Genomic DNA, 72,089 nt, shown 5'->3' on the forward strand with positions numbered 1-72,089 from the left:
AAGGGAATTTTTCTTATTTCTTTCCCTTGGCTCCAGAATTACTCATTCATAGGGTCATAGATTTGGAGCTAGAAGAGATCTCAAAGGCTGGTTAGTTCAATGCCTTCACTCTACAGAAGAGGAAACCAAGATCCAGGGAAGTTAGATGACTTATCCAAGGTCACCCAGGTAGTAGTCCCCTGAGGCAGGAGAGCAGCGTGACGGAATGACTGGCAAGCCAGCCTCAAAGCCAGGAAGACCAGCAATATGGTAACAACAACAGCAACTAATATTTATATAGTCTTTACTATGTGCTTTACAATTATCATCTCACTTGATCCTCGCAACAACCTTGGGAGGTAAGTGCTATGGTTGTCCCCATTTTATAGATGAGAAAACAAAGACAAACAAGGTTAAGTGACTTGCTCAGAGTCACACAGCTAGTAAGTATCTGAGGCTGAATTTGAACTCAGGTCTCCCTGACTCCAAGCCCAGTGCTCCATCCACTGCACCACCTAGCTACATTTATTAAGCTTTACCACTTCTTCACTGGGTAACTTTGAACAAATCACAACCTTTCCAAGTCTCAGTTTCTTCATCTATGAAATGAACAATAATGCATCTCCTATCTACTTCCTCACAGAGTTAGAAGAAAAAAAAATTTTGGAGAGGGGAAGGCAGGGCAATTGGAGTTAAGTGACTTGCCCAAGGTCACACAGATAGTAAATGTGCCACGTGTCTGAGGCCAGATTCGAACCCAGATCCTCCTTATTCCAGGGCCGGCGTTCTACTCACTGCGCTGCCTAGCTGCCCCAGAAAAAATATTTTATAAAAATTAAAGTGTCATATATAAAGGAGAGCTCTTATTGTTGGCCAACTAGTGAATTGTTGGCCCTCGATAAAATGCGCTTTTATTAACCATGATGCACAAGAGATTGCTTCTGAAGTAGGTTTTAAAATAACCAACATGATCTTCTCTTTTATTAACAGACTGTGACTAGAAATCCTACTTGTCATCTCTCATCTACTTTTTGGTGTTGGAAGTCAGCCCTTTCCTCCTTGCATCTTCTGGCATTCTCCATTTTAATTGGAATTTGAAAGATTCACCATTTACCAGTTCCCAGATTCAGAAGGGCCATCTGGAGTGGCCACTGGGTGAATTAAGCACCAGATATATTTGCCAAGTTTCTTTCATAGTCATTTTGTAAGGACAGTTTCATGAAGTATATTACTTGTTAATGCCAGGATGCCTAACAATTCTGCATATGGTCATCATCTTTTTTCCAACTCCTACAATAAAGTATCCCTGTGGGCACATTGCACTTGACCTGTCTTTATTCTCATTCTTTTGCATTGATTGACTCCCTTGCAAAGGCCCCCATCACGAGTGTTGCCAGTCCCACCCAACCACAGGCAAGTCTGATCACATGCGTTCCTACCCGGAGATCTTCAGTGGTTCTCTCCCTAATATACAATGGAAAGAGTGCTGGATTTGGTGTTCAAGGATCCAGATTCAAACCTTAGTCCTTTAATTTATTAACTGTGTGAGCTCAGGAAATTCTCTGGGCCTCAATTTCATCATTTTTAAAACAAAGGGGTCAGACTGGTGACTTCTAAGGTCCCTTTTATGGTCCCCATGATCAGCTGCAGATTGAATAAATTTCAAATTCATTAGCCTGGTATTTGAGACCCTACACAATCAGATGTCGAACTGCCTTTCTATCTTGTCCCACAATAGTCACCTGAATGCTGTCTTCTGTCCAAATAAATAGTCCAAAATAATAGCCCCATGTCCAAAGAAACTGGTATATTCCTTGCTCCACAAACATATTCTGAGCTTTTCCACCACTATACCATTGAAAAACATTCCCTATACGGCAATGTAATCCCTGACATCACCACTGATTGAAATTGTACTCATCCTTCAAGACTTTTTTCAAACACTACTTCCCTTCTATAGCTAGCTTTTATTCTTACTGATCATGAAAAGCCAGGCAGGAAAAGCAGGGTTTATTTGACAATGTGGTTTGGGGAGTCACTTAATTTCTCAGTGCTCTAGGCAACCTCTTAAGGCTATAAGTTGTAAAAGAAATTGCTGACCTTCATTTGTAAAGTCAATCATTCAACAAGCATTTATTTAGTACTTACTACATGCCAGTCACTGTACTAATCACTAGGGAAAGGAAGAAAGTGAAAACCAGAGGGAATTTCCTTGTACCGATGCATCTCTATCCATTGGATCATAAAATCAGTAATATATCTAAAGTATTTGATACCCAGAGAGAAACACTTTTTAACACCCCTCTTACCTATGCAACAAAACTAATTTCAGTAACATTTATGAAATGCAACAAATAATAATGGCCAAAATAGAAATGCAAACTGAAAATTTTCTTTTATTGAGCTTTGTACATGTAATGATACCAGCAAAAGTATATACTTTTATATTGCATTAATGTATTTTTTAAAACTGTATCTATATATTGGCCTGTCATAATTATGAATAATAACCTTACAATATCTGTTTTCAAGTTGTAACTTCTGCAAATATGACAATGACTTCATCAAAATTGATCTTCATTCATATTCAATTGATAGTATATTCAATGGACAAATTTGTCTCACTCATGCTTAATCAAAGACTTTTTATTAATTTTAATTTGGAAAAGTTTATTTCACATGAATTATCAGATACACAAGCAGTTATAAGTCTTGCACATAAAGCTAAATTTGACTGAAAGTCATAAAAATCCTATTTCACTATAAATTCCAGAAATTCAATACTTGTACACATCTTTGTTTCCTTGGAATTGATTCTAGTGGCTTTCAAATGTCTTCACAGACAAAAAGTTTCTACTAGAGTATCTTTACCAGAAATGTTATCATCTATTTCTATTATATTTGGTTAAAGTGTCAAAAAAAAAGTTCTGCAGAAATCAGAGAAAACGGCTAAGTGATCATGAGTATTGCTATAATTTTATCATTACTTTAGAACAAATATCTAGTTGTTGGTGGAAATGATTGAGGAATTCAGACATTGCCCTTTTGATTTGTTCTTACAATATAAGACCAGCATCTTTTGTCGTTTCTCCTGGCATTCTTTTTTTTCTATGTAAAAATTCATTTCCTTACATTTTGTGGTTGCACAGTTAATTACCTCCACAATTTCTGGTCTCTAATCTTGAAAGAATAATTTTAAAGCTTCGAGTTTCCCTGTACTTTGTTCATGGCTGATTACTGATGTTTGCAAAATGTGTGTGTGTGTGTGTGTGTGTGTGTGTGTGTGTGTGTGGTCTCATTGACCTCATCTAAAACTTCACACCAGAAAAAAAAATAATTAAGAAAATTAAAATTGCAGACAGAAAAATCTGAGCTTATCTTCTTCTGCTTATGTTTTCTTTTAGATTGCACAGCCTTTCAAAGGTTGAGTTTAACTTTTCAAAATCTGTCTTTACCACATGCACACAATTCTATAATGAATGCTACACTTTGTCTGGGAAGATCTTTTCACTGTTGTAGCTATATTCTGTAGCCCTTTCCATCGATGAAGTAAGACTCAAAAGAATGAATAATTTTTTCCAAAGTTCCAAAAAAAATACTACACATGAAGAAATGCTTCCAAAAGAGTGAATGCCACAATGGTTCAAAGAATGATTTTCAAAAGCATAAAGAAGGGACTGCAATTGATTGCTTCGATTATCGCCTAAAGAACACCCTGAATACTGGCCATAGTTGTACCATTGTCGAATTCTTGATCATGACAGAGGTGTCTGTGTAGCCCATTACTATCCAGTGCTTTCAAGATCTATTCTGTTAGTACAGCAGCAGTCTTCCCTGGAAATTAGAAGAAAGCCTAAAATGATTTCTTTATTTCAGTTTTATCATCTTCATTATGGACATATCTGATCATCTCGTACATTTGCTCAGTATGTGAAATGTTGGAAGTTCTATCAAAAAGATTTCCAAAATATTTTGCTTTTATAATATCTGTCACTATCTTTTTCTCTGATGTAATTTCCCAGAAGATGAGTTAAATTTGAATTTTTTGAGATGAGTATGCAATCAATCTCCTTTCAGAAGGAATACTACGTTTAATTTGTGCACAATGTTCCCTCAGAATTGGGTAATATTTGGAAAGTAATTCTACCAATTTCTGAAGTGACTCTTGTTTGCTGATAACACATCCTCTTTATGAACATGGAGAGGAAACTTTTATTTGACCAAACACATAATTATGTCCAAAAGATGATGTAAAACATCTCTTCATTTTTTTCTTTCCCTATCTATTTTTGACTTGATCGATTTGAACAATAAGTTTCTTTGGAGTTTTGATCGATTCCCAAGTTCTTCCATTTTTCTCAGCAGGAAAGATGTTGTTCAGATAGCTCATGCTCATGGCCTTTAGGATTTAATTTCTACTAGGATTTATAACCAATTATAAAGTTGGATGTTTCAGTTTTGTCTCATTGCCTGAATTTTAAAGCAAAAAAAAAACCCCACAATTTTTATTTTGAATAAACAATTCAAGTTCTCTGTACTTATTTATCATTTGGTACAGATTTATAAAACCATAATGAAATTGTTAAGTGACAACTTAGAAACATTTGCTCCTATTGCTGAATGGCAGAGAAAGTTCCCTCTTTTAGTCTGAAGAGGTTCACTTGCCCTCTTAACCAGAATAACTCTCAAATCATCTGGAAGAGTATTGGCCAAGCCATGATATTGGGATAAATTAAATTATCATTCATCAAAGTCTTGGTCTTGGTCTTTAATAAGATATCCCCCATCTCCATTATTATTCTTATCCTGTTGGCAGTTACTCTTCTTAGCATTTCCTTTCTCTTTCATATATATACATATATATATATATATATGTACACACACACACACACACACACATATATATATATATATATATAGAGAGAGAGAGAGAGAGAGAGAGAGAGAGAGAGAGAGAGCTTAGATATGATTCACTGTGACCTTTTAGCCTTGTGTCATTTTAATTTTGTGTTGCTTCTAGACTGGATGCTTTGGATGTTCTAGCTTGCATTTCTTCAGAATTTTTATTACCAATACATGATACTGAGGGCATTAAACATTTAATTAAAAATATACTGCTCAAGGCAGACTTCAGAAAAACGTTGAAAGACTTATGTGAACTAATGCTGAGTGAAGTGAGCAGAACCAGGAGGGCATCATACACGGTAACAGCCACATTGTTTGATGGCTGACTTTGATAGACATAGCTCTTCTCAGTAGACCTAAAACAGCTCCAAAAGGCTCATGATGGAAAATGCCATCCACGTCCAGAGAAAGAAGTATGGAGTCTGAATGCAGATCGAAGCATACTATTTGCTCTCTTTTTTTTGTTTTATTTGTTTTGTTTCTTTCTATCTCATGGTTCTCATTCATTCTAAATCTTCTATACAACATAACTAATGTGAAAATATGTTTAATAAGAATATATATGTAGAACCTATATTAGATTGCATGCCATCTTGGGAAGGGGGGAGGGGAGTGAGGTGAAGAAAATTTAAAACTTATATGGAAGCGAATGTTTAAAAATAAAAATAAATAAATTACTAAAAAGAAAGAAAACCAAGCTATATACATATATATATAGCTTGATATATAGATATAGATATATATATACACACACACTGCTCAAAATAGGTCAATCTCCTAATCTTTTGCTTTTTAAATTTTTCTTTGTTGAGCTCTACTGGATCAGTCAGTCAACCAACACTGATTAAGCACCTACTTTGTGTCAGGCATTGGAAATGCAAAGAAAGGCAAAAAAAAGTCCATGTTCTCAAGGAGCTTACAGTCTAATGAGGGAGACAACATGAAAACAACCACATACAGAGAGGATAAAGAGGGAGTAATCAACAGAAAAAGTATTAAGTAGGGTAAAAGTATTAAGAAGGATCCAGAAAGACTTCTTATAAAAAGTGGCATTTTAGCTGGAACTGGAAAGAAGCCAAGTAATCCAGAAGACAGAGATGAGGAGGGAGATGATTCCCAAACATGAAGAAATGGAGAGAAGTAGGAGATGAGGTGTCTTTTTGAGGAACATCAAAGAGGCTAGTGTCACTCAATCACAAAATATTTGGAGGAAAGGAAATTATAAGGAGAATAAAAAAGTTGGAGAGGGCCAGGCTGTGAATTGCTTTGAACACTACACAGAGGATTTTATATTTTATCCTGGAAATGATAGGAAACCTCCCGAGTTTATGTGGCAGGGAGATCATACATGATCAGAACTTTATGATGACAACTGAGTGGAGAATGGGCTGAAATGAGGAGAAACTTGAGGCAAGGAGACCAGCCGGAAGGTTATGACCCTATCCAAAAATGAGGTGACGAATGCCTGCCCCAGGATGTGGGCAGTGTTGGAAGAGAGGAGGGATCAGAGAGATGCTACAAAGGTAGAACTGACAGCATTAGGCAACAGACTGGATATGAGGAGTGAGTGTATTAGTTGGAATGACTTAGAAAAAGATCCAGACTGGAAAGGAATGGCCAGATAGAAAGATGGGAGCCTAGAGAGGGAAGCGTCACCAAAACTTAGGGAGAGAAGAGCAGCAAAGAGAAAATGATGATTGACAGTTCTGAAGGCTCCAAAGGGGTTAAAGATTAAGAAAAGACCATTTTTGAAAGAAAAAGGCCTTCATCCAAGAAGAATGAGAAAAGACTGTTAGTTTGTCACTCTAAAGATCACTAGTAACTTTGAAGAGAGTAGTTTCATCTTAAATAATGAGGTTGTAATCCAGATTGCAAAAGGCTTAGAAGGGCGGAAGGGGAAAGAAAACGGAAGCATCATTTAGGACGGCCTTCTCGAGGAACTTAGCCACTAAATGCAGGAGCAATACAGGATGATAGCTTGAAGTAGTAGAGGGATCAAGTGACAGCTTCTTGAAGATGAGATAGGCATGGGCATGTTTGTAGAGAGCAAGGAAGCAGCCAATAAACATAAAGAGATTGAAGACTAGCAAGATAATGGAGATTATAGGGAGAGCAATGTGCTGCTAGGGACAGGATAGAATAGAATTGCTTGTGCATGTAGATGGTTTTATCTTGGGAACAAAGGGCAGCTCTTCTTGTGAAAGAGGGATGAAGGAGAAATAGTGGGGAAAGGCATCTGAGTAATATGAGATGTGGATGGTAAAAGAGGCTGTCACAAAATGCCTCAGCTTTTCAACGAAATATAAGGCAAGGTTCTCAACTAAAAGGATGAGGGAGGGAGAGTATAGAAGGTTTAAGAAGGGGTGGAAAAGTTTGGAAAAGCTACTGTGGTGAGTGGAATAGTGAATTAATTTAAAAGTGTGAAAGGATTACTTTGCTGCATCAAAAGCCCATTTGAGATTAAGTAACAAAATTTAGTAGTGGACCTAGTCAGCATGGCTTCATGATTTTCTTCAGTTTAATTCAGCAGAATATGCGTAGAAATGAAGGAAGGAGATAGTGAAAGTATTCCAAGGCTGAGATTTAACAGAGTAAGCTCAATGATAGAATAAGTGAGTAAGGGACTTTAGAGAAGAAGACAGTATTGTAGAATTGACGGGTTTGGCAAAGGGTCAAGGTATAGAAGGAGGAGAGTAGAATGAGTACAGGAGGTGATAGCCTGGGAAAGAATTGAGCTGTGGGGGGATTGAAGGACATGATGAGATCAAAGAACAGGGTTAAAGGTTGAAGCAAGAAGGAGAGGTGGAATAACAAATTGAGATGAGAGAAGGGAGACAAAGGATATGACTGTATGTAGGTGGGGTGGGATGGAGTAGATCATAGAAAATGTGTAAATGGAGAAATGAAAGATAAGGGTGTTTGGGGGAATATCAATAGTATGAGGGCAGGGGTTGGGGAGGAGAAAAAACTCTGAGCCAGGAATTGAACTCATTGAGGAAAAGAGAGTGGAGACAAAATGGAATGGGATCAAGAATGTATGAGGTGAAGTCTTCAGCTGAGAGAGTGGAAGGGTGGTGTGGGAAGTCTGAGGAGGAATGAAAAGACTTAGGATGGTCACTGTGGTGAGTGGGGGGGGGGGCTGAATAATTACAGAGGTGGAAAAGGATTGCCTTGCTGCCATGAAAACCCTTTGGAAATTATATAATATGAATTTGCAGTGGAGTTATTCATGATAACATCGTGACTTTCTCTTATCCATTCACCAGCAATTGAATTTAATCGAAAGTGACATAGAGTAATTCAAAGTTGGTGCTTGACAGGATATAATCAGTAATAAAACAAAGGAACAAAGAGCATAGAAGATGGTGTCCCGATTCACAAAAGTGTCAAGGTCAAGAAGAGAAGAGAGACGATGTAGCTTGGGAAGAATTGAAGGGTGCAGGGAGTGGAGATCAAAGTGAAGAACAGAGCTGGGGGTCATAAGGGAAAAGGAGTTTCCTCATCTAGGGTTTCTCTGTACCAATGAAAGCATAGGTTCAGTCCCTATCCTTACCCCTAAGCCTCCCTCAAAGGCAGCTAAGTGGCATAGTAAATAGAATGATGGACTCGGAATCAGAAAGTCTTCAGTTTGAATCCTGCCTCAAATACTAACTCACTACGTGACACAGGACAAGTTAGTTTCATCCCTTCTCAATATCCACCTGGCTGGCTTTCCACCTCACCCTCTCAGATAAGAATGTGAAATCATATTTCACTGAAGAAATTGAAGCCATTCACCTGGAGCTCCTTCTTTCATCTTCCTCATCTCCCACCAATTAGATGCCTTCCCCCACTATCTCCTCCTTTATCCCTGTTGCACATGAGGAGATGGACCCTCTCCTTGCAAAGGAAAATCCCTCTCCATGAACAAATGATCCCTTTCCATTCTGTCTTCTCCAGTAAACTGTCCTCCTCTATCATCCCCACTCTCTCAACAACCTTCAATCTCTTCTTATCTACTGGCTATTCCCCATATGCATGACTCCTCCACACTCAAAAAACCCCTCACTTGATCCTATCATTTCAGCTAGCTATTGTCATATATCTCTTCTCCCTTTCATGACTAAACTCTTTGAGAAGGTTGTGTACAATTAGTGCATCCATTTCCTATCCTCTCATTCTCTTCTTACCTCTCTACAATCCAGATTCCAAACTCAACATACAACTGAAATTGCTCTCTCCAAAGTCACCAAGTATCGCTAGATTGCTGTTTCAAATGGCCTTCTTTCAATCCTCATCTAAATATAAAATCTTCTGTTTGGTCTTTAAAGCTCTTTATAATTTGGCCCCTTCCTACCTTTCCAGTCTTCACACACCTTACTCCTTCTCTCATACTCTACCATCTAGCGACACTGACCCCCTTGCTTTTCCTCAAACAAGGCACTCCATCTCACACATTTTTTCAATTTCAATAGCTATCAACCATGCCTGGAATTCTGTCCCTCCTTTCAAGTTCTCAGTAAAATCACAACTTCTGCAAAAAGCCTTTCCTGGTCTCTCTCATTGTTAATATCGTTCCTCTAAGATTTTCTTCAATTTGTCCTGATTATATCTTGTTTGTCCACAGTTGTTTGCATGATATCTCCTCCCATTAGAGCTCCTTGAGAGCAGGGACTATTTTTGCCTTTCTTTGTATGCCCAGTGCTTAGTATAGTGCCTGGCACATGTAGGCACTTAATGATTGTGTTGGCAATCAAAACGGGCTCTTAGCACTCAGTTCAACCAAGTTCCCTTGAAGAGTTTGGCCTTTGTTTCCTTGATTAGATTAGGAGTCCTTGGTGACCTCCTTGCCTCAGGGGAGAGCCTAGTTTACATGGGTTTGAGTGGCATGTTTGGGACATCAGAGGCTTTTAGACCACGTGGGTTTAAGTCGCATCTCTCTGACAATTTCAGGTCATGTGGGTGAGTTGCATGTGTGACTCACCCGTGATGCTGAAAAAGATATAAAACCAGGGGTTGGCTTTCTATTTCTCAGAACTCTTACCCACAGCTGGGGTGGCACACGTGACTCTGGGCCAGCCCTTGTTATGAGTTCCCAGGCTGAACTTAGATGTTGGTAACTATGAATTGTATTTGGTCTGTCTCTCGATGTTTGTAATTTGTTTGTATTTTGCTCTGAAGTTCAGGATGCTGGCTTTTTCCCCTGAACTAAGTAAATGGCATTTGTATGCCAGATTAAAGTAAGCTTGTTAACCCCTTAACTTTGCTTTCCTTAGTAAAGCAGATCAAAAGAACCTGGGCTTTTGCAGCATGCTGGTAGCATGCTTGTCGTTGGGCTTGTGTTGGTCTTTCACCCCCACAACAGCTGCTAGCCAGATTGTTGAAACAATAACATATGTTGACTTGACTTAGTCTCTCTGGATCTCAGTCATAATCTATATACTAAATTGGATTCAGTGGCCTCTGAGGACCTTTCCCTCTTTAAATCAATGATCCTATCATTCTATTCCTAATGACATTCAAGGCACTATTATAACTACAGAATTAGCTACAAAAGTGGATGTCCCAATCCTAGTCCTGGTCCCTGCCCTTGATAACTTTCCAATCATCAGGAAAACAAAATATCCATATTCAAAATGGTGGCACAAATAGACAAGCAGGATATCATGAATCCAAGGCGGTGGATATGTGAAAACTTCAGGAAGGAAGGGGCAGTTGATGTGGGCTAGGAAGGATAGGCAGGCTTCCAATAGCACAGAGCCAAACATTGCATGTATGCTCTTCGTGAGGATCTTTTGGGTCTTCTTTTTATTGCATTTTTTAATCCCAAAGTGGCTTTTGTGTAAACATATTAGATGCCAGTGCATTACGTATCAGGAGTAAATAAAATGAATTGTAGAGAATAGAAATAAAGGCCAAATAAGATGATGCCTTAATAAGTAATTTATTAAAAGCAAGAAAAATGGAAAACTTTATTACACAGTAGCTAGAAGAAGTGCTAAGAAGATAAATAGTTCAAGGACTCTTTCTTACAAATTCCCTTTACAGAAACATAGCAAAAGCATTGGCACCTATAAATAACTGTCCATACTAAAAGGCCCTACACCTGGCTTGTCAGGACTGAAAGTGGGATATAGGAAAGAGCATTTCTAAATCAAATTTTGATTAAGAGGAATAATGCCATGTAGTACACATCAGAGAAAGATTCCACTCTCCTGAGTTTTGCTTTGCTTTTGTTTTTTCATTCAATAATGAGCATCAAATTTCCTGCATAGGATGATGCTATTTGTAGACACCAATAGAAGATAGATCCCATAAAGAGGTTGGAATTTTCAGTCAGAACTGTGAATGAAGGGAAAAATTCAATATTAGTTATTACCATTATTTGTGGCCGGAAGATAATGTCATATAACACAGAATTTTCTAATACATATTTGCTGCCTGTCACTCCTAGTTATCACTGGCACAGACTGAGCCATTGGTGTTTACATCAACTGTGTTCTTTCACAGTAACAGGAAACAGAAAAGGCATTAGGACTTCCACATTTAGGATTTCCTATGCAAATGGAAATTAATCCACCTTTATTTAAACAGGCATCATGGTGTAGTGGACAGGGCACTAGCTCTGAAATCAGGAAGAGCTGGTTTCCATCAGCTCAAGCCAATCAGGTGTTCTCACTAAGCCTGGCACCAATATGATGAACCCCAGGGAGTGGGGGAGGGGGGAGGCTAGTCTGCTCAAAGAGGAACAGACTGGACCAGACCAGAAACAGAGTAGGTCAAATATCCCATGTAGATCAAGAGTTGATATCAGGACTGTGAGTGGCCACTATCCTTGTGGACTAGATAAAATAGGGAGAGAGGCAGAGAGAGACAGAGACAGAGAGACAGAGACACAGAGAGAAAGAGAGAAACAGAGACAGAGAGACACAGAGAGAGAGATGAGATAGAAAGAGAGATATGTATGTATATCTATACATATATGTGCATGTATATACACATATATGTGTGTGTATATATTCTGCTGCTCATCTTCTAAGAAGCATCATTTACATAAGATTTTGCCTTAGAATTTTTTTCTCAGCTCTGTGCTTCTTGCTGATTTTTCAAAAACCTAAATACAATATTTGAATAAGTACAGCTTATTAGCTAAAAGCTGCTTTACTGTCTCTACCAAACATTTGTCTCTAAAACCCCGGTTTTTAAAGTGCAGTTCAACCTGGAGTTAACCTTTTAGCTTCTGCATATCTCAACGTTTCCAAAGATCTGTTAGTTCATGCCTTTCAAGGAACACACCTGAAATGCCTTCCACGCTTAAGCAGACTCTTCTCCCTCAGTTACCACCCTTAACAATTTTTTCTCTAGTTGCCAACACTAGAGAATTCTGGTAATTCCTGATGCCTTCATAAGAGTATTTAAATTAGAGAAAGGCTATTGGTCAGTTCTAGCCTTGATTTGATTCCATTCCTATTGGTCTTTTTTCGGTCATTTTAGTCATATATGACTCTTCGTGATACCATTTGAGGTTTTCTTGGCAGAAATTCTGAATGTTTTCCCATTTTCTTCTCCAGATCATTTGACAGATGAGGAAACTGAGGCAAACAGGGATAAGTGACATGCCCGGAGTCTTACAGCTAGTAAGTATCTGAGGTCAGATTTTAATTCAGGAAGAAGAGTCTTCCTGACTTCAGGCCCAGCACTCTATCCACTGCACCACCAAGCTGATCCCACTCAGCAAGTACTTATTACCCATAGTATCATGTGCCAGGCACTGTCCCTGGTGCTGACAAAAGTGAAACCATCCTTGCTCTCAAGGAGTTCACATTTTAATGGGGGACCAGTACACCAGACATTCACTGGAAACTTCACTGTTATGGCCAGGAAGGCTTTACTTTATTTTTTTTATTTTTTGGAGGGGGTGAAGGCAGGGCAATTGGGGTTAAGTGACTTGCCCAAGGTCACACAGCTAGTAAGTGTGTCAAGTATCTGAGGTCGGATTTGAACTCAGGTCCTCCTAACTCTAGGGCCGGTGCTTTACTCACTGTGCCACCTAGCTGCCCCTGGAAGGTTTTACTTTTAAAAAATACATAAGTAAAAGAGTCCCCACCCCAAGATATTTCTTATGATGAAATTACTTATCTAGACTGATGGTGAAAGCTGCCCTTCCTACTTGTCCCTGCTGTAGGAGAAGCAGCAGTAACAGTGCAACTAGACTCAATTAGGAGGATACACTGCTGAGGGATGCCATTACTGGAGAAGCAGAGAATCACATATCCTAAGAAATTGACTAGGATACCTCAGCATCATTTTTTAAAATTGTATCTTTGGAGCATCTAGGTGGTGCAGTGAGTAGAATACCAACCCTGGAGTCAGGAGGTACTGAGTTCAAATCTGGCCTCAGACACTTGATGCACTTACTAGCTTTGTGACCTTGGGCAAGTTACTTAACCCCAATTGCCCTGCCTTCCCCTCTCAAAAAAAAAAATTTTAATGGTATCTTTTATAAAAATTGACTGGTTAAATTGATGGTTAAAATGTATAATATAATAGTGAATCCCAAAGCTTCAGTTTAATAAATGTATCAACATATAAGATATAACAAATATATATTTAATAAAGTATCAGTTTAACAATCCCCTAAATGATAGTGGGTTAAATAGAATAGATAAGTAGTACATACAAGGTTTTTTGAAGCATTTTCCTTTGCATGTATTTGTGCTGTAAAAATTGGATTTGACACTTTTCATAAGACCAAATTATAAGTGACATACCAAGGATCAGGAGAGAGGGAGATCTGGAAAGCTCTTCTTAGTTTTTCTAAAATAAAAATATTCATTTTGAATACCTCGTTCACAACCAAATAGAAAAATTTAAACAGTAGAAATCTAAACAATGTACCAAACAACTCAGCATTCTGTTTCCTTCTACGTAGCAAGAGTACGAAGAGTTGGCAGTTTTGTCAAGTTAAGGAAAATCGGTTACCCCCAAATTTATTTGCTTTCTTTGCTTGAAGCCTCTTCACATTCCAATCCATCCTCCACTCAATTGCCAAAGTGACTCTCCTAGAGCGACCATCAAGGTCACCCTGTTTAAAGCCAGCCCTTCTTAACCTAGTCCCTTCCTGTCTCTTTGGTATATTTATACTTCACTACTCTCCGTGAACTCTAAAATTCAGCTACTTCTTGTTCCCTGAACATTACTTTCCATCTCTAGACTCCATATCTTTACCCTGGCTCTCACCCATGCCTATAAATACCTCTTCCCTTACCTCCTTCTCTTGGTTTCCTTGGATCAGCTCAAATTCTGTCTTCTGCAGGAACCCTCTACCCCTGTCTTGACTATTCCCCTCCATCTACTCCATTTACATATTATTTGCATAAAGTTATTTGCATGTCACTTCCCTATTAGAATATTGTCTCCTTAAAGATGGGAACTTTTTTGCATTTCTTTGTCTTCCCCCTGCCCACCACCACACAATGCCTAGTACATAGTATTATTAATATCATTAATTAAATATTAATCAATGCTTATTGACTGACTGACTGACTTTATGTCTCTAATGCCTAGAAAAGAGCTTTACTTGTTAAGAATTTATTAAAGACAAATTGAAATAAATTGATTTAGATGTTGGTGTTGGGAATGAAATTCAGAGGGTAGTTGACACATAGAATGAGTCAGCTTCACCTTTCCAGTAGAATACCCTTATCCTATGTCTTTAATTTGAACTCTATAGATTCAAAGAAGATTTTTTTTTTCTCCTTCCTCAATGAATTTCACTCCTAGATGGATTCACCATGAAAACTCTAACTCCTTAAACTTGACTGAATCCTAGGTGAATATCATGTGTGTGCCAGGACCTTACAGTAGCTTACCTTGAGTTAGCCAAGGAATGAAGGTTGTTGCACTCTTACAAGAGGTTTTTGCCTTTGATTTATACCTTATTGTATTTTTATGAGTTTTCAATCTTTTTATTCTCTGTAGCATATATTCAAATGAAAGTGAAGTGGCATTAGATCTAGCTATGATTTGAATATATGCTAATATATACTATGAGGTATAATAAATTAAGAGGAACTCACCTTCTCTTCAGAATAGGTATAGACTGCTTCAGTAGCCCTGTTGATAGAAGGTACTGGAGCTTTGCGGGTAGAAAAAACAGGGGCTTCTGCTGGATAAGGGAAAAATCGTGGCATGGAAATGGGAACATATGTGTAGTAGAAGTCCGGCTGTTGATACAATGATATAAGATGATTTCATCAGCAATTTTGAAGAGGAAGAAAAGGGGAAATAATTTTGCTACTATAATTCACAATGAACTGCTCACTTATACATTGGCTTTACAGTTTTCAGAACATTTTCCTTACAACAACCTTGAGTGGTAAGTGACAAGAGTATTATTCATCCAATTTTGTGAACACAGAAATTGACATCCAGAATAATTTGGTCAAGGTCTCCAAATAGTATGGATGAATACTCCTCTTCTCACATCATGTTTCCCTTAGCTTATGCATTAATGTGCTAAACTTTTGTTTCTGGGATGGCCAATTTCCTGGTTGAATGGAAAGAGAAAGCAAACTTCTATGTGAAACCTTTTGAAGAAGTTATTTTTTTCCTTGGAAAGAGGTGAGAACCCCCTTCCCACATGTCTAAGGAGCAGGAAACTAAGCATTCATCAAGTAGGTTATTGCCTAATAGTCATCTGCTCCCTGAGAAAATCTAATTCATCATATTTCCTTAAAATACACAATCTAGAATGTAGTAGATATCTTGGAAGTATTTCCCTTATAATAGAAATATAAATAAGAAACATTAGGAATAATTTAGAGGGCCAGCATGGCAGAAGCAATTAGGTAGTGCAATAGAACTGAGCTGAAATCTGGCCCCAGATGCTTCCCTTCCCGTCTGTGTGGCCCTGGGCAAGTTACTAAATGTCTTTCTGCCTTAGTTTCTTTGTGAGGATTGTAAGGATAAAGTGATATATTTGTAAAGAACTTTGCAAACCTTCAAGCTCTATACAAATGTTAGTCATCATTATCATTAATTATCATTATTATTATTATTAACATTGTTGCAGAATGGATAGAGTGTGGACCTGGAATTAGGAAAATTTGGTTTCAAATACAGATTGAGGAGAATTTTGGGTAAGAGTCAAATGATTATCTGGCTAACTGAGAACCAAGGACAGCCCAGTTCAATTACTAAAGGAGGGAACATGGTTTGATTTCTTTGATTGTTCATTTGTTTGTTTTGGATGATGGTGATGGTGATAGTTATGGTGGTGTTTGCTTTGGTTTCATCTTGATTTATGAAGACTGACAGAAAGACACTGGGTTATTTGACTTAGAAAAGAGTTCATCACACTTAGGAGAAAATGAATCACTATTTTCGCAGATGCAATAACCAGCTGACAAGATGGTCAAAATTATGAAATTAGGGACAATGATGGATGTGAATTGAGTAAGAGACTATAGTCTTGTGGCTAGATAAAACAGACTTCAACATGAATGAATAGAATCACAAATGAACTATTCAGCATCATATGACTTAATGTTAGAATCTGAGTGGACAAATCCGTATTATGGAGAAGAAAGGAGAAACATACTGGCACATTTCTTTTCATTGATAACCAACATTTTGTCCTGTCTTAAATGAAATCTTGCCATGTAGAGTCCCTCTATACTTAAGGTTTTCTTAGCAAAAAAAAAAGTAGTAAAAATCTAAACATTTTGAATAATATTAAGGTATTTAAATTAAATTAATATATCTCACCTCAGTAGCATAATAGAGAGGTTCCTGAGAAAAATAAAAAGATAATTTTAGTTTTATGACAACTCACATTAACATATGTATATATTTATAGATCATTTTACTTTATGGCTTAAAATCAAGTTAAATTAGTGATTGATAGAGTTTCTACCACCAAAGGAAAATGGAAGGTTATGGTCACTACCTCTGAAATAAGGTGCAGAATAAAGCACCTTTCTTTAGCCAGAATGAGTGATTTAGTTGAGATAACAGTATCAGGAGCCCAAATTAAAAGTCTATTTGCCCTGATTGTTTCTATTGCCTTACTTACTGGTCCTAAACTACTGTTAATACTTGATGGATGTGTATATAAACCAAATCCACTAAATCACATCTTTTTATGTCACCCTTATAGAATGCTGTATTCTCGGCTACTACTTAGAAAGAATATTATTGTACCACATCCTCTTTCATTAAATTGTTTTCAATCTTAAAAGAAATTTTACCAGGTAGCGTAAATTGAGTGCTCTCTCTTCTGGACGTCTTCTCTGGTGAAATAAATGCATAAATACATGAATGAATAACATGAATGAATACATAAATAAATGAAATATGTGTAGGAGACATGACTATAGGGTCATATATATCAAAAGTTATATTTGCTTCAGAATTAATAAGAGATTAATTAGCATTCTGAGGGAAATTAATCATCTCCCAAAACCCCAGGGAATACAAACTGCCAATTGAAAACCAAATATCCTATAGGATGAGCCCACAGTCCAGCTATTTGGGCCAAGATGAAGACAGTGAGTGGAGTCTTATGTTCAGTGGTTCTAAATTTACACCATAAAAAGCAATCACACTCCACTATGAGGGGATACAGTCACAGATGAAATCCCCAAGGCCTCAAGCTTTCATGTAAAGATGGGGAAATGACCCTTGTTCAAAAGGACATTCAGTGTTATGCCACATTCTCTTTTATTCTCCAATGACATGTGTTCCAAGTCTTAAGTGAGATGTTACCAGATACTGCCGGTACTGTTCACTGACATCTTCAATCTTTCTCTGGTAAAAAATAAATAAATTAAATATATGTGGTAAAAATATAGAATACCTTAGAAAAGATTGACACTTGAAATTAAGCTAATGTATTACAACTCATTGGAGGAAATGATGGACTAAGAAAAAGACAATTTGGACACATATCCAACTTAATAATACTGACTGACAAGCTACTGCCAAGTAAGTTGGAGAATTAAAACATTTTTTTCTATTTCCCAGTCTATAGATTCTTTCTCTATTGCCAACAAATGCATTCAATCCTTACCATCATCTTATTTTTCTCCTCCCTTTCTCAGCCAAACTCCCAAAAAATTATATTTTGTGCTTCCACTTCCTCTCCTTACTCTTTCTTCTTTTTAAAAAAAATATGTTTAAAACATTTATTCACATTCCAAAATGATGGTGTTAAAATTCCACATTGAGACAGTAGTGCAAGCAGTGGTATACAAAAGCACAAAAGAAGTTAGTGATTAACAAATCATTCTAAATTTTCTACATTCTGACATCTGACCCCATAATTCAACAGAAACTGCTATCTCCAAACTTTTTGGGGATCTCTTAATTGCCTAGTGTAAGGGTCTTTCTTCACTTCTCATCCTTTCAGTGGTCTCAGCAATGTGTAACATTGCTGATCACCCTCTCCTCCTAGATTCCCTCCTTTCTAGATTTCGATAACACCAGTCTCTCTTGGTTTCCTCCTTCATGTCTGTCTTTTCTCATTCTTCTTTGCTATATCATTTCCCATATTATGTCCCTAAAGCTCTTTCCTGAGCCCTATTCTTTTTTTACACTATCTCATTTGGTGATTTCATAAGCTCACATGTCTGCAATTATCATCTCTATAGCAGGTCTATATATACCCAGCCCCAGTCTGTCTCCTGAGCTCCAGGCTCTTAGTCACCATGGCATAATGGATAGGGCACTGGACTTGGAGTCAGAAAGACCTGGACTCAAATTCCACTAGTTTTGTGAACATGGGCAAGCCCCTTAACTGCATTCTTCCTTAATTTCTTTATCTGTAAAATGGAAGAATAATATTCAACTGTCTCTAAGCTCCCTTCTATATCTGAATCCTATAATCTCATGATCATGAACTGTCTCCTGGGCATTGCAAACTAGATGTCCCAAAAGATCTAAAACTCAGTATATCTAAAACAGACCTTATCATCTTTCCACCCAAACCAATTTCTCCTCTCAAACTTCCATATTACTGTCAAGGGCACCACTATTCCTCCCATCAACAAGGAAATCTAGGTAAAATAGGTTCTTCATGAGGTTCATTTAATGAAATTTACTGGGATGCTGACCACAGAAATAGAATCAAGGTAGCTTACCTCCCTTGAGGCAGAAGCATCCTCCTGCTATAAAAAAAGTAAATATTACTTGTAAGATAGACTCAAAGTGTTTAAGCCTAGAAGGGAATTTAATGATTAACTGGTAGTATATTTGACACTGAATGTGTAAATGTTTTTCTAAACTGTATGGTATTATACAAATGGAAAGCACAATAATATACCTGTTTTATAGATATAATTATGGATACTAAGACCAAGAGTTTGGCTAAATATGTAAGTAGACTGCAGAAAGATGGCATAGACAATTAGAGGGAAAATAGTACAGAAGAAAGTGCTGTGACATTGAAGTCAAAGGATCTGGGTTCAAATCCTACCACTTATTACTCAGTGTCCTTGTAGAAGTCATTTATCCTCTCTTCCTTTGAGTGTAAAATGAGGGAGTTGGACTAAGTAACCTCAAAGGTTCTGTCCATCTCTATATCTATGATCCTGTAGCAAGCAAGAAAGAATCAAAAATAACCAATGGACTGATGTTTTGTAGGATACAGGAAGAGATAGGATAGAGTGGATAGGTTAACCCTGTCCAGAAGGAGAGGTATTTATTCAGATATTACAAAGAGAGGAGCAATGGATGAGTAAAGAAAGGGAAGTATTGAAAAGAGGAAGAAGAGGAAGTAGGGTGCACTTCATCGGACCACCTTGATCTCAATAAAGTAGAAGTGCAGTCAATCTGGCTGAGAGGCAAGGGAATGAATACAGTTGAGGATTTGGTGAGGATAGATGAGAGAGTTTGAACCTTGCACTGTAGGCAGTGAGAAAGAGAGCCCATTCATGACAGATGAATTGTCAAGCAACAGTGAGGTTGTGTATCATTAATCTACAAAGGAAACAAGTCATGTAGTTTCATGACATTTTCTGGCAATGATCAGAAGCAAATACAAAGAAAATTGGTGAGGAAGTAACCCAGGATAGGAAATTATTGGGGGAGGAATGGGAAGGGAGAGGGATTCTAGAGTGGTAGTGAGCCTGTCGTGGAAGTGCCTGAGTCCTGGTCAAGTATGGAGGCAGGAGGATCAGGAATGATGGACTGGAATAAAAAGGGGTTGAAAATGAATAACAAACTCATCAGGAGAGTAGGTAGGAAAGAAAGGAGGACAGAATATTGTGGTATAAGGAAAGAGAAATTTCAGAGATTATTATTTTTGGAGTATAACAATATCAAGAGTTCCATGAAGTAGAAATAATTAGAGTTGAGGAGGTCGAGGAACTATAAAACATGAGTATTACAAAGGTCATGGATATAGATAGTAAAGTCATTGAATATGATGGGCTGGAAAAAAAAATCTGAGTCAGGTGCTGAAATAATCAAGGAAGGCTGGCACTGACGAGAATGGGTAGAGTGTGTAATAACGTAATATTCTGATGACATGAGATCGTCAAGTGATTACAGTGGATGGATGGTTTGGAGGCAACCATGGAGACTAAGGAGGTGGCAAATCCACTCCATCATGTCCCACCAGCATGTTTCCCACCCTGCCAAGAGAATTTAGAGGAGTGGTTGGAAGAAATGTCCCTTTTGGATAGGGTAACTAACGGCATGGTATCCCAAAGGGATATCCAAGTTTTAGTTAGTGCTAAAAATGACAAAGAAATGTTAAATCAAAAATAAAGGGTATAGAGAAGTCTCCTCATAATGGACTCGATACTCTAAATACACAGTGGAAAGGAAGGTAAAGAAATGAAGAGGAATAATTTAGGCCTGAGGAATAGAAAGGCTGAAGGAGATGGAGACCAAAGTCCCAGAGGAGATATCAAAGTAAGTTTGGGGATGGGAATAGTTTTGTTGTTCTTTTTGTTACTCTTGCCATTGCTGCTGGGGCTGTGGCTGTTATTGTTGTTTTCCCTAGGGTGATGGTTCAAGATAACAGGATTTAGGGAACGATTGTGTTGGGAAGTAAGCTCCATATTCATTGGAGAAGGATTACAGAATCGTAGATTTAGACCAGGAAGAGAAATTAAAGGGAAAATGGTCAGTCCCAGGGTTCCAATTCAAGTTGCCTCCCCAAACAGTCATAGAGTTAAGCTTCTGGAGGATACAACTTCAAGTAGAGAGAGAGATGTGGCCTCCCACTTATCATCTAATGTGACACCTTACCTCATTGAAGTTGTATTCAACCTGTCTGCGGACACTTTCCTGTTTAAGGCAAATTTTATTGTGTCAAAAGCGAGGCCATTACAGTGGCCTGGGCCTTTGCCAGTTAGGTTACCCTGAGCCTGAAGTAGGATAAAATGAAATAATATTTGTAAAGTACTTTACAAAAGCACTATGTAAATGCTAACTATAATTATTCTCTCTTTTAGGGTCTTGAAGGACAAACCCTGGAGGTGAGGGAGGACTAGACCAGCTCCCATGAGTTTAATTCACCCCTGATCATGTGGCCAACAGAGGCAACTTCTATCCTCCACTTCCAGGTGGTCCCACCCCATTCCTTGCAAACAAGAACCAGATGGCTTCCAGCCCAATAGAAACTATTGTCTTCTTGAGATGTAGTACCAACTGCATCCACAAAAATCACCCTCCAAAAGAGATTCCTTGGTATCCATTGTCATCGGAAATCACGGCTTAATTGGAAAAAATGGAATAAATATTTTGGGGGGGGGGGATTTTTTTTTCCAAATAGCATTCTTTCATTTCAATAGTAAAAATATTTTGGCAATATAATGAAGCAAAATTAGGATATCTCAAGTTCGCTTAAGATCTCTGCAAAGGTTTTTTCATTCAAAATGAAGTTTTACAAATATTATAGATGAAATCAGTAGAAAATCTTTTCATGCATTGAAATTGTCTTACTTCAGTAGATGGAGCGACAGATTCCTTTGGAAGAGAAAAAAAGAATCAATTTTATTTTTATGACAAACTCACAAATGCAGTGGTTGTTAGTTTAGTCTCGGTGGCCAAATCAAAATAGAATATTTAGATAATTCTTCGCTTTAGCCCAGATATTCTAGATAAGGGCTTCTTAAACTTCTTCCACTCATGACCCCCAGCACTTCTTAGATTATGGGTTGTGACCCCCTAGATAACTAAAAGCACAGTACTCAGTAGGTCTGAGGTTACTTCCTCCCTCCAATATCACTAATTCTCAATTATCACTTAATTATCACCAAATATATTTTATCCTCAGGAAATTTAAAATACCAGGCTCATTCCCCTGGATCACCAAACATATAAACAGTCAACAAAATGCAACAACCCCCCAAAAAGGTATAATGGGACTTGCAGCAGTCCTGGACTGCACAATAGTATGACAAAAGAAAGAGAATAGTGGGGCATTTTGTTTGGTTAACTCTCGGGGTTCATTAAACGAACAGTTCTCACCTCACTTGATGAAGTCTTCAAATCCTGTCAGGAAACAAGAATGAGCACATGCCTATGGTGATGCAGGAGAAAATATTGCACCCACCCAGTCCCCATCGGTCCTTCTCTGTGGGAAGTACCTTTTAAGAGCTCTCCTGTCCAGCCCCGATGACACATGTATTGGCTGGTAGGGAATGAAGAAGTAACCAGAAAGTGTATGCATGGCACTATATTATGGCCATTAAATGTAATGCACTATTAGCCTCTTGGGGCAACTAGGTGGTGCTGCCCTGGATAGAGTGCTGGGCCTGGAGGCAGGAAGAGCTAAGTTTAAATCCAACCTCAGACACTTACTAGCTGTGCCTTCCTGGGGAAGTCACTTAACCCTGTTTATCTCAGTTTCCTCATTTGTAAAATTAACTGCAGAAAGAATTGGCAAACCCCTCTAGTAACTTTGCCAAGAAAACCCTAAAAGGGATCATGAAAAGTCAGATATGACTGAAAATGACTAAACAATAAGATTAGCCTCTTGCAAAAACACAAACAAAAACAACTGTTTTTGCCCATTTTCTCCCTATGTATAAGTATAATACAGATGTAGTCAATTAAATTAGTCTATTTTAGAACTCAAAGAACATAAATCACTATTCACTATGGTTGAATAGACAAATCACCTTTTTATATTGAGCATTCCAAAAATCTTAGTGCAGTTTTAAGCTTTAAAAGCTTAAGCTTTAAGGGTAAGATCTTCTCATTTAAAGAATCCCCAGAGTGAACCAGTAAAATCCCTTGATTTTGTTCTTGCTGTCTTTACACATTTTAAAAGCTGAAGCTTTAAAAGTGTAAAAGTGCACTAAAACTTTGGGGATACCCTCTATAAACATAGAAAAATAAGTATTGGCAAAGTCCCATTTCCATATAAAAATCATTTTCCCCATGATGATAATGTTTTCATTGAGTTTTAAGATAATTTTTACCTCTCTGTATTTGTTGAGCTCATATTTTTCCGGGGAACGTCTGTCTCTGTTCAGCTGGTGGAGAGATTCCTCAGAAAAGACAAAATCGGGTTTAGTGCTCTAAGTCCATCTACTCCTGCCCATGAAACCTGACTATAAAGTTCCAGGAATGGCCATGAAAGCCAGATGCATTTACAAAGACCTACCTCCCTCTGCCTAGTTTATTCTGAAAGAAATACCTCAGCAAAGGACTTGAGTATATGACAGCCTCTACTCTTCACTAGAGATCCCTTTCTAGCAAAGATTATCCTGAGGCTACTGACTACCAATAAAACATGTATTTGTGTCTGGCTAATAGAGTGGGATAGAACACCATCTTATAAGACCAAGGTAAAGAAATCATGCTCTTAAAAACCAATTCACTTTACTTTTCAATGGCTGTAGATTGCACCCATATCCTCACCCAATCATTGATGGAGATGTTTTCTTTGGTTGAGTGAGCATGAATGGATCATGAAAGACAATATACTCATGTACCAGGTAGAACCTAACTTCAAGGTCCAATTGTCTTGAATTCCTGTGAGTCTATGCTTAGGATTTAACCAAAAATGGGATAACTGGTTTGGAATACAGCCATTATAGAACATGGTGCTTGAATCTACATGCCCAATATAAAATGAGAGAGGAAGAATTCTTTGGAAATTTGGGGCAGGATTTCTGTTTAACTTTTTAAAATTTGTATTAAAATCATCTATTCCCCTACATTTGCTAGATTTTTTCCTACTTTCATGCCTCTCTGGTTTTATATACTTGGCCTTTGTTGCCATAAAATAGTACAAAAAGATTGGATAGCATAGCATCATGACAGGTTTGGGATCCAAATGTCTTACCTCGCTTGATGAAACCTGAAAAGAATAAGAAGGAGTAAATTACTTTTTATTCTTTCTTGCATTTTGAAATTTTGTCACCTGTGGGATTTCTGGGACCATTTCCTTTGACAGAAAAATTTGGACATCTCTTACGTAAGAACTGGTTTCTCAAATGATTGGAAATCAGAGCATTTGCAGAGTTGACCAAGATGCTCAGCCCTGAAGACCAGGTGAGAATATGTCTGCCTCTCTGCTCTGCACAGGTGGGGTCCTGTGGTTGGGTAATAGCAACAGACTGTGTTGATAAGTTAGTTGGTTTTTACTGAACTGCCTTTTTTGTTTTTATTATTCTTTGTTACTGGGAGAATTCCCTGGGTTGGAGGTAAGAGGGAGTGGTATTCATAATGTTTTAATTAAGCAAAATAATCACAACATGAATGAGATATTATTGTAGGATGCTATAAAGGGGGCAGAGTGTGAATAGAATGCCTCATAAAGAGAATGCAACCCTATAAGATTGTAGCTTTCTGTTTAATACTGGACCACCTCCAAAATGTTTTAGATATCCTATCTCATTTGGTCTACACTTCACTCAGGCCAAACTCAGCCCCTGGAGGTCATATCTTTTCTGAAGTCCTATCACCTTGTCTTCAGAGGACATCTGCTTTACCCCTTTATTTTTGCTGCTCTACCTTCGTTTCATGTTAATTTTCTATCTGTTTGTGGAGGAAATCAGGAGAGCCTGGAATGTTCCAACCTACTCCACCATCTTCCCAGAATGCCATATTGTATTTGGTCTTGTTATGTGACTTCAGCCTCATTGGGACCTTTACTGGCCTCCTTTCTACTAGAAAATGAACCCTATAATCTAGGTGCCTGAACAAAAAAGGTTTCCAAATAATGCTCCACACACAGTGGGCATTCAATACCCACTGACTAAATCCTAACCAGAGTATTGTAGATAACTAAAGTCATTCATTTGACAACCTGATCATTTATCTTCCTTCCTTCCTCTTCCCCTTCCAAAAGCACCTGAACACCATAACACAAAACAAAGGAAGGAAAAAATAGATTTCTTTCTATCCTGTGTGAGGGCATTGATTGTTAACTGAGATGACTCACCTCATTTAGTGGAATGAGATCTTCATTCTACAAAGGATAAAATGTGGATGTGAGTTCAAAGCTTGATAGTGGGAAGTGGGTCACCTGTAAAAACCCCTTTATGTTACAGTATAAAGGGAGAGTTCAGAGGTACCTCCTCCAACATTCAATCCATGGAATGTTTCTATCAAGGCCCAGCTCTAGTACTAAAGTGGCAGATAATGAAACAAGATATCTTCCAACAAAACCTAACAGCCCCCTTGAAGTGAAGAAGGGGAGGAGTAGGCTCTATTCCCCTTATCTGCAGAGGGAAGTGAACTCTCTACCTTCCACATAGAAAAAGGGTTTGTTGCATCTGCTAACTTCATCAATGTAATAAATTATTTCCCCTTTGCTTTGACCAGCCTGAAAGTATTTTTTACCAGCCTGCCCTTGCTTAGAGAAATGGCCAAATTAGTAAAAATAAATAAATTAAATTAAATTAAAACAAAAAAAAATCGCTGATTCAACACTTACTAAGATTTACACGTACAAGAAACTGTATTGTGATAACTGTACAAAGGACTATTTGATAGAGAATAAATAATTAAATAGAGGGGAAAAAACTACTATGGAAGCAAAGAGAGAGGGATCCTGGATTTTCCCTCTCTTAACATGTTAGAGCCCTTCTAAAGCCAGCTTCCAGTTGATCAGATATCTGGGTGATACCGTGGATAGAGTGTTGGGCCTGGGTCAGGAAGATCTAAGTTCAAATCCAGCCGCAGACAATCACTAGCTATATGCAAGTCACTTAACCCTGTTTGCCTTAGTTTCCTTGCCTGCAAAATGAGCTGGAGAAGAAGACAGCAAACCACTCCAGTATCTTTAAGAAAAACCCATATGGGATCATGAAGCATTGGGTATGACCAAGCAACAACAGCACCTCTGTCTTCCAGAGTAAATTCTGCAAGTCATGTTCATTTCCTTGTATTGGGGTTTAAAAACCTTTCACCCCAATCTGTTTGAAAAACTAATGGTTATCATTATAAAAATCTAATTCTTAAGAAGGAAATGTATATTTGGTCCCTTTAGAAATATAAACCACTGAGCCAAGACTTTGATAACATGTCGTTGTAATCACCAGAGTCCAGAGAACAAGAATGTCAGATACCATGAAACCCTGTTGGAGAACTGTGCCCCACAGATTTTCTCTTTGAGCTAACCATGTTCTCTCCATGACTTATACTATCAATAAAGTTCTACAATGACTCATACACTAAACTTTAAGCAAGTCCTTTTACTCCAACGGTGAATTCTTAATACATCATCTCTTCAATTCTACCAATTATAACCAACTCATCTATTAACAGAATAAAATAGTTACCGAACGGTTTTCCACTTCTCGATGTTTAATATGTCTCTGGAAATATTAAAAAGAAGAAATCAGAAGTTGTTGTACATATAGATAAATAGATATACTTGTGTACCTATACATATATACAGATAAGCATGTATATTCACTTACTTATTATTCACAGATCAATCAATCCACAAGCCTTTATTAAGTGTCTGCCCTGTTCCAGGCACTGTTAGGCAGTGAGGACTCAAACACAAAGAATAAAATAATTCTTACTTTCTAGGAACTAACACCTTAATAATGGAACACAATAATTAAATATTGGATGGATGGATGGGCGGGTGGATGGATGGATGGATGGATGGGTGGGTGGATGGATGGATGGATGATGGATGGATGGGTGGTTAGATAGACACAGGGAGAGAGACAGACAGATGGGTAGCAAAAGAATAAACAAACACAAGAGAGGGCATTAGCAATTGGGGAAGGTCAGGAAAGATTTCGTGTGGAATATAATGCTGAAGCTGCATTTTGAAGAAAGAGAAGGATTGAGAGGTAAGGTGAGAAGTGAATGCATTCTAAGCATGGGAAGAGATACAACAGAAGCACAGAGATGGAAGATTGAGTACTTTCCCACCAAAACTATGGAAACAATAAACGTAACCTCAAGAGGGAATAGAATCTTGAGTGATGGGCAATTAGACTCATTTTGAAGGATTAATTGCAATAGACGGAAAGAAATAAAGTACTAAGAGTTCTTTCCTGAAATAATTGATCTAATTCTTTTCCTGTAAAGAGATATGAAGAGAATTTTGAGAAGAGACAGACATTGCTGTCCTGAGAAAGTTGAATGTTGCAACAATGTCCATAATAGAGAAGTCAGCAGCTATAGTGATTGTTTATAGGGGCGATTTTTCTCACAGCTGATATGTCATGAATACTTGCTTATGTGTTTATTTTACTGTTTGGTACTCTGCTAATAAATTTTATTGCCGTTACTGTTGGTGTTTATTTAAACCTGGGAGATTAGAGGGTTTATATAGAGAAAGAGATGAGCAAAAATTTATGAGAATAATGGTTTCTCCAGCTTATTTTTTAAATATATTTAATAAACTGGAATTGAGTCTGAGAGCTAATTGTTTATAAGTAAGAAAGCTGTTGCAATTTTAGTGATTAATGTAGAAAGATCAAGATGTATCCTTTGGTTATCTTAGACTCCAGAATGAGATAACGAATAAGGAAAATGAGTTAGTAGCAGGAAGAGAAGAGTGACTACATCACATAGGTTACATACGGAAGAAATCAACCCCAAAAGTTAATACACACACACCTGCAATATATATGTATAAGTAAAAGTTTTACTATTAAAGGTGTTTAAGTGAACTATACTTACATCAATAGATAAATGGAGGACATCCTAGGGGAAAATAAAAGAGTCAACATTATTTTTATTAATGAGTATATAAGAAATAAAGTTCGAATACTTCCTACTTCCTAAACATCTAGTTTCAGTTTAGGGTTAATTACCCAGAATATAGAAAAAACATTTTGGGGGGAAAGGGTTGAATCAGCATCTATTTTTCCTGTCTTCTATTTAACTTTATACTGTGTGAATTTATCAAGTTACAAGGAAGTGTATGGAAGCCATTGTCTAGATGGTTAATACAACTGACTTTCCGCAAAAGTACTTTTGATTCCAGGTACACGGGGCTCGTGTGGCTCCTGCTTCAGGGCGTGTTATTTTCTTTCCAGGGAAGGTTGGGAAAGAGCATTTGAGTGAGTTGCCAAAATGACGAACACAAAAGGAAAAAGGAGAGGGACACGCTACATGTTTTCTAGGCCCTTTCAAAAACATGGTATTGTTCCTTTGGCTACATATACGAGAATATACAAGAAAGATGATATTGTAGATATCAAGCCTATGGGCACAGTTCAGCAAGGAATGCCCCATGAATGTTACCATGCAAGCCTGGACGAGTCTATAATGTTACTCGATATGCTGTAGGCATAGTTGTAAACAAACAGGTTAAGGGCAAGATTCTAGCCAAGAGAATTAATGTGCATATTGAGCATATTAAGCATTCTAAGAGCAGAGATAGCTTCCCGAAGTGGGTAAAGAAAAATGATCAGAAGAAGAAGGAAGCCAAAGAAAAAGGCACTTGGGTTCAACTGAAATGCCAGCCTGCTCCACCCAGAGAAGTACACGTTGTGAGAACCAATGCAAGGAACCTTAGCTGTTGGAACCAATCCCCTACAAATTCATGGCATAGATGACTGCTAAAAAAAACAATAAAAAAATTTTAGGTTATGGAAAAAAAGAAAATACTTTTGATGAAACATCTAAGTAAGGGAAGGAGAAAATGTGTCTACAGGTGTTTGTGTCCATGTGTGTGTCTGTGTGTGTGACAATACTGAAATTATTGGAAGAACCATCTCAAACTGAAGAATTTTGAAAGCACGATGATATTTCAGGTTTGTTCACGGAATCGCAAAGTGTTGGAGAACTTTAGGAATTTTTCTCTCCCTCTTTCTCTATCTCAGCATCTCTCTGTTCTCTCTGTCACTGTCTCTCATTTGTTTTCTGTCCTATTCTATTCTTAAGAAGCAGCTGGTTAGCACAATGGATAAAACACTGACTTGGAATCAAGAGAACCTAAACTTAAATCCAGTCACAGACACTTACAAGCTATATAACCCTGGGCAAGTTACTTAACTTCTATCTGACTCAGTTTCTTCTTCTATAAAATAATGATAAAGATAACACCTTACTCCTAGGATTTTATAAGGATAAATATTTGTAGGGTGATTTGCAAAACTCAAATTACTATATAATATATACTATACTGTATTATATGCAATTATACTATACCATATATATGGATGGATGGATGGATGGAAACCATGTCTCCAAAAAGAAGCCATATTTTCACACCTCTGTCACTAAGGCTCAAAACAATGATAATAATAACTAGCATTACCACTATACCCTCTAAATTGGTTCACTTCGATTGTAATTAGCAATACCCAAAGGAGAAGCCATTAGCCTGCTTCCTGTCTAAATTCCTCAGTGGCTAATGGAAGCCAAAGAAAATTGAACTTCTATGCTCCAAAGTCCTACTGTTTGGTTTCTGACCCAAGTGCTGCAATGGTTCCCATTAGAAGAGAGTTCTAGACACTTCAGTATACTTACTGGTCTGGCCAGAGCAAGAGCCATAAGGCAGGAGAAGATGAGCAGCTTCATGATGGCTAAGACCTGGGAAAGGATAGATGAGAAATCAAGATTGTGTTGGTGCTATTGATGTCATATTCATTCTTCCTAAACAGTGTATTTTTGCCTAGCAAATAAAAATAAGGATGCTTTAGAGAAGGAATTTTTATATAAGCTTCTGATTTGGGGAGCTGATAGAGATATTCGTAATTCTACTGCCTAGATCCATTCAATTTAACAAAAACAGATATGCATTTCTACTAGGCAATTTGAAGATGGTGACTACCTCTTGTGGGCTTGTTTTCTTGTTTGTAAAATGAGAGAGAGGGAAAAGATGGACTGGACAAACTCCAAAGTTCCTTCTAGCTCTAAACCTATGATCTTATGACCCCATGAACACGTGGGGAGATCCTCTCAGGCTCCTGTAGGAGATGGCAGCTGAGCTGTGCTTTGAAGGAATTTGGAGAGAAAGCTCCCTTTCTTGGTTGGCCAATGTTCTTTTTGGGACACATCCATACCAGCTTTCCCTTGGACTTCCAGAAATATGGAGTACATCCTGATCACTTTAGCTTGTAGGAATATTGAGAACTTCCCTTCTCTAGTAAAACTCCTGTTAAGGCTCTACTTTATACCTTGAGACCAGGAATCTCTTCAGTAAAAGCTGGAAATAGGGAGGGGAAAGAGGAAGCAGTAGCCCTGGTGTCCACAGGGAGCACTTGGCATGCTTGCCTAAGCCTGGACTTCAGCTTAGAAGTGGATGCTTCCAGTTTTGTCAGTAGACTGAGTGGTTGGGACCTGATAAATGCTTTTTGACTGATTGGATAATTGATTGAAGCTAGATTAAATATATACACTGCTCTGTATATATACATATATATATGTGTGTGTGTGTGTGTGTGTGTATACATACACTGCTCTGTGTGTATGTATATATATATACATATATATGTATACAAAATACAAAATTTCACTTTTAAAATACAAAAATACTTTTAAAATAGTTGCCCAAGAAGTGGCAATTTCCATAATAACATTTCAGAGAAGTAGTCAAGAGAACACTGGACTTAGAATGAGGAAGACCTGGGTTCAAATTCTGCCTCAAATGCTTATTAGCTGTGTGACCCCAGGCAAGTTGAATCTTGTTATTTCTACCTTCATAACATCCCTAACACATATATATATATACATGTATGTATGTACATATATATTCCTTTCACTCCACTTGTATGGGCTCAACTGTAGTTGAGGCCCTCACCAGCTCTTACGCACATTGCTACAACAGACTCCTACTTGGTCTCCATGCCCCAATTCTTTCACCACTCTATTCCCTACTCAGTGGGAAAGCTCCATTTTTCCTAATGCAAAGGTCTGCCCACATCATTCTAACCTGATACACATATTCAATAAATTCCAGTGGCTCCCTATTTCCTCCAGAATCAAATATAGTCTTTGGGATGGCGTTTATCGACTTTCATAACCTAGCCCCTTCTGACCTTATCACTCTTCTCATGCTTTGCTCCACTTTACACACTGTACAATCTAATGACAATGGCCAACTTGCAGTCCATTGGGCATGACATCCCATCCCTTACTTCTATGGCTTTGAAATTGCCGTTCCCATACCTGGGATGTTCTTCCACTTCATCTCTGCCTTCTAGCTTCCTTGTCTTTCTTCAAGTCTCTTCTTCAAGATCCTTCTCTCTGCAGAAGGTCTTTCCCCCTTCTGTCACTACCCTCCACTCCAAAAATAACTTCCATCTCTTCCTATCTAGTCAGTTATTTACACGTTGAGTCCACCATCAGAATGTAAGCTCCACGAACTGTTTTTACTCTTTATCATACCCACATTGTTTAGCACAATGGCTGGTATATAGTAAGCACTTAATAAATGCTTTTTGACTAATTGGATAATTGATTGAAGCTAGGTTTAATATATACACTGCTCTGTATATATACCTTTCAAAAGGTACAATTTTAAAATACAAAAAATTCACTTTTATAATGGAAAGAAACTTAAAATGCCTTCTCCATAAGATGCATTCACAGAATTTCAGTCTGTTTTTATCCCTCAGAAGATGATAAATTTTGGAGCAGGAGGGCCTTCAGTGGTCTAATGATTACACTGACAATAAGAATACCTTGGATTTACATAGCACTTTAAGGTTTGCAATGTATTTCATCAGTATGATCTCATTTTATCTTCATGACAACCCTGGGAGGTAGATGTATTATTACTTCCATTTTGCGTATGAGAAAACTGAGGCAGAAAGAAATTAAGTGACCTGGCCAGAGTCAATAGCTAGTAAGTACCTAAGACCAGTTTTTAAATTCAGGTCTTCTTAGTTCTTGGTCTTCTACCCCATCCCCTGTACCACCTAGCTGCCTAGTATAATCCATCATTTTATAAATCTGAAGCCCAGATAAGAGGAAAGGAAAGGTAGGGGAAGTAATTTGGCCAAAGAAAAGGCAGAGCCAGGATTTGGATTGAGATATTCTGACTCTAGGGCCAGTACTCTCTCCATGCTGATAACTAAGCTAAGTTAACCTCATTTTTCAGTCACTCTCACTCAGTTTGATGTTCTTGTTGAATTTCATGGGCAAATTCTCTGAGTCATTATTAAAGTAATTAAACTATTAATGCTGCACACCAAGAGCTATTCTCATGAAGCTTCATTAAGTGGCTACTGGTCATTTCTAACGAATTTTGTTTATCTACTGGCTACCATGATCTAATCCATGTTCTCCAAAGACAAAATGCTGAACTTGACAAAAAAACCTTGAAACTTACAAGAATCTAGAAATGTATAATATGTAAGTTATTGCTTCCCCTGACCAAAGGGGAGAGTGTATGTAAAATACTTTGCAAGGCTTAAAAAGCTATATGAATACTAGCCATTATTATTACAACTGTTGGTATTATTATCAATATAACTCAACTTGTAGTAACCTATCCATATAAGTTATAATAAGAAAGACATCACACTGAATTTATTATTGACAAGCCCATATTGATTTCTCACCTAAAGTCTCAAGGTGGTATAGATACATTCAAAATGTATTTTTTAACTGAGACTTGAAAAACAGCTTAAATTTGCTCAAATTACATTTATAAGAAGAAATTATTGGCATAGTTTGCTCATTTTCATCCCCAAACTATAAATACTTCTTAACACAGGAACAAAAAAGATTAGGCAAGAAGAAAGAATAAGAAAATATACATAAATATTACCTTGAGTCAAAGAGAGGTTGATTGATGGAAGTGATGTTGTCCATGTCTGCTTCCTAGCTATTTAAACTCTGTGATCGATGATATGCTAATTTTGTGGCTTGAAGTTGGACCCATGGGATTTGAATTCTTAGAACTCTGTGATCAAAAATTACTCTCCTTTCCAATTTCTGTCCCTAGAATTTCTGAGGAGTGTTTTTAAACAAAAGGGTGATTCATGATTTGACCTCAGATTTTTTTTCAGGAAATTAGGTCAAATTCAAAATTAAAATACAAATTCCTGGGTCTGCAACCTTGGACTATAACTACAGAGATGAAATAGATAATTCAGTCATTGGGTTCAATCACCTCATTTTATAGATGAAGAAATAGCTTGTCCAAGGAGTATATGGGGAGTAATTGATGGTAAGATTTGAACCCAGGTGTTCTCATTTCTAAATCACTCTTTCCATTTTGGTTTACATTGAAGATGCTCTTATTTGAAGGAACTTGGTTCTTGATGAAGGGGACAATATGTCCCAATTAAAATTTCTATATTTTGGCTGGAAGATTCCATTTGCAAATGGAAAACATCGTATCTAAGCGTAATCATGCAATATGGTCTATCTTTCGACAAGCTCACAGTACACTAAGAACTGAATATTTCATTTGCTCCATTATTTTGAAAGAGGATGCCTTTTAAAATCTACATTGTATACTTATCTTTGGGGTTTAGTTAGTCAGTCAATCGGTTGATAAACATTTACTAGGAAACTACTATGTGCCTGATACCATGCTAAGCACAGGGGTACAAAGAACATGATACAAAGAATGGTAAAAGACAGTCCCTGCCTTCATGCAAATGACTGTACAAAAAAAAGCTATAAACTGGATAAATTGGAGATAATCGATAGAAGGAAGGCACTACACAAAACCTTTCTAGGACATGTAATAGACAATACCTCTTCTAGAAAATGATGAGGAATCATCCAGTGAATTTGCTAGTGTAGTTAACCAAGAGAGAAAAATTGAAGGGAATTCCAATGTATGGAATCTTGATACACTAAAGGAGCTCTTTGTGGCTTGGATGGATGTTCTCTACTCAGAGATCCTAGCGCCAAATAGGGTGGGAGAGACAAAAACTGGAAAGTGACTTATTACCTTGTATGCCTCTGAAGTCTGGCATTGAATACTGTCAAAGTGGAGGTGTTGGCATCCAAACTTCATGTGTGTGTTCTGTTTCAAGTGAAGTAATTAAGTATGGTAAAGTGATGAGCTATGCTACTCTCACACATTCTGGGACCACTTTCAATCCTAATCTCTCTCTCTCTCTCTCTCTCTCTCTCTCTCTCTCTCTCTCTCACACACACACACACACACACACACACACACACACACACACACACACACATATATATATATATACACATATATATATATATATATACACATATATATATATATATACCCTTTCCATCTTTATAACTAACTTACCAAAATACATATGGAATTATTCAGTCAACCAATTGGCATTTATTAAGGCCTTTGTTATTGCTGTTCACTTATTTTAGTCATATCCAGCTCTTTGTGATCCCAATTGGGGTTTTCTTGACAAAGATACTACAGTGGTATGCTATTCCCTTCTTCTGCTCATTTTACAGATGAGGAAACTGAGGCAAACAGAGTTAAGTGATTTGCCCACTGTCACACAACTAGTAAGCATCTGTGGCTGGATTTGAACTCTCATCTTCCTGATTCCAGGCCCAGCACTCTGTCCACTGCACCACCTAGTTGCCTTTATTAAGGCTTACTATTTGCCAGACACTGTGTTAAGCCCTGGGTATCAAATAAAGGCAATTAAACAGTCCCTGTTCTCAAGGAGCTCACAGTATAATGGAGGAGGCAACATGGCAACAACTATGTATAAACAAGATGTATGTGGGATTGGGGAAAGTGTCAGAGGGAAGGTGTTAAGATTAAGAAGGACAAGGCAAGGCTGAACCTTCTGCTTCAATGGTATAGCCATAACCTAAGAATAGTCATAAGAGATTTATTGAAACATTTTAGGTTACTTCATGCTGCTTAGAGTGCTAACAAATGGTAGCTCTTGGTACAAGTCAGCATCAAAGATTTACTTAAGAATGATACAGATCTTCCCTGTAGACTCCTCAGGGATTCTAAGCACAAATTCCCCAGCTATGATCTCCCAGGTAGGTCAGAATAGCCTACCATTTAGCTTGAATTATATGGAGAAATGTTTGGAGCAGGGAAAGGAGTTGGGGGATGTAGACAAAAAATATCCACATAATCACACATACAACATTTTGCTTAACCTGGACCTGCATTTATACTAATAGATCCATAAAATATAATGGGAGACAGATTTTTTAAAATACCATGTATCCTTGTGTTTGTTTTGTATAGATGATATAGATAGAAGTGTAGACAGAGAAAGACAGAAATAGAGAAAGACAAAGGTAAAGATAGATAAAGATAGCAACAGAGACAGATAGAGGTAGAGGGAGAGAGAGGGAGGGAGGGAGAGAGAGACAGAGAGAGAGAGAGAGAGAGAGAGAGACAGACAGAGACAGAGAGAGAGAGAGACAGAGAGAGAGACAGAGAGACAGAGAGAGAGAGAGACAGAGAGACAGAGAGAGACAGAGAGACAGAGAGACAGAGAGAGACAGAGAGAGATGCACACATAATATACACATACTGTCTCACCATTGCATGTGAAAGTAAGCTCTTTCTTTTCTTATTAAGTCTTAAATACTGAATGGGCGCTGCCTCAGTCAAACCGAGTCCTGTTAAAGACCTTAGCTTAAAAAGGCCAAGGTCTCCCACTGCATCCTGGGCCGTCTCCAGTTGCCTGATCCATATCTGGCCACTGGACCGAGGTGGCTCTGGAGGTGAAAGTGAGGCTGGTGACTTTGCACAGCCCAGCCTCACTTAAGTACAATTCACTTGCATGTCATGGCATCAACTCCCTGATGTCCTGGTCCTCTTTGAGAATGAAGGACAAACTATAACAATGACAATAAGTTCTAGAGGGCAGGGGCAGTTTTACTTTTGTCTTTGCTTCACCCTCCCTGGCTTAAGAAATATATGTTGATTGACTAATCAATTGAAACAATGGAATTCTACAGGAGACTCATATCTGGTCTGATCTTTCAGGCCTGCCAACTTCAGGACTTTAGGCTGCAAAGCTGCTATAGACTAATTCTCTGAAAGCATTTGAGGTTGGTGAACATTCTGGGGAAATATCTTCTTATTATGCAACAGCAAATGCTCTGGAAAGAACTTTGCTGAGAAAAGCTAGTTTGGCTTCTCCTATACCCCCAGGAACACAATCTACAGCTTGGTGGACTTCCTGAGTGTCTCTAGTGAATCACTCCCTCTGTCTAGCCCAACAGTTCCTTTGTCTCTTGACATGGGAAGAAAGAAAAAGGGAACAAAGGATGTTTTCTCTGCCTGTGGTTCTCTTTATTTCTTTGTTTCTTCATTTGTCCATTCATTCATTTTTTATTCTTTCACTCATTTTAAGACTAAGTCTTCCTATCTTGCCTATGCTGAAAGTGCGTTGGGTCTGTTTCCACTACTGATCATCACGGCTGAAGCTTTGACCTGTTCCATTTCTGACTTGAACTCCTTAATCATCCTGGTGGCCTCGCACTCCCATGGGCTCTTTATATCAATGCCAAACTTAGTGTAGACATCTGTTGGCTACAGCTTAGAACTCCCAAGCTCAAGAGATCCGCCAGCCTCAGTCTTTCTGGTAGCAAGGATTATAGGTATGCACTATCATAACTAGCTGCTTTTCTAGTCCATTAACAGATTTACCTCGAAACCACAAAGATTATGGCTGCCCTATGTGTACTTTTGTAGCCAAAGTGTAGCCCCACGATCATAGGAATCGTGTTCAGATAGGCTCAGGAAATGGCCATGCCCCGTGTGTCATCTAGGAATTTTTAAACCAATTTAGAACTGGTGTCATTTGAAAAGTTAGAGCAAGTAGGATGCTCCAGTAAAAACCCCTGAGTAGGAACCACCTCAGAGGGAGGGTAAGTGGGGAGAGGCCTTGGGTTTAAACTCAGCTTAGATCTCTTTGGCCAGAGAACCTTCAAGAAACTAGAGTATGTTTGACTTCCCAGCTTCCCATCAGTGTTCTAGTAGCATCCCTGAATCACTGACAGCAGTATCTGCATTGGGAGCCATGGATAGATGGGATGTAGATTCACAGCTCCACAAAGAGCCTGCAAAGAAAGTAAATCACACAAGAGGAGTTTCATGAGCACCTCTAAAAGGAAAAAAAAAAGACTTCTAGCAACGAGGACCTGTTAGTTACTCTTTGCCAAATGTACTCACTAAAGTAAAGACCATATCCCTCTAGACTCAGTATATATGTGTGGGAAAATGTGTCACAGACTTTTAGGGGAATGTTTTGCACCAACTGTTCTTATAATTATAGCACCTTAGTAAATAACCCTTTCTAAAGGGGTATTTCTAAAATTTCTTGATAAAAAAGAGGAAGTATTTCCTCAGTAGCTTTCTAAAAGCTACTTAAGATTGGATGATAAAAATGATTATCAACTGATAATCTTGGGTCACATTGGGAGCTTGAACCAAAGGATGACCCCTAACTCCTTGGGGGTATCCCTAGAACCCTAAGAATTGAGATGTAGCCTTTTTCCAGGACCCAAGATTCATCTCTGAGAGGAGTAGTTAGAAGGAACCTCAGAGCTCATATGGACTATACTCACAAATCTAGGCAAATAGCATCAAAAAATAAGTGAAACCATGTAAATGAAAAAAAAATGGAAATTGAAATCTCCTGTTAAGTGAGCACCCTCACACTTCCTTCTTCCTTAGCACAGTCTGAGAATGAAGCTTTTCTCCTCCAGCTTTCCTGCACTGAGGAAGTCAGGGCAAAGTAGAGGCAGATTTGAGCAACTGCTGCTCCTAGTTCTCAGTGACCACTATCTCCCCAGGTGTACCCCTCCTTGGCACTTTCAGACCTTGAGAGTTTGTACAGCCCTGCTGGCTCATAACCTCATAGCTTAGCCAGCAGCCTGCTCATCTAGTTCCTGGTTGGCTCCATGACTTGCCATCTCATCACATGGCTCAGCTTTTACTTCCTGGACTCTGCTCTTCCCCCTTACACAATCACTCTGTGTCACAGGCACATAATCTCACAATATCTGAGTCTCAGAAATTTCCATTGGGATTGTCTCCAAGGTCTGTAACCCCATCACAAGGGAGTTGTCTCCCTTGGATGTGCCCCTATTACAGAACCACAGATAGCAGAAAGTAAAGGTGTATGTGACAGAATGTAAGCCTCTCGAGGGTAGAAAATATTTCATTTTGTGTTTGTATCTCTAGAGCACATAGTAGGTGCTTAATAAATGCTTAAAGATTGATTGCTTTAGCTTATTTCTCAAAGAAATGAAAGCAGATTAAATGATCTCCAAAGGTTTTTTTTAAAATTCAGACATACAGAGATTTGGAGTAATTTTGAGTGAATTGCATATACCAGAGCTACCATGTGTGTGGAGTACTAGGTGCTTGCTATTGGCTTAACCTCATTCTTCAAAATTCTCTTTGGAGCTCATGTTAAGTTTTTCCTCCTGTCCAAAACCATTAAGAATTGGAACACTTCCAAATGAAAAGTGACAGTGTTCTGTTCCCTCCCAGGCCCCCAGACCTTACTAGTCTCTGGAAGGATCATAGACTTAGAGTTGGAAGAGACCCTAAAGACCATCAAGTCCAATCCTCTCATTTCACAAATGAAAAAAATCGAGGCATCAAGAAGTTAGGTGATTTTTTTTTCTTGTCCGTGTTTTGTTTTACAACATGACCATTATGAATATGTTTGGCATGACTATACAAGCATAATCTATATGGAATTACTTGCCTTCTCAATGGGGGGACAGGTGGGGAGGGAGGAAGGGAGAGAATTTGGAACTCAAAGTTTTAAAGACAAATGTTAAAAACTGTTTTTACATGTAACTTGGGAAAATAAAATACTAAATAAAAGCTTAAAAGGGAAAAAATAAAGAGTATAATAAATTCAGCATGTAGTCTTCAAAAAAAAAAAAAGGTTAGGTCACACGGTATCTGAAATCAGTCTTTCTATCTCCAAGTCCAGTAGCCTATTCACTACACAGGCACTTTAAGGGGGAATCTATTTAACCATTATAGAAGCTACTATTGGTCAGGTTGTTACTGACCATATTTTTAGAAACCCTCCCATTTTCAAAGATAAGCTCCTTTTTCTCAGACCTTCAAAAATCTTTATTGATCCATTGAGATCGGCACACAGGGGAGGCAGGTTTAAAGAGTGAAAGAGATATACTAATTACTGTGTATACTACAGTCCCCAAGCCTGAGCTGTTCATTACTTTTGTCATATATTTCAGCTCTTTTAAATAACTACCATATGCTTCGAAGGGGTTAATCAGCAGATGGTCAAAAAATGAAAAAAGGCTAATATAAGACTCAGCATATAAGGGTTCAAGACTCTAAGCTAAAGGCAAGTATGAGAAAAAGACAAGGGATCGTTACAGTATACACGGAAATTACAGATATGACAGATAAAATAAGCGGAAAATAGGTGTGATACAATTCCCTGAATTGCCCTGTTCTGAACTCATTAACAATTACTTATAGGCATTCAGATCCTCAGGCTTTCAGTTTCTGTGACTCTGCCCAGATGTCCTACTGAGACCTCAGTGCTTTAGTAACAGTATATTCATATGCAATGGAAAGCCAGATGGCATCTTTCAGTACATCAGAGCATGGGCTAGTCATAGGAAAGTACCTGGACTAAATCCTCAGGGGCTGGTTCTGGAACTCTTTAGTTTACATTAATTAAAGAGCTCCTAGGGGATCAGGAAGAGGATGAGAAGAAAAGAAAACAATATCCCCTTTCTCTGACGATGATCTTTTGTGATACTAGGATACCATGAATTTGAGCACATTGACAATATCATGCTTTAGCCAAAATTGTCAGGTCAATAGCCTTTCAGTTTGAATTATCCAAATAACTAACTTAATCCTCCACTTTGGTTCAGATATGGGCTAGACAGTCATCTCCAACTACTTGTCTCAAATCTGGTTGGATACTGCAAGCTACATCCAGACCTGGAAAAGGAAAGACCCTACTGTCAACCTAGGAAGATTTGGTGAAGGAGAGGAAATATGAGAGGTCCTTTCAAGTACTTCAAGATTTGTCATGGGGAAGAGAGATTACACTTGCTCGGCTTGACCCCATAAAGCAAGAGTAGGATGGGTATCTCTGTCAGAAAAAAAATCACAATAATTAGAGCTTCCCCAGAGTGGGCAGTCTTTGGATGGCTTCCCCATCATTGGAGGTTTTCAAGCATAGGATTAGTTGATCACTTGTCAGGGATATGGCAGAGGGGATTTCTGCTCAGGAACCAGTTAGACTAGATGACCTCTGAAGTCTCATCCATGGCTGGAGTCATATGCTCCCATGATGTCATTTAAGGTCTATATAGGCCTTTTTAGCATTCCAGAAGCAAAATTCAGCTACAAATACCCACCTGCCTAAATTATTTCTAGTACATCGACTACAGTGTATCAGCATTTTCCTATCCCAGTTGTCTGAGTCTAAATCAAACTTGGGCAAAATTTATTTTAGCCTTTCTCTCTTGACCTTTTGGAAAAGAAATGCATACAATGAAGAATGACTTTCAATCAAGAATGATGAAGTGTCCTGTCACTGAGCTGCCTGGACAGATCTGTTCAGAGGACTCTATGCAGGAGGTCGATTTGCTAAGACATGGGGAAAGGTTCATAGGTTCTCTTCCTTTAAAAGATCACAGTCTTTAATGACAATAATGACAGGCTATATTTCAAAAAGTAAGATCAATGTGGTCCAGCTAGAAATTCATAGCTACCTAGCTAAAGAAATGTTATTCACTTACCTAGTAGAAACCACAGTTACTCAAGACTCCATATTTATCTCCACTTGTTCAGACTCAAACTTCAGTTAGTGTCCTTGGGGGGCAGCTAGGTGGTGCAGTGAGTAGCTCACCAGCCCTTGAGTCAGGAGGACCTGAGTTCAAATCTGGTCTAAAACACTTTATACACTTACTGGCTGTGTGACCTTAGGCAAGTCACTTAACCCCAATTGCCCTGCCTTTGCCCTTCCAAAAAAAATTTAAAAATAAAGTGAAAAAAAATTAGTGAACTTGGGTTCAGTCTTGCACAAGTCTCCTGATTCTCCTTCTATTTGTCTGAGCACTTCTTTTAAATCTGACTTTTTTGGCTGCTTCTTCATTCATGTCACACCAACTAGAAATGCCTCCCAGAGCTCTACCATAGGCCCTCTTTTCTTTTTCTCTTTATTCTCTCACTTGGTGATATTGTCAGTTTCCACAAGTTTAATTATCATTTTTCTGTGCGTAATTCCCAGGTGTGTATATCCAGCCTTAGTCTCTCTCCTGAGCAATAGTCCTGTATCAGCAACCACTTTTTGGACCACTGAAACTGGATGTCTTTGAAGCATCTCTAACTCAAAATGCCCAAAACAGATCTAATTCTCTTTCTTGCCAAACCCTCCTTTTTCCAAATTTCCTTATTACTCTCTTCCCAGTTCTTCAGGCCCACAACTTTGATATCATCCTCAACTCCTCATTGTCTTTCATTTCATATATCCCAATTCATTGCCAAATCTTATTGTTCCTTTTTTTACATCTCCCATATACACTCCCATCTCTCCTCTTATAGAACATGATCCTAGTCTAAGCCCTTGTCACCTAACTCCTAGACTATTACAATCGGTCTCCCTGCCTCAAGTCTCTCCCCACTTCAATCCATTGTTAGTTTAGCTGCCAAGGTGATTTTCTAAAGTAGTAGTGGTAGCAGTGGTGGTGGTGGTGGTGGTGGCAGTGGTGGTGGTAGGTGGAGGTGGCAGTGGCGGTGGCGGTGGTGGTAGGTGGTGGCAGTAGTGGTAGGTGGTATTTGGCAGAGGCTAGGTGGTGAAGTGAATAGAGCACCAAGCCTGAAGTCAGAAAGATTTACTTTCATGAGTTCAAATCTGGCCTCAGACATTTACTAGCTGTGTGACCCTGGGCAAGTCACTTCACCCTTTTTGCCTCAATTTCCCCATATATAAATGAGCTGGAGAAGGAAATGGCAAACCACTCCAATGTCTTTGCCAAGAAAACCTCAAAAGGGGTCACAAAGAGTAGGATACAACTGAAATAACCAAACAACAACTCTGTGCCAGGCACTGTGCTAAGCTCTTTACAGATATTATCTAATTTGAGCCTACAGTTCATTCAACACAACCCTCTATCTCCCATCTCTGGATCTTTGTGCTGGATATCCCTGTGCATGAATGCTCTACCCCCTTGACCTGATCCTCTTAGTTTTCCTGGTATCCTTCAAGAATCAGCCCAGATCCCACCTTCTGCAGGAGACCTTTCCCACTACATCCTGATGCCTTCCCCTCTAAGGCTATCTTCCATCTGTCCTCCATAGATGTTGCATGAATCTAGCTCTTTACATGCTGACTCAGCTTTTAGAATATAAACCCCTTGAAGGCCTTGCCTTGTATCCAAACAATTAACCAAGCACTAAGTGCCTGGCACTCAGTAAGCTTTTTAATAAATGTTTTTTCACTGAACGACTATATCTTCCTAACTTGATCTAATTTCCTAATCTGGTAGAGGGGCTTACCACCCCCTCTCTTTGCTAATCAAAGCATACCCCTGACCCAACTGTTATTGTTCAATTATTTCAGTCATGTCCGACTTTTCATGATCCCATTTTGGGGGTTTCTTGGCAAAGATATTGGAGTGGTTTGCCATTTCTTTCTCCAGCTCATTTTACAGATGAAGAAACTGAGGCAAACAGGTAAATGACTTGCCCAGGGTCACACAGCTAGTAAGTGTCTGAGGCCAGATTTGAACTCAGGAAGATAAATCTTCCTGACTCCAGACACAGCATTCTATCCACTGTGCCACCTAGCTGTTCCTTAAAAATCACTTGCCTTGTCACCACTTCCTCCCCTTGTTCCTTCCTCCCCTTGCCAGTATTAATTGCCTTGGAATGGTGTTAAGAAGGGTAGAGAGGCCTCCCTAAACCAGTATACCAAACACAAGATAGATTGAAAGGACATAGACAGAAGATTAAGTATCTGAATGTATTTGGGAATGTAATAGAAAATAAATCTGTGGGGCAGCCAGGTGGCACAGTGAGTAGAGCACCAGCCCTGGATTCAGGAAGACCTGAGTTCAAATCAGACCTCAGACACTTGACATACTTACTAGTTGTGTGACCTTGGGCAAGTCAACCCCAATTGCCCTGCCTTGCCCCCTCCAAAAAAAATAAATAAATAAAAATGGATTATTTTAAAAATAAACAAATAAATAAATCTGGAGAAAAATACAGAGGCATTCAAAAAAGAGACAGAAAATCAAAATAAGCCCACTGCATTTTAGCTTATATGGAAGATTAGAGAGTAACATACAAAAGACCCGTTCCCATCTCTCTGTATAATATGATGTGGCTTTAATTTGTCTGTCATCTCTCCTAAAAATATCCCATAAAATACATCCTGAGGTTTTGATTTGGTTAGCTATGGTCCTGGTTTTGGTTGTTTACTTGTTTGTTTGTGGTTGGTTTTTTATACATGGATTAGAGTTAATAAAAATTTTGAAAAATTTCATATTTAAAGTTTATTAACATAAATATAACACCAATGTTAGTTGTTATATTTGTTATTATTGGGTTATCTTTGTGTGTTCACTATAAATATGAAATATGTACTCCTACTACTAATATTATTATTAGCATAGCCAGTCAAGTCGATAAGCTTTGATTAATTGCTTACGTGTCAGGTATTGTGCCAAACACTGAGGATACAAAGAAAGGCAAACAGGTCCCTGCCCTCAAGGATCTCTATGTCTAAAAGGCGAGACAACCTGCAAATCACTATGCATGAATGAATTACATTGGAGATAATCACAGATGGAAAGGGGGATCTGTAAATACTTCTGATAGAAGGCGAGACTTTAGCTGGGATTTTAAGGAATCCAGGGAAGCATGGAGCCAGAGATGAGGAGAAATAGATTGCAGGCATAGGGTAGAGCCAGAGAAATGCACAAAATCCGGAGATGTAGTACCTGCCTAGAGGAACAGCAAGAAAGCCCAGTGTTGTGGTATTGCAGAGTCCATAAAGGAGATTATGGCACAAGAAGACTGGAAAGGTAGAAAGGGACTAGTTTATAAAGGGCTTCAAACGCCAAACAATGTATTTTATATTTTATCCAGGGGTAATAGGGAGCCACTGGAGTTTATTTGTTGGAGGTGGAGGAAGGTTTATATGGTCAGAACAACACTTTAGGAAGGTAAATTTGACAATTGGGTGAAGAATGAACTGAAGTGGGAAAAGACTTAAGGCAGGAAGACCAACAATAGTCCAGGCATGAGGTGATGAGAGCCTTCCCCAGAGTGGTGGCAGTGTTGGAAGGAAGAAGGGGCCATTATGAAGACAGAATCGACAGAACTAGGCAGTAGATTGGATGTGGGGAGGAGTTGAAAACCACCTGGTTTTCCAGCTTGGGTGCCTGGGAGGGTGGTGGTACCCTCACAGTGGTAATAGGAAAGCAATGAAGGGGGAAGAAGTGGTGGGAAGTTTGGGTCTGCTTTAATTTAAGAGTCTAATTTAAGAGTAAACTAGAATTTCTATAGCACTTTAAAGTGTGCAATGCAATTTATATGTGGTATGTCATATATAGATGTACCCGAGAAGAAAGGTACACAATTTGGGAGGGGGGATGTATATGCGTGTGTGTTGTGGTGGGGGGGGGGGGTCCTATGGTTTAATGCAAATGAGCCTTAAAGAAATCCAAGGATTCTAAGATTTAGAAGTGAGAGTAAAATAAATACATTCCAGACATGGGGAACAGTGAAGCTGAGGTGGAATGAAAGCTGAGGAGGGTGCTTTTGCTTATTTCTTAGATTGATAAGCGTGTATCTTTTGTAATAAGAATTCTGACATAAATGCATTTAAGTAAAGTAGTACTTAATTAAAGTACTTAATGTTGAGCCAAGGGGAGACACTAATTATCACCAATAGAATATAGGTTTAAAAAGACACATCTTGCATATGCCCTAACTATGGCCCCAAGGAACAAGTATGTGGTGAGAACTGCATGAGTGAAGGTACTTCCTATGGAACATCTTGCATCATCCAGTTCTCTGCAGCTGGCACTGAGCAATATGTCAGCAGGAACATCCCCAGGGAACCTGAACTGGTTCAGTGATATAAACAGAGATGGGCCATTTTTTAAGTTACTAGAAACCTAATTTCCTGGTGAATTTCTATGCAATGAATTTCACAGACAAACCATCTGACCTCCCATCCCACGGTTCATGGCATTATAATTAATATATGTCCATATGTGCTTATGTAACAATACCAAATACAAGCTGTTCCCAGGAGGCTGGGGCTGTGTAGTCTTTCCTCTAAGGGCTCTCTCTCAGCTCTGAACCCAAGCTGGTGTGCAGATGAGGTTCAAAACTGAGAGAGTCTGACCTCCAATGAAAGGGATCAAGCTATGTGGCCATTTGTATTCCTCTTTCAGAGTCCCAGGGGAAAATATTTAAAGCTTAATTAAATTTAAGCTAGTATCCAAGTCCTCAAAAGGGAGTTGAGAGTACGAAGGTGATCAATGTACAATATAGATCAGACATAGGGTAGCTATTTACTTCCTGCTCATGAAAGAAATTCTAAAAAGCGCACAAACTCACAGTACATATTGACAAAGACTTAAAATAGGATATAATGCCTTTTAACCCTTCTTACAACATCACGGGAGGCTAAGACAGAAGTCAGAGCATGAAGCAGCTTGTAGGACAGCAGAGAGGTTTCTTACCTTTCACATTGAATCTATTCCATTCAAAGAATTCCCACATCTTCGGCAAGCTGGGCCAAGGAGTGGGCTCATCCTCCAGCTGAGGGTTCTCTAAGAAGCTCTGTAGTAGATGTAGATGTAGAGAGGGCACCCTTCACAGTACTCAATGCCAATGCTGGAAACAGCCATCTCAGGATCACCATTCATCACCTACAATCAGGCAGAAAAACATAAAGGAGCAGAGGCAGCTGGGTCTCTGAGAACCAGGCTCAGGCTTGCCCAAGCAGGATATGGCATTTCAGCTGCCCTGTGTTCAGGGGCTGCTATGAAGCCTAGGTAGAGAAAGGGGCCACCCTTCTCCCTGCCTATTACAGAAAAGTTACTCACCGGGAGTTGAGGTAATTGATACGGTGCTGTCACACTTTCTGATGCTGTCATGGAACTGGGGGAAGAAGAAATGTTTGCTCTGTTGTCCCAAGGGACAACAGAAATCATCGATTCCAAATCTCTCATTTTACTGTGGAAGAAAATGAGGCTTAGAAAAGCAAAGCAACTACAGGACACATTGTCGGACTTCAAGTCAGGAACATCTGAGTTCAAATCCCACCCAAGATACTCAATCTTGCACAATCTCACTTCCCTCGTCTGTAAAATAGGAATAACAGCACCTGATCCATAGGGTTGGTGTGAGGATTATGAGATAACACATTTAAAGTGTTTTACAAACCTTTTCACTGCTGTTTAAGCACTAGCTATTTTTTCATTATTAGGCAAAGTTACTGACCTGAATTCCTGCTGGTAGCAAGTGGAAAAGCTGAAGTTTCAGGTCCCAAATCCAGCACTTTTTACAATGTCCACACTATCACCTCTGTTAATATACTTTCCTTCTGCATGGCTTCTGTTGAACTGAGTACACAAAGAAGCTTTCACAATTTGAACAGATTCTATTAACATCTCTTAAAATAATTCTTGCTGTAGTACCCATGAAAAGCCTGAAAGTTTGCTCACCCCAGTGAGTAAAAACTCTTGGTCTTCTAGCACCTGATAATATCTATTTGGATCAGATCCCTCTGGAATAGAATGGATTGAAATTTTAAGCTTGGGAAATATTTAAAATTATATACAAATTGAATATTTTTGATCTTTTTCAAAGGAAGAAGACATTTATTAAAAACTAGTTCTATTGAGAACATATTGCACCCTGAAACATATGGGAGAGAGAGGAAAATAGCACCTTGAAAATTGTCGATTGGCAAAAATAGTAATACCCCATAGGGAAACTGAGTGGGAAAGTAGGCAGCTGCTATGAAGTAAGGGCTCCATTAAGTCCTGGAAAGACCTAGAACCCAATAATCTTGAGAGCGAGATAAATGGAACACTGGAATAAAGCATGGCTTCATAAGCTAGAGTCCACAGACCCCTAAATGGGCTCCGCAATTTCAGGGGGTCTGTGAACTTGGATGGGAAAATATCTTGATAGTTGCATTTCAATATAATTGATTTCCTTTGTAAGCCTAGATAGTATATTATGTTTTATGCGTTTAAAATGTTATTCTGAAAAGGCTACATAGACTTCACCAAGTAGCCAAAGGAGTCCATGAAATAAACAAACAAAAAGAAAGATTAGGAACACCTGAAATAAATAACTGAAACAAGTTAATCCACTAAAGAGGGAGATGGAAGGGAGCAAGGAAGGATTAAATTCATTATGAAAATATCAAATAGTCTCTTTTCTTTCCTCCTAAGGAGACACTGCCTTCAGTGGTACAGTGAATCGAGCACTTGGTTTGGAGTCAGGGCAAACCTGAGTTTGAACCCTCCTACAGACCCTTACTAGCCATGTGACCCTGGCTGAGTCACTTAACTTCTCAGACTTAGTTTCCTCCTCTGTAAAATGGGGATGATGATAACTACACCAACGTTAGGAGGTTGTTGTTGGGAATCAGATAAAACAGTCTATGCAAAATGCTTTGCAAACCTTAAAGCACTCTACAATTACTAATTGTTATCATTAATTTTTTTTAATTTCCAACAAGAGGTTTTTTGGTTAAATATAAGTAAAAAGATCTATGAGAAACTCCAGAAACTCTGGTTCTTGTAGAAAGCAATGAATTACCTTTGGGAGTGAGGGAAGGAACAGTCTTTGAAAATACAATAGGTTTGTATCCGTTTGAATCTATCTAAGGATGAAGCATAAACTTTATAGGATAAATGTTTGAGGCCTCATCAACTGTGTTTTCATGAGCTAAGAAGGTAGGGTTAAGTTCTGATATCTTTTAGATACCCTAATTATATCTATGTTTCAGCTATTATTCTCAGTCCTCCCTTCTTTCTCCCTTTCCTCTCGCCTCTCCTGGCTACCTCCTATGCATTCCAAGTCCCCGTTCCCTCTCACAAAAAATCATTTGAGAGCAAATATTGGTCTATATCATTCAGATTTAAATGAGAAAATACATGCTCAGTATCCAAAATCTTTAGACTCAATGAAGTTAAAGAATCACTAAAGCTGAGAATCCAAAGGGAATGATGTTGTCTATGATAGCCTAACCCTAGGCAGGAAACCACCTTGGAGAGCTCCAACCAGGCATCATAGAGATTGCATCCATTTCCCCTCTTAGTCCCCTACAAATCGAAAGGATTCATCTAATAGCCTCTGAAGCTCCTTTTAGCCCTAAAATCTATGATTATGTGTCTTAGAAACCTTCCATTATTTTCACACAAAGTAACAGCATTGGCCCATGGAATTCACAAACGAGTGTCATATGACTAATCTGTTTTTGTTGTCGGTGACCAGAGTGATGATTTTAATGATTTTTCCATGGGACCTCATCATTTTGCCTTAGCTTGGACTGCCACCTACTGGTGAAAGGTGAAACATCCATTCTCTTTCACGTCCCTACTTCCTCACCAGCCCTTCATCCAAAGATAGATGAGATGGATGGATGGATGGATGGATGGATGGATGGATGGATGGATCGATGGGTCGATGGATCGATGGATGGACAGGTAGACAGATGGACAGATGGACAGACATACAGATTGTAGACAGATAAATATATTAAAGAGAGCATTTATGAAATGCTTACTATGTGCCAAACAAAGATTCCAAGGGTTCCAATATCATGTGTCAAAAGAGTCCCAGAGCTGCCTGCTCAGTGCTCTCCTTAGCAGCCCCACTTGTCTATGAGCACCATAATCTGAGAAACTTTTTTCTGGATCAGTCATCAGAAATTCACTCTAGCTGTTCCGCTGTTTCCACAGCTAGATGATGCAGTCAATAGAACACTGGATCTGGAGTCAGGAAGAACAGTCCAAATCTGGCCTCAGACACTCACTAGCTGTGTGACCCTGGGCTGCTTAACCTTTGTCTGCCTTGATTTCCTTAACTGTAAAATGAGGATAATAATAGAACCTAACTCCTAGGATTGTTATGAAGATCAAATGAGATGTTTGTAAAGTTCTTAGCACAGTGCCTGGCATATAGTAGGCATTTAATAAATGTGTTTCCTTCCTTCCACAAGATTTTGAGTGTGTTTAGTTCTATAAACACACAATTTACATCTGAGGTCAGTTCTGCTGCTTTCCAGGATTCTTCATATCCTTCCTTCTCATTCTGCAACATCTGCCCTCCCCTGGGATTGGCGGGGGGGGGGGGGAGAGGGAAGGACATCCTTCTCCCATTAGTGAATTTCTCCCAGGACCTCCTTTTGGGGAAAGGCTCAGATCAGCCACTCTTCCTCCCTTCTCAGCTCTGCTTCAGATTCTCTGGACTTCAACATCATACCTCCAAATCATCCCTTCCCCACCCACTCACCCCTTCCCCTTCCTCTGCTTTCCAGCTCCCCTTTATGTGTTGTCTTTCCCCTTAGAATGCAAGCTCCTTGAGGACAGGGACACTCTTTTTTAACCTCGCATTTCTATCTCCAGCATTTAGTACAGAGCCTGGCACATAGTAAAGGCTTAAAGAATTCTTGTTGCCTTTCCTCACCTTCCATTTCTTGTGTCTTGTGCTTATTGGGGTGGGGGGAAGTGATTCTATTGTTTTCATTTCCTAATTTTGTGTTTGTGTGTGTATACATACATGTATATGTATATGTATATATACATAAATATATACATACATATATATATACATATTATATATATATAACTTTAAACTAGCACTTTTCACATCGTCTAAAACTGTGCATTCTGGCATTAAATTCTCAGTGTCCTAGGATGAAATCCAGATCAAAGATGATGACAAATGTCCATCTAGAAATATTTACTCACTGATACTGTAAGCGAGACTCTTGTTCAGTAACCAAAAAAAATGATCCTGTTCTGAGAAGGCTGGGGGTCTGCTAACCAGCAAAAGTGGAGAAAACAGAAAATGAATAACAAGGAGCACCAGTGAAAACTAAAACACCAAGAATATGAAGAGGAAAAAACTCAATAAAATAGAAGAGTGAGTAAAACCTTAAAGAGAATACAAGCCAATACTATAATATCATAATAAGAAGCAAAGTGAGACAATATCTCCTGGTGAAAGAAAAAATCCTGTGGGCTCCCCCAGAGAACATGAAATAACAGCAAAAAATGCCACAGAATCACACATTAGAGTGAAATTTGGATCTTGGGGGTTCATTTTTTTAAGAAATCGCAAACTGAGAGCAGAGTTTAAAATACGGGCCCAGGAAAATCATGGACATATACTTTTACAATACATACCACAACAAGCTCAAAGTAGAAGTATAGCCTGAATACAAAAAATCACACCATGAATAAATAAATGGATGGATGGATGGATGGATGGATGGATAGATGGATGGATGGATGGATGCAAATGCATTTATTAAATGCTTACTATGGGTGAAGAACTGAGTGAAAAGTCAGATAGCCCATGCTTTCAAGGAGTGCACACTCTAATGGGAGAGATAACACATAGGAAAGTTTCAGCTCTAAGTCAGATGCAAAGGTCCCATGATCTTAGGGAGCAGCAGAAAAACAAATGGACAAGCCTCTTTTTTAATGTCATTTCCATTGATTACATAACTGTGTTTTGTCTTTGTATTCCCAGAGCCTAGAGGAGTGCCTTGTACATAGTAGGCTCTTAACAAAAGTTTGCTAAATAAATTGAATTAATACGTCAAAGTAAAAAAAAGGAAAACATTTAAAGTGCAACATGTCTGGACTCTGGCTTAACTGGCAATAACATCCCTTTGACCATGCCAACACCTGCTTTTCAGCTGGCAGCGTCCCAACACTGACTTCAAGTCGATATTCCTTTTATCACTATTGCTGTTCTAAGATCCCTAAGCTTTTCCAAATAATGTTGTATCAATGTCATTTATCATTTATATAAATTTAATTTTAATTCTGTGAGTCTTGCTTTTCTTTTATCCCCAGTGATCAGCACAGTGCCTAGACCATAGTTAAGTACTTAACTTGGCAAATGCCCCAAGAATAGCAATTCACCACACTTTGCCCTGCTGAGCAGTTGCATTTGTATATGGAGATAAGAGAAGGAGGAGGGCGAGTCTACCCCAGCTAAGTTCTGGAATATCTTTGTTGAATATCCTTTCTATATCAGGGCTAAGTAAACCTTTTGTTAACTTTTAATTTTTGTTTTTGTCTTTTGTTCAAAGTTTTGTCTTTTGTTCAAAGATCCATGAGAAACTCATTGCAACCCAACATGGAACCTGAACTAAAAGTCAGGACAACCTAGAACAACATCCCCTCCCCAACCTTGACACTATCCCTCAAGAGTTCAGAAAGTTACATATAAAATTATTCTTTCCTGTATTCATATATATGTATGTGTGTAGATTATATATGCATATGTATATATCCTTACAATAAATATATCTTACCATCAGAAGAGATCTAAGGGGTGAGGATTTCCCCTTTAGCATATTTCTAGAGTTCTACCTCAGCCACCAAGATGTTATATTTTTAAAAGAATGCATAAAAAATGAAAAAGAGAGAAAAAGGAATATTTACCTCTCCGATGGAGAGAAGTGATTGTTTTATGAGTCAAGCAATAGAAGAAATAATGGTATAAAATTGAGATATGTGGCTATACAAAGAGAGAAGAATTTTTTTAGTCAATGAATATTTATTAAGTACTTACTACATGCCAGGCACTGTGCTAAACACTGGGGATACAAAGGCAGGCAAAAAACCCATCTCTGACCCAGGAACTATATGAACACAATTACAAAACACTTTTCACACAAATAAAGTCAGATCCAAATAAATGTAAAAACATCAGTTGCTCACAGGTAGGCTGAGCTAATATAATAAAAATGACAATTCTACCTAAATTAATTTACTTATTCAGTGCCATGCCAATCAAACTACCAAAAATTATTTTGTACAGCTAGAAACAATAATATCAAAATTCATCTGAAAGAACAAAAGGTCCAGAATACCAAGGGAATTAATGAAAAGAAATGCTAGGGAAGGTGGCCTAGCCATATCAGATCTTAAATTGTATTATAAAGCAGCAATCATCAAAACTACTTGGTACAGGCTAAGAAATACAGGGGTAAATCAGTGGAATAGGTTAAGTACACAAGACACAGTAGTCAATGATTATAGCAATTGACTGTTTGATAAACCCAAAGACCCCAGATTCTGGGATAAGAACTCATTATTTGACAAAAACTGCCAGGAGAACTGGAAAATAGTATGCAGAAACTGGGCATAGACCAACATCTGACACCATATACCAAAATAAAGTCCAAATGGGTACACGATTTAGATATAAAGGCTGATACTATAAACAAATTAGGGGAGCAAGGAATGGTATATCTGTCAGATTTATGGAGAATGGAGGAATTTATGACCAAATGACAGCTAAAGAACATTATGAAATGCAAAATTGACAATTTTGATTATATTAAATTTAAACATTTTTGCACAAAAAAAGTCAATGCAACCATATTCAGGAGGGAAGCAGAAAACTGGGAAAGAATTTTTACAACTAGTGTCTCTGAGAAAGACCTCATTTCTAAAATATATAGAGAACTGAGTCAAAGTTACAAGAATACAAGTCATTCCCTGATTGATAAATGGTCAAAGGATATGAACAGGCAGTTTTCAGAGGAAGAAATTAAAGCTATCTATAGCTATATGAAAAATGCTATAAATCACTATTAATTAGAGAGATGCGAATCAAAACAACTCTGAGGTTGTTTTGTGAGGTGTATCACCTCACACAAGCTGTGAGGTGATCCAACCAGTCTAGAGAGCAATTTAGAACTATCCCCAAACGGCTATAAAAATGTGCATACCCTTTGACCCAGCAATACCACTTCTAGGGCTGTATCCCAAAGAAATCATAAAAATGGTAAAAAGACCCACATATGCAAAAAAATTATAGCAGCTCTCTTTGTGGTGACCAAGAACTGGAAAATGAGGGGATGCCCATCAATTTGGGAATGGCTGAACAAGTTGTGGTATATGAATGTAATGGAATATTTTTGTGCTATAAGAAATGATGAACAGGGAGACTTCAGAAAAACCTGGAAAGACATATATGAACTGTTGCTGAGTGAAGTGAGCAGAACCAGGAGAACAGCTGCAATGTGCTATGATTGATTTTGATAGACTTAGCCCTTCTCAGCAATGCAAGGACCTAAAACAATTCCAAAGGACTCATGATGGAAAATGCCATCCATATCCAGAGAAAGAACTACGGAGTCTGAATGTGGAGCAAAGCGGACTATTTTCTTTTTTGTTTTGTTTTATTTTTCTTTTTCATGGTTTCCCCCATTCGTTATAATTCTTCTATACAACATGACTAATGTGAATATATGTTTAATAGGAATGTATATGTAAAGCCTATATTGGATTGCAGGCCATCTTGGGGAGGGAGGGGGAGGAAATTTAAAATTAATGGAAGTGAATGTTGAAAACTAAAAATAAATAAATTAACTAATGAAAAAAATATCTCTGCCCTGAAAGAGCTCACATTCTAATGGGGAAGATAAAGTGTGAAGAAGAGTGAATATAATTAGATACATAGAGTAGAAGAAGATAACAGGTAACCATAGAGGAGAAGCAGAGAATGCCTTGTGCTACAGGAGGCATTTGATCGGTCTTGATGGAAGCCACCAAAACTAAGAGATGAAGGGGAGGAGAGAGTGGATTCCAGACCTGGGCAACAGCAATTACAAAGGCAGGAGACAGTGTATCACGTGCAAGGAATGAGCGGTCTAATGTGGCTGTTAGCTAGGAAGGGACCAGGCTGTGAAGGACTTTAATTCATCTATATAAGGTATCCCAAAAGTCTTAGTGCAGTATAAGTTTTAATAATCTTATTAAAGTTTATTAAGCTTGAATACATTTATCTCTTATTAGAACATATTAAATAAGCTTATTTTTTTCTTTTTTTTATTAAGTTTTTATTAAAGCTTAAAACTTCACTAAGACTCTTGAGACACCCCATCCAAGAACAAGAACCATTCCCCCCTGGAAAATTTGAATAGGCAGTGATCAAGAAAAGAAATCCAAGCTGATCAACAACCATGTGAAAAATGCTCCAAATCACTAATAACAAAAAAAGAAAATTAAAATTCTGAGTTTATAATTCATAATCATCAGATTGGAAAGGATAGGAAAATGATAACCATTGCATGGACTATAGCAGGAAAGGCATACTAATGCAGGGATGATGAACTGTGAATTGAATTGGTCCAATCATTTTGGAATGCAATTTGGAGATATACTCAAAAAGTCACTAAACTATGTCACCTTTTGAACCAACAAAACTGCTACTAAGAAAATACCCCAAAGAGATGAGAGATTTTCTATGTATGAAAAATATTCTATGTATGTATGTATGAAAATATTTATAGTGGGACTTTCTGTTTTAGCAAAGAAATTCAGGTACCTATCAACTAGGGAATGACCAAACAAATTATGACACATGAATGTAACATAATATTAATGTGTCATAAGAATTGGTTAAAATGACAGATGCTGAGAAACTTTGGAAAAGTTGCATAGACTAACTCAGAGTGAAGTGAGCAGAAACAGAACTATTTAAACAGTGACCGACAACACTGTAAATGAAAACAATTTGGAGGGACTTGACTCTGATCAACGCGACAAACAATTACAACTCAGAGAATTAGTGATGAGAATACACTTCCCACTTCTTAGTGAAGAGGTGATGATGAACTATCGGTTCAGAATGAATCCTACATTCTCAGTCAATGTAATAGAAATTGATTTTGCTTGAATATACATACTTGTCACAATGGAGGGCTTTTATTCAGGAGAGAGGGGTTAAGTTGTGAGGTAGTGATCAAAATATTTCTTAAAAAAAGAAAAGGGAAGAAAGCACACCAATGAAATATTTTCATAATACATAGGAAAGAGCAGAAGGAAGTTTAGGAAGGGAAATTGGAGAAACAAAGCAATATTGACACTAGCATGTTATATTTTATTTTATTTTTAAAACAAGCTATATACGACAGATTCAAAAATTTATATGTAGTCCTTTTCTTGCTGACCTTTGTATAGGTGAATATTCGTGTTAGCTGATAATTTTCTAGTTCATAGTAAAAAACAATTTTTAAAGAAATACATAACATGGCATGCAATATAGTAGAGCAATATTCTGCTATTTTAGGAGCAGTAATATAACTTACTGAATGTCTGTTGAATCATTTTATTGATTCTCTTCTTGTATGGGAACCAGTAATAGAGAAGTAATTCTGTGCTGTAAGGAAAATAGTGTTGGAATAATGGAGATTGGTTAGGGAGTGGGAACAGGATTGCCAGAATTAGGGAACCTCTAACACAGAAAGAGATTGTGAAGGTGACAGCATTAAAAAGCAGTCACTCTATTGCTGAGAGATGAACAATCAATGGACCTAAAGTCAGACCTTATGACCTGAGGACCAAAAATAAAAATTTTAGTCTTTGCTGTCTGAGAGACCTACAAGCCTTTATTCTTTAGCAAAGAACTGACTCTTACAATTTTTCCTAAGACTATACAGAAATTTAACTAAGATCAGAAGTGAAAGACAATCAATTTTTGTTCGTTGAAAAAATAAAATTTTAAAAAGGTCAAAGGTAAAAATTCAAGCCTGACATGTAAATGATTAAACTCTTATCTCATGATAAAATAGCATGTAAGAAGCTCAAAGACTTCAAGAATGCAGGTTCAGCTGAATTCCAGCTTTATAGCGGCCCTTAAGAATAATAAAAAACAATTATAGTTAGCATACGAGGGATAATTCATGTTATAAAAGAGATTTTCAAAACTTGGAGGAGTTCAATTGGAGGTAATCACAAGGACATAGGACTCTCGTCTCTAAGGTCATTGTTTATGACATTGGGCAAATCACTTAACCCAGTTTGCCTCAGTTTCTTCATCTGTAAAAAAATGAGCTGGAGAAGAAATTGGCAAACCATTCCAGTATCTCTGCCAAGAAAACCCTAAATGGAGTCACGAAGAGTTGGACATGATTAAAAATGTTTGGTTTTTTTATGGCCCTGCTCTGAGTACAAATTAATTGTACAATTTAACCTTAAAATGTCTTAATATATATGTGTGTGTACATTTATATATTTATATATGTATATATATATACACATATATAATCTATAATTGGATTTAGCCTACCATTTTAGGGTACCCTCCAACTCCCACTTGCAGATCAGGTCCCCTGAAGGATGACTACCTCAGTGTCAAAGATCTACATTCCTCATGAGCCCTTATCAATGTTTACCTTTCAAAGTCAGAGGCCACAACTGGCTTAGAGCAAAGACATTTACTAGAATAGCTTAGTAAGAGAATTTACATTAGAATATTACTGCCAAAATCTAGGGCATGTTCCCCCTTGAACATACTCTTGTCAGAGAAAAGATATTAATACTGTACCATCTGCATTTTAGGTGCAAATCGGCACAGTACTTAATAAAAGTTCATTGATCGACCCCAGTCTTCCATGAACAATTTTATTTAATTTAACAATAATCTAATATCCAAGCAGTTCTAATGTGGAGAGAGAAAGAGGGATGTCCAAACTGGTATAGTCTTTCAGTACCCTTGGATATGATTCTTTCCCCCAAGATGATTTAAGTTAACATTTATAGAAATCTTGAACAGGGGAAAAAATTATCATAAAATTAATCATAACAAGAAGTGATGTCTCCATTTCCTCTTCTCTCATTCTCTTTTTAACTGTCTACAGTCTAGCTTCCCACCTCATCATTCAACCAAAACTGCTTTCTCCAAAGTTACCAGTGCTTTTTAAATGCCAAATCCAATGACATTTTCTCATTCCTCATCTTTCTTAACCCAATTACGACCTTTGAGGTTGTCATCACCCTCTTCTTCTTCATACTCTCTCGAGGTTTTGGGGACACCACTCTCTCCAGGTTTTCCTCCTACCTATCTGACTGCTCTTTCTCAGTCTTCTTTGCTGTATCTTCAGCCAAGACACATTCACCAATAGTGAGTGTCTCACAGTATTCTATCCTGGGCCTTTGTTGTAGGAATTGTCTTAGGGTCCTCAAGAGTCACTGCCAACTAGCCAGCACAGGGGAAAAAAACAGTTTCTTGCACTCAGAGCACAGGCTACACTGAACACTTGCATGTAAGTCAGTGAGCCCCAAACACCAGTTTTAAGATGCCTTGTATGGGTCTTGGCCACATAAGCAGGATAGGAACCATGGAATTTTACAGATAACTGAAAGATAAGATAAATATCATTCCATGAGGAACACAGAAAACCAGAAAGGTGGCTGTCTCAAGCTTGATATCACAAACTTCAGCAGGATACATTACTGGAGTCACTTAGGAAGTTGAAGATGGAGCCAGAACCAGTGTTTTTCTTGTAACACTCTTTATACTACTTCACCTATTGATCTCAACAGCTCCCAGGAATTCAACAATCATCTCTACGTAGAAGATTCTCAAACCTGCTTATACAGCCCTAACCTCTCTACTGACCTCTTCTCCAAATGCCTATTAGACATCTCGAACTGAATGTCCTACAGACATCTTAAACTCAACATGTCCAGAACTGACCTCATTATCTTTCCCCCTAAATAATCCCGCTTCCTACCTTCGCTATTACTATCCAGGGCAATACCATCCATCCAATCCCTCAGGCTCTCAACCGAAGTGCCATTCTTCAGTTCTCATCATCTCTCACCTCCCATATCCCAATCCGTTACCAAAGCCTATCAATTACACCTCTGTAACTTTTCTCAAATATATTCCCTTCTCTCCTTTAACACCTCATGCCTGAATTATTGCAAAAGCTTGCTGGTGGATCATCCTGAAACAAGTCTCCCCCACTCTGGCCCATCCTCTATTCAGCCACAAAGTGATTTTCTTAAAGGGCAACCCACTGCCCACCCCCTACTCAATAAACTCACTATCACCTCCAGGATAAAATCCTCCATTTGTCATTCAAAGTTTTTCAAAACTCCCCTACAAACCTATCCAGTCTTCTTTCACCTTATACACCACACCCAAACATCCACACACATATACTCTTGGTTCAGTGACACTGGCCTCCTTGCAGGTCCCCCAACAAGGCACTCTAACTCTTAGCTCTAGGAATTTTCACTGGCTATCTCCTATACATGTTCTTCCTCCTCATCTCTACATCCTAGCTTCCCTGGCTTCCTTCAAGGCTCAGCTAAAATCCCACTTTCTGTCAGTCAGTCAATGAACATTTATTAAGCACCTGCTAGGTGCCAGACATTGTGCTAAGCTCTGCCAGATGATACCCCAGGGTGTGTGATGTCGGTGGAGTCAAGAGCAGCTGACTGATACTGAAGAGTTAAGCTGCAAAGTTCTGAGCCCTCTATAGAGGAAGGCTTTGAGAGAAGCCCTCCAATCGGGAAAAAGGAAGCTGAGGAAGTTGAGAAGGTGCTGAGAATCAAGACTGGATCAGTCTCCAAGAGGATGGGATTCAGGTGATGATGAGCCTATCCTGGGGGAACCATGATGTTCCTTCGCTGGGCTCTTCTTTTCCTTTGTGTTTCATTTAGGTTTATACCTCCAAGTAGTGATACTTCCCTAAAGCCAGCCTTCTTAATGGCATTATAGATCATTCTTACCTCTCAGACTAAATGTCTAAATAAGGACAGCTAAGTGGGGCAGTGGTTAGAACACTGGTCCTGATAGGAGGGCCTGAATTCAAAGCTGGTCTCAGACATTTACTAGCATGTTTGTCTCAGTTGTGTGACCATAGGCAAATTACTTCACCCTGTGTGCCTCAGTTTCCTCATCTATAAAATGAGCTGGAGAAGGAATTAGCAGACCACTCCAGTATCTCTGCCAAGAAAACCCCAGATGGGTTCACAAAGAGTCAGACATGACTCAGGCTCTCAACCTAAGTGCTATTCTTTGCTTCTCATCATCTCTCACCTCCCATATCCCAATCTATTACCAAAGTCTATCGATTACACCTCTGTAACATTTCTCAAATATGTTCCATAAGACAACTCAACAACAAAAAATGATTAAATAACACCTAGAGGAAGCTTTTCCCAATCCTTCTTAATTCTAGTGCCTTTCCTCTGTTGAGTATTTCCTATTTATTTTGCATGTAGAATGTTTGTACATAACCATTTGTGTGTTTTCTCCCCATTTAAATATGAGCTCTTTGAAGGCTAGGACTCTCTTTTGCCATTTTTTGTAACCCCAGCACATAGCGCAGCACCAGGCACAACACAATAAATATTTATTGACTGTGGCTAAAATACAATTCAGAGTTAAAATACAATCGGAGTAACCAATAGTTACTACTCAGATTCTTTCTTGGTCATTTCCCTCAAAGAATCAAAAAAATTTGTCCCAGAGATCTCTATCAAGAATTATATTTGAATAATAGTTGAGAGTAGGTGGCTAAATGGATAGAACTCTGGGCTTGGAATCAGGAAAATTCATCTTTCAGACTTCAAAGCTGGCCTCAGACAGTTACTAGATGTGTGACCCTAGACAAGTCACTTAACTCTGTCTCAGTTTTCTCATCTGTAAAATGAGATGGAGGAGGAAATGGCAAACCACTCCAGTATCTTTGCCAAGAAAACCCCTAAATGGGGTCACAGAGAGTTGTACATGACTGAAACTTGACTAGACAAGAAAAAACTTGCTTTGACTAGAATATAGGGCATTTCCATTGGGTGGGTCTTGGGCCAATCCCTTTAGGGGTGAGTAGTGTAGGAGAAGGAGAAAGGCAAGATCTTCAAGAAGACAAGAGGTCCTCTGTTCAAATTTCAGTTTCTTCCCTTAATCTATTTCCTTATACAAGAGACTATTTTTGTGTGTGTCCTTGACCTAACCCACCTTAAAACAGGGAAATCTGGAAAGTGTTTTTCAAGATGGTCAAAATAATATTTTTTGAGGTTTTCACTTATTCTAGAAAGAAGGATTTCAATGTGCTTCTACAAGATATAATATCATTTGGGAGACTGAACATTTACAGAGTTTACTCACAAGGACTCACTCTATGTCAGAAAAACATGTTAAAGGACCCATTACAACTCCACCATTGCAAGGCTTTTCCTATCTTCTTGTGGCAGCTTCCTGATACTCCTCCCATGCTGGGCTGGGCATACAACTTTGCTGATCATCCATGGTCTCCACTTAAGAATTCTGATCAATGACATGACTACTCATGACTCCAGAAGAGAAATGATGAAGCACGTTTCCCACCTCCTGATGGAGACGGGATGGACTATAATATAAGAAATGTTTTCAGAAATGACTAATACAACATACATTTGTTTTACTTGACTATACTATGCATTTAGATAGTACCTACTATTGCCTGCCCCGTGCTAACCACTAGTTTTTTAAAAAATCAAAAAAGAATTCACAATAAATGAAAAAGAAATAAAGGAAATTATAAGAAAATATTTTGCCAAGTTTTATGTCCACAAAACTGGTAACTTAAAATAGGTGAATATTTATGAAAATATAAAATACCCAGCTTCATAAAACAAGAAATAGATAATTCTAATAATCCAATCTGGAGATGGGGGAGGGGAACTGAATAAGTCATATATGAAGTTCCAAAGGGAAAAAAATAGGTCCACATAGATTTACAGATGAGTTCTAATAAACATTAAATTAACTGTCAATCTCAATATTACATAAACTTTTTTTTTAAATAGGAAAGGAGGGGGTCCTACCAAGTTCCTTTCAAGATACAGATATGATCTTGATACCCAAATTAGGGAGAGAGAAAGTAATGAAAGAAAATTATAAAACAGCATTTCTAATTACTATGATTGCAAAAACATTGGAGAAAAAAGAGTAGCAAAGAGTCTACAACATTATCCCTACTTAGAGAATTGCTGGGAAAACTAGAAAAGTCTGATATGAATTAGGTTTAGACAACATCTTATATTGTGTGCAATAATAAATTAAAAATGAATGTGTGACTTGAATCATAAAGACCATACTATAAAAGCTTAGAAGAATCAGATCCAAAACTTATCAGAGCTATGGCTAGTAATTAAATTCTTAAACAAACATATATAAAACAAATATAGCAATTAAACAAATATAGCAATTACAAAATTTGTGTAACTTTGATCATATGAAATTAAAAACTTTCTATGAACAAAATTAGTGGACCTCAGATGATAAGGGGAGAAGTACATTGTGAAGAATATTTATATCAAATATATCTGACAAAGGTCTGATATCCAAGAAATAAAGACAATTAACAGAAAGATGGAATTAGCCTTACATCAGAGAGGAAGGGGGTAAAGTGCTTGGCTAGTAATTCATGTGCCATTGTGAAACATTTGAGTTAATAATTATGGATCTTATGCTGACCTACCACTTTCCAATTATGTAGGAAAGCTAGTTTCTATCACCTTTCTTGTTGAACATTTTTAGCAATGTACAAGCTTTCTAATATATTGAACTTATTTCTACCAAACAGATGACCAGAAATTTTCCACATCCATCTTCATGGATTCTACATCTCCTCTAATTTATTTGTTTCTCGTGCCTCTATAGCATAGTTTGTGGCTTATGTAGAATTTTTAAAATTTTCTTAATGTCACTGTTTCATTCCTTATATCACCTTAACCTTTTTGTTTTCACCCTTATATATTTATTAAAGATATCAGAATCTTCAGGTATACCGGGTTCCATTCTGCATACTTCTCTTTCAATGCCTTTAATCAGGTGACTTAAGCATTCAAGTTTTCTACCGCATGTACCAATGAGATACTGATGTAATCTTTCATTGTCTTTCCTTAAGTTTTCAATAGTGTTATCAAACATCAAGCTTTTACCATGATTTCATTTGATGTGTGTCCTTACAAGTATACCTCTATAGCTCCATCTTTCTTTCCTCCTATAGTCCTTACCACGGCAACAGCAGCAGTTACGCTGTCAAATTTTGGGAGGATATGCTTCTTTTCTGGTTCTAATAGACATACACATTACTTTGTTTTTGATATAATCGGATTCATACCATAAAATTCAATTAGGACTTTTCAAAATTACAATCCAATTATCCTCATCTCATCAAAATTGTTTGAGACATCAGTGTTACTTTTGCATATATTTCTCTATTAAGTAACTCTCCTGCACCAAATGTAAATTTCCAGTCCCTTTCACTTCTTCAGCTTTTCCCCCTTCATATTTAAGTAACTTTTCAACTTCCATTTCCATTTCATGTAGGTTTTTGGAATGTAGTTACTCTTTATGATTACTCTGAACTGATCTGTAATTTTATTCTGTAAAATGGGAATGAGGGTACCATTGACAAAAAAAAATGCAGTATGAAACTCTTTCCTTTACCTTATAAGATATTTCCAATTCTGTTTTATAATATAGTAGTAGGTCATAATAAGAGCAATCATACATTTAGTCAATTTCATGTTTATTATGTTTTGTTCAGTTTGGTGGTCAATCCCATCTTCATACCTGTATTTCTAGCAAATGCAGGTGTGGGTATCTTTAATTTGCCTTCTTGTAGCACCTGGGAAGGATGAAGCCCCACTTGCTTCACAGTATTTCATGTCATGTCCTTCACTGTCAAGAACAACATGACAGTTTGAAGTGGAGCCAGCCTGCATTCTTCTATTTCTTAGGTTCATAGGACCAGTTACAACACACTGGCAGTGTGTTAAACCCAGTCAGTCATGTAACTAGAATCTAATTGTCTGATTTTTCAGAGTTCCTGAAACTGTCGTGGTCCCAGCACACATGAAATTCCCTCCATGAATCACCCTGGCTGACCTTCCTGTTCTTAGCTCTTACATTCCAATCATAACATGGACAACAGAGTAGCCTTTGAGGTAATTATTATTATTGAACTATAATCACTTTATATTATTAGAGAGGACCAAGCTCACTTAGAATAAAGAATACTCTTTATCAAAGCTAAATGATGCATGCCTAATGATTGGATTTAGTTCTTGGGGAAGACTCTACTACTGTATGGCCTCAAGTAAGCTCTCTGGGTCTCAGTTTCTGCCTTTGTCAAAATGAATGCATGGAGCTGAATTAGCTCTCAGATTCCTTTCCATTCTAAAACTATGGTCCTCTGACTATTACCAGTTGTAGCAAGTATTATATAGGCTAATTTCTCTGCTCAAAAGAGCAGATCTAAATAAAATGAAAAAATTCTGTGTATTTTATATAAATGGAATCCAGATTAAACATCTCTGTTGGAGATTTTGTGTGAAATCCGAGAAATCTCTCTGCAGCTGTGCTCAGGGAGATACACTGCTCCTTTGCTGAGAAAATCATGATAACAGCAGGATTTGACATCAGAAGACCCAGGTTAAAATTCTGCCTCTGTGACTTAACACCACGTACTACCACTGTGACCTTGAGCAAGTTATCAAATTTGGGCTGTTTGTCCCCATCAGGTCCTATCCAGCTCTATGTATATGATCCTATCTCCCTCTTTCCAAACTACCCACCATGCCATTCATCTCACTGTGGGCCCAGGGATAGGACACATCAGGAAGCAGCAGAACTCAAAACGTTCCCAGTGGTGAGAGAACACGTGCTTTGGAAGCCACATTAACAACGTTGAACTCAAGTGTCCATGCAGAAGAACAAGGAAACCAAGTCTGTGAGAGAAATCGACCTCTCTTGAACTTTTCTCTTTCATGTTCCTCAAATATTTATTTAGTTCCAATTAATGAAGTTCATTCATGCTTGTGAACAGATTTCCCTGCTCATTTTCTTTCTTTTCTTAAGGGTTCTGCGTATTTCTCATCAGCAGGAATATGTGTGTACACAGCTACTTGTTGGCTCCAATGCCTTATTTGTGGTTCTAACTTTCTTGGTGCACATCCAAATGTGTAATATTGGGGTGAGATGATGGAAAGATTCTTTCTTGGCTATCTAACCCTTACTCATTTTTTCTAAATGTATTTGATCTCGAGAGAGTTCACCTATATACTATTCTATGCCAGCTACCTTAAGTCCCTCAAGGTACTCAGCATCCTTTTAAGGTTTTTATTACTGTCCCTTGACTGGCAGAGAGACAGAATTGTAGAGTGGTAAGTCTGATGGACCTGGAGGCAAGACACCTGAATTCAAATCCTGCCTCAAATATCAGCTGTGACCTAAGCAAATCACTCAGGATGACCAGTGATGGCTCAGGATGCAGTGATGACCTTCGATGTCTGATCAGACTCTAAATGTTCCACATTACTTGCTTTAGCCACCTTTATGACCACTGGAACAAGTTATTCTCATCTACCCATTCCTCCAAGGAAAGTCTTCCCATATTTCAGGCAGACATCTCCCTGACTCACTGATAGGTTTGAGGCCGGTCTTTTACCCTCAACCTGGGTTAGCCCATCTGCGAAGAGTTTTACCAGGGTGTGGCCATTGTGCACACTGCAGCTTTTTGGAGCCACAGGTGAAAGTTGTCTTGAAAAGTGTTCAGCCAGCCCTCACACCAGAAGCATTAGTCATCCCTTAACACCGTACACACCCCTATTAATAATATTAACATTAATTAACATAATTTATTATATATCACATATTAGTTTGATATTAATTCATTAATAAAATCGATCAATGATATAATAATACTAACAGTACCCTGGGTTCCTCAAGTGTAAACTGAGAAAAACAAGGATCTCATAGGGTTGTTGTTGAGAATCAAATGATGATGAAGTATTATGACATGAGTGTAGACTTGGCGAGTGGCCCAGATGACACTTGAAGTACTGCGCTAGTGTAAGCAGCGCACGTTGGCTAATGTCTTGCCTTCTACACTTGGAGTTTCTCAGCAGCAGAGTGTAGTTTATAATTTTACCACCATGTAGCTCTCTACCCCAACCAACAGACCAGTGGTCCACCAAAGATCCCTTTGACAGGTGCACAAAAGATTCTTTCCATGGGAACAGGTAAGAAGCCCAAACCTGCCAAAACCTTCAACTTCAGAAAGACTCAACAGGAAAGTTCTTGCTGTTCCAGGCTCAGGAGAAAAATGCCATTCTGTACTATAAAATAGGACCATGTAGCTCTAGAACCTTCATTCCCACTGGCTGGGACATTCTCTAGCTCCATCTCAAGCTGTCTTTATTGGTATGGAGAAGGTAAGTATGGCAGGGAAAAGACCTCTTCAGAGTCGACTCTCAGCTTGATGGTTCCTGCCTGGCTACTGTCTCTAGAACCATGCCAGCCTTCCAGCCACAGCTCCCAGTACAGATGGCAGATAGGGACACAGGTCCCAGTGGCTGCTCAGCAGACTGGGAGGTCCTGACCAGACAGGGATGGCTTTTCCTGTCTCTGTATCTTAAGGGTTGCTGTGAAGTCTCTCTTGGTCCCCAGCCAAAATGATCATGGCCCCAATCTCATTTCCCAAAGTCTGTTGACATGTTAGTCACCATCATGATTCCAACCAGCAGCAGCCAAGCATGCTTCCCTTGATGAGGAAGATGCCCAGTCCCAAGGGTGAATTGGAAGAAGGGTAGAAATTGCAACTCAGTAATCTCACATTCAACATCATCGCTCCTATTTCTTTTTGTTTTTCCTTTTGTTTTTTAGTTTCTCCATTTGGAATATATTATGGCATATAGCATAAGATGCTATTCTAAACCTATTTTTTTGCCAAAATGTTTTCCAGTTTCCATAGCCGTTGTATATTTTTTGTTTTTTTCCAATATGCCTCAAGGATTGTTTTCACCCTTGCCTTTTGCCCCTGAATTGTTCACAGAGCAAGACAAATATGTGGGCCATGTCAAGAAGTCACTGCTGTGGAAAGGCCTGAGTCTATGATTGAACCTGAGCCCTCCCACCAGAATCATCTTTGAATCTATTTAGGTCACACTGGCTTCCCCTCTGCCTTCACATGCTGTGGATGCTAGAACAACACATGGCACATGAAGCATTTGTGGTTAACTTAGATGAACAAGTTCTGCCAGCTAAGAGCCCTCCTCAGTTGGGAAGTAGCACATGGATCTCTTCTTGGCCTGAGCACTTGAAGGAACATTTAACAGGTCATGCTGTGCCTGGAGATGTGGCAGGTGTAATATTGAAAACAATACTAGATTTTGTGTTGGAGAACTCAGTTTGGATCCTCACTCTACTCCTTACATCTACGTGACCCAATGAAGCAGGAGAGTCATGAACCCTGGAATCTATGGGTCAGAGACTGAGGTGTTCTAAGGAGCTGCAGCAATGGACATGCCACTGTCTATTCTTCCAATGTGATGTCAGTGATTGTGCAGACTGATCATGCCAGCAAGTCAAAGCTAAGGATTATAGGAAGGTTTTCTTAGAAAGGGCGGGGGAATTGTAAGACTGGTTAGGAAGAGATCTCAGTCTTTCAAGGATTGGCAAAACTGTACTTGCTAGGGCCAGAACTTCCTGTTTCCAAGGTGGAGAAAATAGTCAACTGGTCCAGGAGTGAAAGCAACTAAGAGGTGCCAGGTGGAGGTAAATAATAAATTCCAGGAACATGACAAAGATTTTCCCCTAATTACAACTGACGGTGTGTTTTCCTAAGGCCAAAAGCCCAGGGATACTGGGTGGAGATGAGTCATAACTGATTCTGGAGCCTCAGAAAAAGTTGCCCAACATTTCCCATAAAATGGAATGGATTGATACTCTGGGGAAAAACAATCCCAGGATTGGTGATAATGCTAGAAGAACAGATGATTTAGGAAGAAACTATCCATTAGGCGATGAACTCCTTGAAAGTAGGGACCACATTTTACTTTTCTTTGTATATTCAGTGCTTAGCAGAGTACCTAGCACATAGTAGGTGCCTTAGTAAATGTTTGATTCATTGACATAATTGGCACGAAGTCACTCAAATCTGATAGTGTGAGAATCTGAAGCCAATGTGGTCTCCATATCAGTAGAGTTTGAGCTGCAATGACTCAGGAAACACAACCATTGCCTTGACCTCTGCTCATCTTTTTACAGCCTCCCTGTATCTGGTCCAGGTGGATGAAAGCTCTGCCTCTAAAGCCTCCACTGTCAAAGCCAGACCCTTGAGTCAAGAGAGCCTTCCCAGAAGTGCCAATCCGCAGCCTTAGTACCGTGAGTCAGAAGGATGTCTGAGGGCAAGGATCCCTTCTCACATCTGTATTTGCACAGTATGAGGCTAATAGGAGATATAATTATTTAATGCTTGTTGATTGAGGAATCTAGCATTCAAGGCATGCTTTTTAAAAGGACAAAGAGAAACCTTTGGCTGACCAATTTTTTAAATTCAAGCCTCTACCTCAGAAAGTAAGAAAGACTTTGGATGGAGGCAGTATTCTGTCCTTCCTAGCAGAACTTTTTCTCCTCCAGCAGCTTTCTCCTGTTGCTGCTGCCCCATTACTCCCCATGCCTTTAAGTGGTTTCAGGACTGCAGCAAGCACATTCCTCCCTAGAGGGAGATCCCGGATCAAGTATATTCACAGCAAAGACAGAGGGGAAAAAAGACAATAGTGATGAGTACTTAAATCTTTCTTTCTGATCTCCAAACTACTATCACCCTCAGCCCTGGGGCTTGAGGGTACCAGTTATATTCAGAAATATAAAATAATCCCCTCCAAAGACTGTAAACGTTGGTCAAATACAGGAGAATATGCATTCACAATTCACGCTGGCCACCTCTGCCTTCAAGTTTGTAAAGAAGGTTCCTTACTTAGGAAGACACCGGCTGTGTGTGGGAAATAGATTCTCTTTTTTTAATGTAGTTGGGAGAAGTACAATTTATTTTTTTAAAAAAATTTACATCAAACAGCAAAAGACCTATGAAATTTTAGTGCCCTTATCCACATCATAGAAAGTTCTGGAAAAGTACAGGATAGAATGTTCCCATGCCAACCTGGAAATGTCTTAAAACAGTTGCAAACTAAATGTTGCTGTCTAAAATGTCATTTGAGAAGCTTAACAATGCACCACAGCAGAAGAGTTGGTATTTAAATAGTAAGAAACCTGGTAAAAAAAAAAAGTTCATTTAATGAGTTTAACACTATGGAACATAAACTGAACAGTTCCTGTAGCAAACACAATACGTTGGTACTTAGCGGGTGGGTTGCAAAGTGTAGCACATTCATAGCTTGCATATATGTATATATCTATGTTTTTAAACTATATTTCTTGAAGGCACAAGTGTGAACCTTCAAGCCTTTAGGAGCATTGGGAGATATTTAAGAAGCACAGATTTGGGGGGGCAGCTGGGTGGCTCAGTGAGTAGAGCACCAGCCCTGGAGTCAGGAGGACCTGAGTTCAAATCCAGCCTCAGACACCTGACACACTTATTAGTTGTGTGACCTTGGGCAAGTCACTTAACCCCAATTGCCCTGCCTTCCCCCCCCCCACCAAAAAAAAAGCACAGATTGGAAAAGATTCTTATTGCCTCCTCTCATACTCTTACTCACCTCCACGTTCTCTGTTTCAGCCAAACCTGGATTACTGGCTGTTCCCTGATCTCATCGCACACTCTCTTCTGCCTCCATGGTACCTGGAACGCATTCCCTCCTCATCAGGTGCCACCTTTTGATGAGAAAACTTCCCTTGTCCCAGCCTCCCACAGCTGAAAGTGATCTTGGCTCTCTCAGAGATAATAATGATAAAGCATTTAGCACAGCACCTAGCATACAGTAGGTGCTTAATAAATGTGCATTTGTGTACACATGACAATTTTGTCGGATCTCTCCTTTGCCATTGCTACGTTATACTTCACATTGGTTTCTCTTCAAGTCACATCCCTTCCATTAGAGTGTAAGCCCTTTGAGGGCAAGGATGATGCTGTTTTTCTTTTTAGCCTCAGAAGTTAGCACAGAGTCCAGATCCTTGGGAAATATCACCCTGCGACATCTGAAAGCCAACCTGGTTTCCTCGTCTATCTGAATCTGTGAGCTTCTATGACTTCCGTGCTTTCTGGGAAGAATGAGTCTGTCTCATGGGGAGTGTTTTAATTGAACTTGTCTGACTATAGATTTGAAATGAAATAGAGGAAGTTCCCAGGTCAGAAAAGGAGGTTCTTGGGGTGTGAAGCTCTATACACACTATCTTGGATTCACTCCTATGAGAGTTTTAAAGGTGGCAAGGCCCTCCCGTGTTTGCTTTGGAGGGTGCAGCTCAGGAAAGATATTTCAGAGCGTATAAATGAGGAGAGGTGGTAGTGGTGGGAAGTCAAAAGAAGGTCCCCAAAAGCCAAGCCTTGAGGTTCACTAGATGGATAGAGTAGATAGAGTAGGCTAGATAGAGTAGCCGCAAGATATTCTAATTAGTTTCCCTCTGTGGTGAAGTGGTAAGAGTGTTGCTGGACTTGGAATCTGAGGACCTGAGTTCAAGTCTGGATCCTCTAACTCCCTGTGTATGTGGCCTCAGGCAATCACCTCACTAATTAGCCTGAGTTTCCCTAGCTGTAAAATAAGAGGTTTGGACTACATAGGGGTTCTGAACCTTTTTGTCATGTCGTGGACCTCTTGGAACCTATGGACCCTTCTCAGAAGAATGTTTTTAAATGCATGAAATAAAATACATGGGATTACAAAGGAAACCACTTATGTGGAAGTACAGTCATTGTTTTATTTTTTAAAGTTCATAAACTCCCAAGGGAAGAATCTCTAGACTGGATAGTCTCTGGGGTCCCTTGGAATTCTAAATCTATGATTCTTTGAAACCTTGATCTCTTAAAGTACTCATTAGAATGTTAAGAAACCTGGTTGACAAGAAGAAAAGGAGACCTCTGAATAAACATTAGATACGTATCTTAAGACCTTTCTGGTGGTTTCCTAGTAACTGAATCATCTGTAACACAGAAGTCCAGAGCCAAAGGACCCAGGCCAGAAGGTTTGGGTCCCGCTAAAATGACTAGATCAGGGATTCCCAAGATGGGGTATGTAGCCCTTGAGTGGAGGAAGGGGGAACAGAGGGAGTATTTGGTAAATAACTATGGAGGGTGTCCCAAAAGTTTTAGTGCAGATTTAAGCTTTAATAACTTTAGAAATATAGGTACTATAGACTTACAAAAAATATCATGTGAAAGTTTACCTAAATTTCTTTCCCAATTATTTAGTTTTATGAATTTTGAGTAATAAATTTTTTATTTGAATTTTACAAGACAGGGTACCCTGTCATTATAAATTACATGTGAGACAGTTTTTGGATGACATTTTCTCAGATCAGTGAATGGGTAGAGGAATTCCTCTTGCTTGGCCACCTTGGTCAACTGATGTATTTTCATTTGACTTTTTCTTGTGGGGTCACATCATAAACATCATCTATACATCAAAACTTCATTCTGGGTGCCCTTAAGGCTAGGATTACAAATGTCCATTCAATCACCGAGCCCCAGCTGACAAAAGTTTTTACAAAGTTTGAAAATAAGCTAGAGTGATGTATAACACAAGATGGTAATTATGTCAAATTTTATTAAGAAACATCAGTATTTTAAATATTTAACCTTTCAAATGTTTTTATGAGTTTATAGCATTTACACTTTTGAAGTTATTAAAGCTTAAAACTGCATTAAGATTTTGAGTCACCCTGTAGATTAGACAAATGAAATACTACAAAAGTAGTTGTGTTAGTGGTGGGGAAACCATGGATTGAAGAAAGGTTGAGCTTGGGGGTGAACGGTCCATTGCAGAGCACCTGAGAAATTTAAGAGACAGTCGAAATGTAATTACTACTGACCAAAACCAAATGAAGCTCATTGGTTTTAGAAAAACATGGATAGACTTGCACAAAATAATGAAGAATGAAATGAATAGAACCAAGAGAACATTGTATACAGTTGTATATAAATTTGAAGAACAAATTTGAGCGGTTGTCAATTTGACTATTATAAGTACCCAAATTAACTACAAAGGACATATGAAGGAAGATGTTATCTGCATCCAGAAAAAGAACTGATAAATAGAAGTATGTGTAGAATGATTTTACATATATGCATGTATACATAGTTGTGTCTAATGGTAGCCATCTCTAGAGGGCAGGGGGAGGGAAAGGAAAAAAAGAAATTTACATGATAAATTTGTTATATATTTAAAAGGAATAGCAAGCTGTATATAATAGATTTGCAGTTTCATGTGCAATCATCTTTTTATTATTCTACTATGTTATAGAAATGCTTATTTTATTTCATACATTAAAATATTTCATACATTTTTGAAATGAATGAGGTTTGAATATGAAACATTTTATATAAAGCTAGAAAAAGTGATAATAGCTCATAAATGACATGCTAATTGAATTCCAGGATAATCAGAAACCCTGAATTGGTTTCGAGCCAATGGAATTGCCACATTTGGTTGTGCCATTGGAGAAGTTTAGCTCATTCTTAACCAACATGCCCATAAAGTTTGAATTCCTTTTATAACAATCTTTACCCATTCAACATAGTCATGGGGCATGTTCAGATTGGCCCTTCCTGGTGGTTGACCAGAGTATGTGTAAGTATTCTCTTCCTCCCTCCAATTTATGGCAGCCATGTGTAGATCCATTGATGATGGGATGTAGCATTCTAATAGGATGGTATAGACTCTAAGTGATCTCTCCGTTGTCCTCCCAATCACTGAACGCATGGTGGGGGGAGGGGGAAAGGTTGAAGGACAGGAGAGGTACAGCACCTGGTAAAAGAAGAGGCATCACCTTTCCTGGCTTCAACTCTCCAGGTGGCAAGCTGTGATTGCAATGAGTGGAAAAGGGCAGTCTCAAACAAAAGAACTCCCACAAGGAGCTGTCACCTCTTTTAACAGATGTGGCCCATTCCTTCATCTAATGCTGTCACTGGGTT

General features: G+C 38.4%; 2 protein-coding genes and 1 pseudogene across 2 annotated transcripts in view; 2 read left to right on the top strand and 1 right to left on the bottom strand.

Annotated features, from left to right (window-relative positions):
- CSN2 (casein beta) overlaps positions 1–1,301 on the top strand; it is a 9,846-nt gene extending 8,545 nt beyond the window's left edge. Inside the window, exon 7 of the mRNA XM_036762571.1 lies at positions 970–1,301. The gene's annotated coding sequence lies outside the window, so the exon portion shown is untranslated. The remainder of the gene's footprint in view (positions 1–969) is intronic.
- A 9,489-nt stretch (positions 1,302–10,790) lies between these two features.
- Positions 10,791–33,044, bottom strand: LOC118852584 (alpha-S1-casein-like). The gene is made up of 17 exons (XM_036762233.1): positions 33,023–33,044; positions 29,776–29,838; positions 27,979–28,002; positions 26,613–26,648; positions 25,271–25,297; positions 24,170–24,184; positions 23,301–23,369; positions 22,345–22,368; positions 21,817–21,840; positions 21,121–21,159; positions 19,005–19,031; positions 17,632–17,673; positions 17,115–17,156; positions 16,633–16,656; positions 14,943–15,089; positions 13,635–13,680; positions 10,791–11,205 (listed from the first exon to the last, which is right to left on the bottom strand). The coding sequence occupies exons 2-16, from the start codon at positions 29,824–29,826 to the stop codon at positions 13,672–13,674; spliced, it is 600 nt and encodes a 199-aa protein (XP_036618128.1). The 5' UTR covers positions 29,827–29,838; positions 33,023–33,044; the 3' UTR covers positions 10,791–11,205; positions 13,635–13,671.
- LOC118852585 lies at positions 28,375–28,855 on the top strand (annotated as a pseudogene).
- Positions 33,045–72,089: the final 39,045 nt, after the last annotated feature.

The sequence above is a fragment of the Trichosurus vulpecula genome, chromosome 6 (genome assembly GCF_011100635.1).
Source record: "Trichosurus vulpecula isolate mTriVul1 chromosome 6, mTriVul1.pri, whole genome shotgun sequence".
In the NCBI taxonomy this organism is placed as follows: Eukaryota; Metazoa; Chordata; class Mammalia; order Diprotodontia; family Phalangeridae; genus Trichosurus; species Trichosurus vulpecula.

What these genes read in the sequence shown, in the direction of transcription:
- LOC118852584 (XM_036762233.1), bottom strand. Translation starts at nt 29,826, where the DNA reads ATGAAGCTGCTCATCTTCTCCTGCCTTATGGCTCTTGCTCTGGCCAGA. An exon ending in CTGTCGCTCCATCTACTGAA is followed by an intron (nt 21,160 to 21,816) that starts GTAAGACAATTT and finishes TGCCTTAAACAG; the next exon opens with GAAAGTGTCCGCAGACAGGT. An exon ending in TTGAATACAACTTCAATGAG is followed by an intron (nt 19,032 to 21,120) that starts GTAAGGTGTCAC and finishes CTTTTTTTATAG; the next exon opens with CAGGAGGATGCTTCTGCCTC.